The sequence below is a fragment of the Octopus bimaculoides genome, chromosome 10 (genome assembly GCF_046866305.1).
Source record: "Octopus bimaculoides isolate indiv1 chromosome 10, ASM4686630v1, whole genome shotgun sequence".
Lineage (NCBI taxonomy): Eukaryota > Metazoa > Mollusca > Cephalopoda > Octopoda > Octopodidae > Octopus > Octopus bimaculoides.
In genome coordinates this window covers 46,907,541-46,979,629 of record NC_142937.1, presented here as the reverse complement: position 1 = coordinate 46,979,629, position 72,089 = coordinate 46,907,541, and the positions used below count along the sequence as shown (strand labels likewise).

Below are 72,089 nucleotides of genomic sequence, written 5' to 3'. Positions count from 1 at the left end.
CAATTATGCTTCATAAAAAATTGCCATATATATATATATATGTAACGGTAGGGTTATTGGAGACGGAAGGGTCACCATTTGTAACGGTATCGAAATGTTAATGTTTGTCGGAAGGTCACCAATGTAACGGTTGAAAGATGTTAAAGTCGGAGATTACCAATTGTAATGATAATTGTTAGTTTGTAGCGATGTGCTGCAGGATGCGCAAGATGAACAATTCACGAAGTTTTTAAGAAAATATTTATTTACCGTTACTTGCATAGTTGCCATACCACGACGGGTTGGCCAGTGTAATAGTATAAGAGTTTGTACGTAAAGCATGCAAGGTAAAGAATTTCGGCCTGTATCTGTATGTACACTTTCTCATAGTAGTATTTATATATAGAGAGAGATGGTAGTGTTAAAGAGAAAAGGATGCGAGCTCGTAATAGTTACAGTGTGTGCGACGTTGTCTCACAGTGGCTGACAGTAAACTTCATTTCTCCCTCTGGCCAAGGTTGTAGCTGGTCAGCCAGACTTCGTTCTCCTTGAGTCGTCACCGACTGGTGACTAGCCTGTTGGGGCGTCACCGACTGGTGACTAAACTAAATTTTGCTTGGGGTCTCCTGTTTTTATAGCTATCTCGAAGGATACTGAGAACAAAGGATTTAGCTGGCGGTCTTGTTATCTCTATTCTAGATTTGATGGAGTAGAAGAAGTCAGAAAGGGTCAAGTGGTGGAGACACCGCTTCGGCCTAGCTAAAGGCGTCTGGGACATATCTAACTGCTGACAGATCAAGACCGTTGTTCCACCGTGGGAAAATTCTGACGCAGTGTTAATTCAAATTTGGGTATAGTGGATCGAATCCACTTCATGCCTGCAAGATTCCTATATATATACAATACATTAAAAATTAACTTCAATCTTGCTTGCTTGCTTGCAATGTTACACAGTCAAAATGGCGCATAATAGGAAAATACTTTGAAAGTGAAGTGCCCCTGAAATGTGAATACAAACGGAATAAAACAAGTTTCGCGTAAATCGAACTAATAGTTATTAAGATATTTGAGGTATATAAATACCCAAAATGGTTCATAATGGGAAAATACTCCGAAAATAACTTAACCCTGAAAGGGAAGAAACTCTAATCTTTCCATTAGACACATCATGATGGGCAAAATATTTTAAAGTGAAAATGACTTTAAAAATATGGTAAATATTTCGTAAAAGACCCGTTCATAGCTTCGGTGTGAAATAGTTTTTGTTTTCTATAGGTTTCTTTCGAGTGCATTCAACGTATCTCACCTCCAAAGATTTAGCTGCTATTTCTAGCACGCCCTGCTACCATGTAACAACTGTTTGTGATAAAGGGTCCGAAATACCTGTTACGTAGTAGCAGGGCATGCAAGAAGTAGCAGCCAAAATCTTTCCTTTTCTGGGGAAAAGAGCCGTTTACGCGTGATTTCGATGTCACATTCGTTGGAAGCATGCGAAATAATCTGGAGAAAAAAAAAAACGAAGCAAAACTCCGTTGCTGGGAAACTCAAGACTTCTCCCAGTGACCCATCGGGTCACGGGTAATATATATATACATATAAAAACATTTTCATTCTCCCTCTTCTTGAAAATTTGCCATGCAATAAAAGCCGGTTAGAAATCTATATTAAAATATGCTTTCAGTTTAGCATTCTGCCTTATTATTATTTTTCATTTTCCTATATATATATATATATATATATATATATATATATATATATATATACATATATATACACACACACACATATGCAGGAAATAAATAGACACCTTTAATTTTCAAAATCTCTTATTTAATACGCAAAGCGAACAATTGAAATGTAATCGATAGGTAGGACTACATACTTTAGTATTTAGTTGACATTCCCTTTGCAGTTTTTAATTCAGAAACTGTCCATTTTTCACGCAACAATCGAACCAATTCATCTTTAGATTTAGGTTTTTATCGAGTTTTTCGTATAGCTCTATCTAGTATGCTCCAAAGATTTTCAATTGGGTTCATGTCAGGAGATTGGCTCGGCCAAGGAAGCTTTTTGTTAACATTTTCAGTCAACCATCGTTGATTCCTTTTCGCTGTGTGGCATGGAGCCCCACTTTCCATGAATAAAAACTCATTTTTCGTTATGTTATCGTGTGAATACATCGGAAGTAGTCCTTGCTTAAGTATTTCGATGTATTTTTCAGAGCTTATGGCTCTAATACATTCGATCAGCTCAGAATGACCATTGCTGGTGACAGCTCCCCATACCATTACAGAGATATCGCCATGTTTCACAGTTGGAGTCGTTTCAAATCAAATTCTTGATTGGGAAGCCTCCAGACCCAAACACGTCTACTGTCTGAAAATAATGCAAATCTGGATTCATCTGAGAAAATCACTCTATCCCAAAATGAACTGGATTTGTCTGACATTTCCTTAGTCCGTTTCTTTCTTTTCATGATATTAATTGGTTGAAGGGGAAGTTTTCTTCTAGCTGCTCGTCCATAATATCCAAGCTTATGCAGATATGTAACACACGTTCTTGGACTAACTTCTAACTGTCTTGCAATGTCAGAAACCTTTGAACGGGGTTCGTTTTCCACAATTCTCTTCAAACGCCGAAGCTTCCTTTCCGAGGGCCCAGGTCGGCCGGGACGAGAATTTGTTGATTCTTTTCCTTGGCTTTTGAATTGCACTATAATTTTATTAACGGTAGCAAGAGGAATTTGAAGATTTTCGGCAATTTTTCGCTGGCTAAGACCAGCCTCAGATTGCCCAACAATACGACCTCTTTGAAAATCTGATAGTTCTGCTGAATTTTTGTGCGTGGCATGGTTACTCTTCGCAAATGTTTAATATAATGGCACCTGGAATGAAAAAGAATAATTACCTTATAAATTCTACACCGCTGAAAACATATTAAGACGCCTGAGCGTCTTAATATGTTTTCAGAAATTTTGAAAATTAAAAGTGTCTATTTACTTCTTGCACGTCTGTGTGTGTGGGTGTGTGTATATATATATAACAAGTAAAGTAGTCAGAAAATCTCAATAAGAGATGAGAGTAGTAACTATACTTACAAGTGAAGTTAATCGCCACATCAATATAGCTGTTCGATGTCATCACCGTTTTAACCCTAGGCAGATCTTCCGCCAACTGGATATAAGTGCAGCCTGCACATATTGCAAGCAGGGAAGCCAACCATCTGCCAGAAGACAACAGAATCGCGAAACCGACTCGGTTTCAAGCTATTTCTGCTCGTCCTCAGTAGCGAACACCCGACTGCTAGAGATGGGGAGAGTCCGCTCCACCTCGCAATATTTAGAAAACAAAGCGACCATCGGTCACTAATTTGCAACAAGCAAGGTAGTCAGTTAGAAAATCTCAAAAAGAGATGAGAGTAGTAACTATACTGTCAGTAAATTATCTTAATCAAAATTTCCTCATACATAAAGTGATAAATGATAAGTGTGAGTGAATTCATCTTATTCGTGCTAAGAAATGTTTACATGATTGCTTCCCCCGTAATTGTTGAATATAAACAAATATCCATGTAGAAAATACTATATCTTACACACAGCAGAATTGACTATTTTACTGACTGAACATGATTACAAAATAAGTGCCCAAGGAAGTGCATTCAATAAATCGAAATAGATTTACAGCAGAATTAACTTTATTAAGCTTGTCGCTATTTTTCGTTATATTCCTCTGTCTTCTTCCTTTTTTCCTTCCCCACTTTCATCACACAGTCTATTGTTATATTTGAAAGTGAACAGCCCGTGGCTATTTTTTGCTTTTGGTGACGCTTGAGGAAAAATAAACTTTGACCAAAAATAAAATGCAAAAACGAACTTTATTTTTTTAATGTTTTATGTGTGAATTTAATAAATTCAATTTTTGCACTTTAAGGACTAGATTGAAAGTGAAAGATAAGGTTAGAAATGTACCAACAAACTTGATTATCTTCAGTAAGTGAAAGGAATAAATGTTTAAGGTAGGTTATCAAACGCCATTGTTATAGATTTATTGTAGGTTTCATTTTTTCAATGGCTAAATTTAATTAACTTTAAATGCTTTTCTTCTCATAGTGAGTTTTCAAATAAGATGCTTGATTACATTCCGAGATGAGTTATCAACTTGCAATGGCTTTCGTAGATTACATAAAAAATGCTTTTGAGATATGAAAACCGAAAGCTATAATAATGATGTTAATAATAACCTATTTTAAAGCCTTTTCTTATTCGCTTCTCTTACTCGTGATAACCAAGATTATTTTGGTACATTCCTGACTTCATTTTTAATTTTGAAACCTACACTTTTATGTCTCTAAAGCGAAATATCACTGTTTATTTTTCGTTTTTTTTTTTAAGGGTTTACTTGAAAATCATTGATTGCATATTCACAAGACAAATTGGTATGTCGTGATATCATAATAGAAATGTATCGAAATTTACAAATGAACTAAAGGGTGAGCCAAATGTTACGTACAAAACAAGTTCAATACACTCCAGAATTGCCAAAAGGCATGCTTCAATTTTTCTAAAATTGAATAAAATAATGATGAATACATATGTACTTGCACGTGTTGAACAAAATGAATAACGTAATGTAATAAAAAAAAAAAAAAAAATGTTTTGGTGCGGGACTTTTGGCCCACTCTGCATAAGTGTTGAGGGAAATATCAAAAATATCACCTCCCTTAAAATTTCTGTGTTGTAAAATCACAACTGGGATCTTTATGATTTGACGGGCAACACTTGTTTGCTTAACGAAACACTTTCAAACTTGGGACACTGGTAGAATGTATCATATAAAACAACTTCTTCTCTTAACCTTCTTAACAAAAAATTGTACATCGCAATTTATTTCATGTTAAAGTTGTCGTATTTCTGTAATTTCAACCAATCACTGACGTCTATTCAGCTGAATACAGTTAGTGCTGTTCGGTGTTAAGTGTGTTATTCCCTGTTTAATTATATCATTATTCCCTAGAAAGGGTTTAGGGTTAGGGTTCGGGTTTTAGGGTTAGGGTTAGAGTTATGGTTATGAGTTATAGGGTTAGAGTTAAGGTTATGGCAAAAATAATCATAACCCTAACCGTATTCCTAGAACTAACCCTAACTCTAAAACCCGAACCCGAACCCTAACCCTAAAACCAGTACAAACGCACGAACGATGTCATAAATAACAGTGACAAACGAAATATATACCGCTGATAGTTGTTGTTGACAACGGATAGTTTTTGTTGACAAACAACGGCACTAATTTTATTCAAGGGAAAAAAATCCTGTAACACCGTTGTTTACATTCCACGGCGTAATTGTTTTCACCTCAATAGATGTCAGTGATTGGTTGAAATTACCGAAATACAATTTTTTACATGAAATAACTTCGAATACAAAATTTTTTTATCTGTTCTATAACACAAAATATACAAGTATTCGAAGTTTGAAAGTGTTTCGGTACCAAAAACACTACATAAAAAAATGTTGCCCGTCAAATCATAAAGATCCCACAACTGAAATGACATCACAGAACGTTTTTCAAATTGTACAAAATATTGTTTCATGAAATAACTGAAACAAAATGGGAGGGATGGATGGATACATACAGACATACATAGATACATAAGCAAAAATAACACATTCGATCTATGAAAGAAAAAAACAAAAACAAGAATATTAGTAATATTCTTGTATCCAAACTTTATGGTCACCCTATATATATATATATATATATATATATATATATATATTCCATAATGAATTAAAAGCAGCACTAATGTTGTAAACATTGTCGACTGCACATACTAAATGTATGTTTTGTTTGTTCACCGGTTTGCTGCACTTGAGGGATGACTCCCTCATAATGCTGGGTATTAAAATACCTGAAAGTGATAGACAGCATTATGAGGGAGTCATTCCCCAAGTGCTGTATGGCAGCAAACAAAACACATACATAAAGTGCAGTTGATAATATATTATATATGTGTTTGTGTGTGTGTGTGTGTATTAATAGTAATGATAAGACAACAAAAGAATGAAAGAGGCCTCGATATTGTGTAAATAGAGGAATTTATTTGTAATATAATATGTGACAATTATTCAGTTGCCATAATAAAACTCCGAGTTTCGGATGTCAGGGCGAAAACCTGCACCGGCATCTCTTCAGTTATCGAGGCAATTAAAATATATTTATATGTATATGCGTGTGTGTGTTTGAATGTACGTATTATCAGCAGCAGCATCATTCAGCATCAATTTTTTGAGACTTGCATAGGTCAGATGGGATTTGTTGAGGTAGATTTTTCTATGGTTGGGTGCCTTTTCTGTCACCTGTTTTCAAGCAAGGTAATATTTTCTCAGTGTCTGATATGTTTCGTCAAAGACTGGAAATGAACAACCTCACTTGTATGATGCTCATTTACAACCATCTAGACAATAATACAAACACACACACACACATGCAGGCTTCTTTCAGTCTATGTCTACCAAATCCACTCACAAACCTTTGGTCAATTCAGGGCTATAGTAGAATACACTTGCCTAAAGTGATATACAGTGGAACTGAACTCAAAGCCATGTGATTGAGAAACAAACTGTTATTCATACATCTACACCTTTTATCTTCATATAAAATATATCTGTGAACACAAAAGGGTTAACAGAAATCTCCATTATATTATTTATATACAGTTTAGTCAGGATGGGGACAACACCTATGACAGTTTAGCTTTACAAAGCCTCTGTGACAAGTAGGAAAGGAAGAAGTTATTTTCAAACTAGAGTTAACTCTGTCAATGGTATACAAGAACCAGAGGCCAGTGGTGATCAAGTGGACAATAAAATACAGCTTCCATCCAAAAATTCAAAATACAAATAATCAAAACTAAATATTCTTATAGCTGCTCATCTAATGCCCTAAGAACTTAAACAACCTTCTGCCTTGGTACTTATTTTGTTTATCAACCCCAAAACATTGACAGAATTTGAACACAAGGAACTGAAACAAATATCACAATTTTTGTCCTATGCTCTAACAACTCAGCCGTTTTGGATGCTTATATTTAATAAAATGGTTTAAGTCAGTAATTCCTTTGTACTTTATTAAATCAAGCTCAGTAGAGTGAAGTAGAAGTTGATCTTGGCAAGATTTGAACTCAGAATGTAAAGGGAGCAGAAATAGTTACTGCACAGCATTTTGTCCAATGCACAAAACAATTCTGTTAATCCACCATTTTTGATATAAACTGTAATAGTGATAAAGTATGGACGCAATTCAAATGGTTTGTGTAAAGTGTGATAATTAACCATAAGGAATAAAAATTGAAGAAAATCATCGGGATTGAAAAAAAAAAGCAAAAAAGTAAAGATGGAAGATCTAATGATTAATGTTGGACTCATAATAATTAGATCGTGGGTTCAATTTTCAGACTAAACAGTACATAGTGTTTTTGAGTAAGACACTATTTCATGTTACTCCAATACACTCAGTTGAAAAATGAGTATCAGCAGCAGCTGGGAGTTAATCCTGCAAAGAATATGTACCCTGTTCAGGAGTTCTCTTAGTCACCAAAATTCCCCGCAAAAGATAAGATCCAACCTTAAAAGTTTGAAAGTTTGAAGCAGATTTAACTTTAATGGAAGTAAAAAAACTCTTTACCTCACCTAAAATAACATGAATTCTTTCATGATCCCATTTCTATTGAAATATCCTGCTTAAATGATGCAACTAATTTTTAAAATAATCAAGAATCTGGAGAGATTTAGTAAAATAATTAAATTTTTGTTATCATACTGATATTTAGAACATAACAAGAGATTTATACATAAGATTATGGTGCAATATTTAGAATATTTTAAATCTAAATGTAACCACTTTGGAACAAGAGATTTTTGTATCTTAGAACCAGAAACTGTCTCAAGTAGATTGCTATCAATTAAGATCCTGCAATGGGTAATGAGCACAATTTGTTTTAGGGAAATGGGAATATCAGTAATACAATGATAGATGGCAGCACCTTGCAATGTTAGTATTGCAAGACCATGGATCTACACCAGGAAAGTCTTGTTTTAGTCTTATTGATAGAATAGTATTTACTGCAACTGTAAATAACCACATGTGAGTAACAGTTCTGGCTACTGTGACTGCATCTAATAGCACTGTCTCACAATCATGTCCTGATGCTGTTTTTCTCTCAATTTTGCTTTTCTTCAGCAACAAACTTCAGTTTCCACTCATGTCTTTTTTTAAATCCTTGCCTAGTTTTAGTCTTCAGTGGGGAGCAATCACGAACAATGTTATCCAACTTGTCCCAAGAATATTACAAAAATAAGTGAAAAGATTACATAACAGAAGAATAAAAATAGAGTCATAGATTATTATCTAACAACTTTCCTTTACTCTACAAGAATTATCCATAACATAATAAACAAAATAAAGCTAATTCTTTTCATTTGGTTTATTAACAATTGTTCAAGATATACAAATAAGAAAACTTCATAAAAATAGTAATTTTTGTATTTTGTTGTCTGTCTTTAAATACATTCCTTTTCTTCCAGGATAACTTTGGTATATGATAAGTCATAAAAAAGAACAAGTTAAAAACGAAAATATATATTATACATATATATGCTGAAATAGATAAAGAGATTACTATGCCAAAATAGATCAAATTCTTAAAGTAACAAACAAAAATATTGAAACAAATGTTAATTCTCAGATCTGTCCATCCATACTGAATATGACAAATGTTTATCTTCCTTAAAAAAAAAAAGCAATGAAATAATAAAAGCTTCTAAGACATTTTTAAAACATAAACCATAACCAGATGGTAGCATATTTCTTTAAATGCAATTTTAATTTAAACTGTAAAATAATTAACAGTCAAGACAATAAGTTCTAGAGTTTAACATAATGGACTATACACACACACACACACACACACACTTTTTTAATAAAGCTGTAAAAACATCCCAAAAATTGTTACTCAGCGTTTCACATCCTCATTCATCGGACAGTTGTCATCAAGACTGGAATAAAATTTATTTTACAATTTTATTCCAGTCTTGATTGCAAGTGAACGAGAATGTGAAACTCTAAGTAACAGTTTTTTGTGATGTTTTTGCAGTTTTAATAAGAAAGCATATTACTCTACCTTCAGTATTTGAGTACTATTTTTCCCACCTCGTTTTGCATTTATGTGCTTAGTCACACACACACACACACACACACACACACATTATATATATATGTGTGTGTGTGTGTGTGTGTGTGTGTATACACATTAAAAAAAATCTGGATACAGTGGTGGTGAGGGGAACAGTACAAGTATATATTAAATTTGTATTATATAAAATGTGTTTAGTTCTACCAAATCACCTCGAATTACCTCTAAATAATAAAGTAATACAATATCAAAATTACACAAAGTGGCAATTGTACATGGAGATTAGTAGAATTAAGTCAACCTGATGGTGGAACTGGTATTTCACAAACACTATTTCATTCAGACGAAGATGAAATAACAGATAACCTGAAAAATTGTATTGTGAAATTCGTAATGACATCATCAAATTGTCACACCAGAGGGACATGTCTCTACAGCCATCAATAAATGCAACATATCTTTATGATCAAGATATATCAAAATAGATACTAATATTAAAATAATAACAAGTGTTAGCTAAGAACACTGCTTCCGTGTTGTCACTTACACTTAGAAACAGTAACCAAATTTTTCTCAAACCACACTAAAATTTAAAAAGGAAAACCCAAAGAATACAATATACACTATGTCGCTAAAAAAATAAAAATAAACAAAAGGATCGAGATGGTTATGGCTAAGATACCTTTGATCAAAACTCTTATTGAACAGACCTAACTTGAAGCTAAAAGCACAATTTATTGTCGACAGCACAGAAAATATGTAACACTGACCACTGGTTTATGGTATATATATATATATATATATATATATATACGTTTTTTTTGTTATATTTCTGCTGCTTTTAAATAAAGTATATATATATATATATATATATAAAAATAGATATAAGGGAGAAAACTCTTGCTTGTAGATGGTATCGATACCAAAGAAGCTAAGTGGAAAATAATCCAATTCTAGAGACTCCTAAAAAGACAGTATGGTCACGGCTGGAATGCCTTTAAAAAGAGGTTTTCTCAATCAATGTTGACAAAGGGCAATTACCAAGCTCATATAGTGCTAAGAGGATTGCTTTATTCTTGAGCAATACACTAAGCTAAAAATAACAGATAACCTGAAAAACTGTATTGTGAAATTTGGAATGACATCACCACCTCATAGTGAAGTTCATATAGGAATGTAGAACAGGCTTCCATACTTTTACAATATTTTAATGCCGTAGATAAATAAATTCACTTGGCATTTGCAGCTGAGTTTCTAAGAGAATTTAATATGACATCATCATCATCATTGTTGTTTTAATGCCTATTTTTCCATGCTTGCATGGGTCAGACGGAATTTGTTGAGGCAGATTTCTGCAGCAGGATGCCCTTCCTGCTGTCAACCCACACCTGTTTCCAAGCAAAGTGATATTTTCCATTAGTCTGGACATGTTTTCATGGCAGATTGCAAATAAACAGCACTGCTGGTATGATGGTCATAGTTGTTTAAAATTAGTACAATGTCAAGACAAGGGTACAGAACCACACACACACACACACACATACACACACAGCAAACTTCTTCGCAGTTTCTGCCAACTAAATTTACTCAAAAGCCTTTGTTCAGCTCCATGTTATAGCAAAAGCCATTGCTCAAGGTACCAGGCAGTGTGACTGAACCCAAAACAACTGAGTTGCAAGCCAAACTTCTTAACCACACAGCAATGCTTATATCTGTGTATAAGTTTTGGTATTATAAAATAATGTCTGACACACTAGGTTCTGCCTGAAATACTAGGCTTTTCCTTTCCTCCCACCAAACCAATTATTTCCTTTTTAATCTGTTTATATTCATTAAATGCTGACAGACCACAATGAACTTCATCAGATCCTACTATTTACCTAACCAAATAATATATATATATATATATATATATATATATATATATAATATTAGGGAGAAAAGTTCCAAATTTACAGAGAAAAATTCAATTTAATTTATTAATATTAAATCAAATTTCACAATATATAATATACAAAATATATAATTTAGAGAAAAAAAAACCCACAATTATTTAATTCATCCAAGAAAATTCACAATCACATATAGAAAAATTTAATAAGTAAAAACACTAAAAAAAACCTATAATAAAAAAAAAGTACAGGTCTTTTTAGTGTATTTACTTATTAAATTTTTCTATATGTGATTGTGGATTTTCTCGGATAAATTAAATAATTGTGGTTTTTTTCTCTAAATTATATTTTATATATATATATATATATACATATATATATATATATATATATAAAACTCTTCTGTTTGTATATACAAGTCAAATCATATTTTTGCTAATCAGACTACTTCAGGGAATTTGGACGAAATATATTTTCATTTTAGAAAAATACACTTTAAGAAGCCAAAAATCAAAAAGAAAAACTTTCCTGTAATTTCTCCAATAAGACATCTCCTAAAAGAGATGTCCACCACATAAAATAGTTCGATTTAATGGCAACGGTTTCAAGACATTTAAAAGAAAAATATTTGAATATCATTCAAATATTCAAATTAATAAAGAAATATTAAATTTTGAATAATTAAAAGTAAGAATACATGGGATATGTATTTTAAAAAGAGCATAGGAATAAATAGTAAAGTAAGTGTTTATGAAGAAAATAGAAAATATTTTAAATGGTAAATGGGGGAAAATTGGCATAAAATATCTGAGATTTCAAATAAGTCTGAATATTAACTCATAGTGATGATGACAAAGATGAAACAATTTGTGGAGATGATGCCCTGTTAACCAATCTAAGAAAGATTTCAGAAAACTGCACAAGATCTCAAAACCATATCGTCTCAGGTTGAACAATTTAAATTCTGAATCTGTGAAAAAGAAAGAATTTTCATTTCTTTACCAAGTGTGAGACTTGCTAATAACCTGATGCAACTTGATTGAAATATCTTTCTCCATGATTACTTCTATGTACTCAATATCAGTGGTTGTCTTTCTTTAAGACACAAAATGATGTTAGAACAATATAAAGGAAGTCAAATTTCTTAATTTTAATTCTAAAGTTTATCAATAAACCTCACAATAAGAAAAATATACATCATATATACAGAAGAATTAGTGAAGAATTAATATTTAAAACAATAGCTCTGTGGTAGTTATTCTAACCATTAAAAACACACATTATCACCATTTTAGATCCAGTTTCTATGATGGCATGAGTTGCACTTTTATTTTATTGTGTTGCATTACGATGACAATATATATTGGTACCTGATATTGGGTAGAGTGAAGTAAAGTGTAACAAGTCTTACATATAAAAGTGAACGGTGTGTGTCTTTAATGGCTTAGTTCAATACAATTGTTTTAATCTTAACAGAAGATATCAAATCAAATCACTTGTAACTCAAGAATATATCTATGTTACACATACACACACACACATGCACTCATATACTAGTTTTGTAAATCAAAATATTCAATTAGCTAGAAATTATATGCTATTAAAAAGAATTGCAAGAAGAAAATTATAAGGCAAAAATAATTTTTTGACAAAAGAAAAGCAACCAAATATTTTCTTAAATAACAACTTCCTCATTGTCAATTAATGGAACATGACTGGTCTGATTATTCTGGCGTTTCCAAATGATAAAGGCCACCAAGATGATGGTAACAAGCAGAACAGCAGCTCCAACAGATAATCCTGTGATAAGGGCACTATCTGTAAAACAAAGAAAATACATTGAGAGAGAGAGAAGCATTTATGGGGACAGAAAAACGGCATTATATGAGGGAATATCAAGGCAATACAGAATTAGAATTGTATATTGAATAAAAAAACAAACAATAAAATTCAACACATAAGGTTTCTTGTTTTGCAGATTTAAGCAAATGATTTGTGGACCACAAATGTTTTTGCTCATTTACTTATCAACATTAATGAGCAAAAGATAAATGTGATCATTATTATCATCATTTGAACATCCACTTTCCTATGCATACCTGGGTCACACGAAATCAATTGAAGCAGATTTTCTAAAGCTGAATGCCCTTCCCATCACCAACCTCACCAATTTATTTCCCCTAGTCCTTCAAACACAAAGCAGCACAATACCTGTACGTTTCCATAGAAGATTGCAAAAGAGAAACGCTACTTGTATGATCTTTTATCTTTTATCATTCACTGGACTTCAGCAATGATGGAACATCACCTTGAAGGGTTTAATTAACCAAATCAACTCCTGTACTCACTTTCTAAGCCTGGTATTTATTCTATCAGTATCTTTTGTCAAGTCTCTCAGTTGTAATGACATAAACAAACCCAAACCAGTTGTCAAATGGTAGTGAGAGACAATCAAAACACAGTGACACATATATACACGAAGGACTTCTTTTAGATTCCTTCTATGAAATTCATTCACAAGGCTTTGGTCAACCCAGGTCTATAGCAGAAGACACTTGCTGAAGGTTTCAAGCAGTGCAGATACTGACATTTTGTTTACAACTAGCATGCAAAGCCAAGAGCAGGTGATATGAATACTCAAATATTCACAAATACACATACATACGTACGTACATACAAGTTTCTTTCAGTTTCCGTCTATCACATCCATTCATGTGGCTTTGGCTGCCCTGGGGCTATAGTAGAAAACATTTGCCCTAGGTGCTGTGCAGTGGAACTGAAACTGAAACCACATGGTTGTGACGCAAAATTCTTAACCACACAGCCTTGCCTGCACCTATATAAGTATGCAAATTAATACACATATCAATGGTGTTTCTTGTTTCTGTGAAATGAATAAGGTGCGTAATTCCATTACCATTCTCAGCATTTCTTGCTTGTGAGGTAGACCCTATCTAAGACCTTACACAACAGTACATTGTTCAAGTGTTATTGTAATGCACCAACATCTATCTACAGTCAGATCTTATGTTTTTAGAGAGAATATTAAAAGAGTTGAAGAGCTTTGTTTTCCAGGAGATTGCTATATATCATACTAACAGTGTAAAGTGGTGACCAGTCAAGAAATATGCATTGCTTTCAATGCCAAAGTTTCATGCCATACCATCCAAATGTAAAAAAAAAATCACTTTGTCAGTCTCCCTTCTCCACTCCAAGGAGCAGAAGCTTTCAACCCCTTTAATTAAATCCATTGTCGTATAGAAGCAATCCTCTTTATGTCAGGTAATTGGATTATTTTCAGTTCCCTAATGAACTTAACATAACAAGGGAGCTGAGAGAAATAGAGGACTAAAAGCTAATGATTACACAGTAAATTGGCAAAATCATTAGAGCATTGGGTAAAATACCCTACAGTATTTGTTTTGGATCTTTGTATTCTGAGTTCACTTCTCACCAAGATGAATTATGCTTTTATCCTTTCAGGGTTTCATCATCCTTTAACATCTGTTTTCCATGTTGGCATGGGTTGGATGGTTTGACAGGAGCTGGCAAGCCAGAGAGCTGCACCAAATTCCAATTGTCTGTTTTGTCATGGTTTCTACAGTTGGATGCCCTTCCTAACACCAACTACTTTACAGAGTGTACTGGGTACTTTATGTGGAACCAGCACCAGTGTTATTACATGGTGACAGCGCAGGTGCTTTCTATGTAGCACTGGCATGGGTGCATTTTTGGGGTACCAGCATGGATACTTTTTACACAGCACTGGTACGGGTGCTGTCTACATGACACCAGAACCCGTGTGCTCAGAAGACAAGGTCCTCTCAGCTGAGAGAGGGAGTAAGAAGCATGACCATAAAGGACATGCCTGTATGTATGGATGGTCATGAGTTTACTTAGCTTGTCATGTCTTCTCAAGCACAGCAAACTGCCAGAAGCCTTGCTCTCTTCCAGAAGTTTCAGTCATGTAATAAAATAAAGTACCATTCCAGGGTGTTGGATTGGTAGAATTGTTGTAGTGTTAGATAAGATGGCTTGCAGTATTTGTTCCAGCTCTTTGTGGTTCAAGTTCTTAGTTGGCAGATTTAACTCAATGACTGGTCTACCAGCACCACCTAACTCTCAGGTGTCAGGTTCACTCTGTTCAGGTGAAGCTAATTTGGTCAGAACATTTAGGCCAGATCACTGCTTTGAAGATAACTTCTCCATTTTCAGCCACTTGTCTTGGATGATCTGAAAGGTAAAAGGTTGTGTATACCACTCTTCACTCCAAATAAATGATTGAAAAAAAAAAAAAAAAAGACTTCTGGTTGACTTTGCCTTTCATTCTTTTGGAGTCAATAAAATAAGTACCAGTTGAGCACTGGGGTCAATGTAATTGACAAGCACCCCACCAACTCCAAAACTACTCTCTTTGTGCCAAAATTTGCAACCATTATTTAGAATTCTCATGCTCATGAAAATCCTGACTTGGATATAAAATATCCTTGACAGGTTAAACAATCATATGACACTGATGGTCATATTTGAAAATAGGACATTAAATCAGTTAATAACAGAGAGAAATCTTATAAAATACTTGCTTTTCACTGTTGAATTCACAGCATTTTCTGTCAAGAGGGGAGTATCAGTATTCTGTATCAAATGGTCAGGATGATGCATTGATCTGGAAGCTGGAGAAGAAACTAAAAGAGAAAATATGATCATTGAAATTTTGGAAAAAATTAAATTAAAGAGGAGTACATTAACTCTTTTGATACCAACCTGTCAGAAACTGCCTCTAATTCTATGACAAATTTTTTGCTTTGAAATTATCTAAAATGAAGACCTTCCATCAAAATTTTAAACCAATTTATGTTCTAAACACCAGTTGAATAACAATAATTATCTTGCTAAATTCTTCATTATTTTCAAAATAAACTAAACTAAGTGTTAGATATGATAAACTGCATATGAGAAAATAATTCAAGTGATTTTTTTCTTTTTTTTTGTTTTGCTGAAACATCACAGATTTGACACTATCATTTAAAGTGGTAATATCTGGCCCAAATGTTCTGTCTTATGTTCAAACAGGCCTGATCCAACCTCTCACACCAACACTATAATGTCATTCTAAAAATAAACAACCACATCACTGAAATCTAGAAGCTACAAGATAATGCATAATTTATTCAAAACAATGTATCAACTGTCACAAATTGAGAGAGAAGAGACATTATTTTATATGCCAGAAAATAAAGAAACCTCTTGAAGCATTACCCATGGGTTCAGATCCCTATTCTATTTCCACTGATATCATCGTATTATCATGATTATTGACACTACTATGAACAGTAGAACAATAAATGCCTTTGTTATCCTCAACTGAGGTATCTGGGAACTTGCAACAGAGTGAAGGCACTCACATATCAAAGTTATCTATCTTATATATTAAAAGGCAAATTGTCTGTCTGTGTGTTGTGTGAACCACTTCTACTCCTACAATTTTCAACCGAATTTTACCAAATTTTACACATGCCTTACTTTTAAGTTCTATGCAGTATCCTAGGCCAAAAAATTTTCAACTTCAAAAGAAGTCTGTCCTATATCATCATCATCATCATCGTTTAACGTCCGCTTTCCATGCTAGCATGGGTTGGACGATTTGAGTGAGGACTGGTGAACCAGATGGCTACACCAAGTTCCAATCTAATTTGGCAGAGTTTCTACAGCTGGATGTCCTTCCTAATGCCAACTACTCCGAGAGTGTAGTGGGTGCTTTTACGTGCCACCGGCACGAAGGCCAGTCAGGCGGTACTGGCAACGGCCACGCTCAAAATGGTGTATTTTATGTGCCACCTGCACAAGAGCCAGTCCAGCGGTACTGGCAACAATCTCGCTCAAATGTCTTTACACATGCCACGTGCACAAGTGCCAGGAAGGCGACGCTGGGCACAGGTACCATCACGATTTCGCTTTCACTTGCTCCAACAGGTCTTCACAAGCTGAGTTTCGTGTCCAATGAAGGAGACGACATCGGCATGGGTGCCAGTCATCGAATTTAGTTCGATTTCAATTTCACTTGCTTCAACAAGTCTTCGCAAGCGGAGTTTAGTGTCCAAAGAAGGAAAGGTACGCATAAGTGGGCTGGCTACACCCCTGGCAGAGGCCTTGAATTTAGGTCTCACTTGGCTTGCCAGGTCTTCTCACGCACAGCATATTTCCAAAGGTCTCGGTCAGAAGTCATTGCCTCGGTGAGGCCCAATATTCAAAGGTCGTGCCTCACCACCTCAGCCCAGGTCTTCTTGGGCCTACCTCTTCTACAGGTTCCCTTAACTGCTAGGGTGTGGCACTTTTTCACGCAGCGTATCCTCATCTATTCTCGCCACATGGCCATACCAGCGCAATCGTCTCTCTTGCACACCACAACTGATGCTTTTTAGGTTCAACTTTTCTCTCAAGGTACTTACACTCTGTCTAGTATGCACACTGACATTACACATCTATCGGAGCATACTGGCTTCATTCCTTGCGAGCCTATACATCTCTTCAACAGTCACGGCCCATGTTTCACTGCCATGAAGCATGGCTGTTTGTACACATGCGTCATATAGTCTGCCTTTTACTCTGAGAGAGACCCTTTGTCACCAGCAAAGGTAAGAGCTCTCTGAACTTTGCCCAGGCTATTCTTATTCTAGCAGCTACACTTTCAGCGCACCCTCCCCCACTACTAACTTGGTCACCTAGATATTGGAAACTATCAACCACTTCTAGTTTTTCTCCCTGGAATGTGGCAGAAGTTGTTTTCAGCACATTTACAGTGTTTATAGCTCCTGAACATCTGCTACATACAAAAACTAACTTCCTAGTTAACCTTCCTTTGATATTGCTGCACCTCTTATGTGTCCATAGCTTGCACTGGGTACATCTTATAGAGTTTCTACCTACGCCTTTTCTACAGATCGAGCAGAGCCATCTACCTGAAGGGGTTTGTGTTTTTTCTACCTTCCTACTTATTAGGACTTTGGTTTTAGCTAGGCTGACTCTAAGGCCTTTCGATTCTAGTCCTTGCTTCCACACCTGAAACTTCTCTAAGTCTGATAGCAACTCAGCTATTAGAGCAAGGTCATCAGCATAGAGAAGCTTCCAAGGGCTTGAATTCCTCTGTTATCACCTGGAGGACTATGATGAATAAGCAGGGACTGAGGTCTGATCCTTGGCGGACCCCTATGTGGAATTCTTCAGCACTATAACATTTTGCCCAGAGCTCCTGTGTAAAGCAAGAAGCCAGGAAAAACAGTATTTTACACAGGTTTTTCTCTAAAAACTTCAGCAGTTTTAAACCGATTCTCTCCCTTATCTCTCTTTTTCTAATTCTCTGTTTCTCTTGCTTACACATATTCCCTCTCACCCTCTGTAATAGTTCCTCTCTTTTAGTTTCTCTCTCTCTCTCTCTAATTCACTCACACACTTACTAACTTCAGTCTAAAAATTGACTTCCATGTATTTAAATTAGTCATGTGTAAAAATCTCTGCTACGGTTTTCGTATTTTCTCTGAGAAAAATAATTTAGTTATTTTAAATTTTTGTTCACCCAGTGTGTTTAAATTCAGTTTTGTCACATCTGCCTAAAAGTTGACTTGAGTGTATTTCAATTTTGTCATGCATAAATATCTTTGTCTTTATGGTATTTGTATGTTCTCCCTACAATATTACTTATTTAAAATGTTTTGCACACCATCTATCTAAATATACTATTTACATTTCTCCCTCTATCAAAAAATGTTGTAGTGTGGTCATGCATGTGTACATATGACCGCTATGGGCCACATACAGCCAATAAGCTAAAACCAATAAGATATCAACCATGCCACTGAGCAGTCATGCGTTAGAAGAAGCTATCCTAAAGCAGCTCAAGTTTTTTCACTCAGGCTATTTTCTTCTAGAGCTTTATACACTCAAATGGGGTTTGTAAGTTGTCTACAAATTGACTTCTTTGTCTTCTTTGCCTGTCTATCTGCTCCCTACAAATTCTCAAACAACTCAACCAAATCAAATGAAATTTTACAAGGTAATAGTATGAGATCCCATGAGTGTCAATGAGTAATTTTTTTTCATTTGAATTAAAACAACATTGGCACTGATTCAGTATTACATGTCAAAAGTGAAAGAATAAGATCTATATTGTAATGTCATAATATTGTTTCACTTTTCATTTTAAGCTTACAAGATTGTTACACTTTTATTCTTTCACTTTTAATTTTACTGTGATAAATAGATGAACAATTTATATCCTAATGTGAACAACATTATGCATCAGCAACTTTCTGTTCTTATTGTCATAACAGCGGAATGATGCGTCAGTGTATGTGTGTTGACTGACATGACGAACGGCTGGAGGTGAAACTCTTTAACAAAACAATTAGGTGGCAAGTCCATGGTATATAAAAATACACATTTACCATTCAATTACCAGTTCATAATTATTGCAGAAGTTGCAAGGTATTTACAATTTACATATTTACCCATAAATATATGGAGTCTCAATAGAGAAAGGAGATGAGACTCTCCCAAGATCAGCAAATGCATGCAGCAGCACATCAGATGGAGTCTCAAGACGGAAGCAAGATGAGACTTTCTCAAGATCACCAAAGGCATGCTGCAGCATGTCAGATGGATTCTGAAGACAGAAGCAAGATGAAACTTTCTCGAGATTAGCAAAGGCATGCTCCCCTCCCCCAATTTTCCATGACAAGTTAGAGCCTGAAATATTCCAAATAGACGCATGACATGTTGCTTAGTCGAATTATCGCATTATTTACTCCACAAATGTTTTGTCATCAATGCTGCACTTTCCTGTATCATCTGTTTCAACAGAACTGTAATATGTATATGAACTATGCCATTTTAATCCCGAGCAATGCCAGGTATCTCTGCTAGTGTTAAATCAGGCAATGTGTTTGGCCTACCACAGAAAGTACAAAAAAAAAACAGGATTGTAGTCTTTACTGTGACACTAATATAAGAAAGATTGCCTTACTGAATTCAGAAACTCCCTTTACCTAAAGCTAGTCATTTTCATTTTGGATTGATTAGTAGATTTTTAATGAGCTTGCAAGTTGCTTTTGAAGGTTTTTTTTAAACATAAATGTGTATTATATACTTGAAAAGAACCAGAAGAATGAGCAACAAAAATGAAAAATAAGACAAGTACAGCAGCTTCTGGCTAGCTCTGAAGTTAACATTTGAACAACTTTATATGCTAATGAAATTTGCTGATCCACGTTGTGAGGTGGGAATTCTTAGGGACATAGTGAGCAAGGGCAATACAGAATATACATGTAATTATAATGTTGATAATATTAGCTTGTTTGATCTACTGTGTCATGTTCATCTGGGATGTGTTATGTGGAAAATATTTGCTTAAGATAGTTAAAACTGCTCACTCAAATTGTCTTCTTAACCTCTCGATAGAGAAAGCTTTCTTTCTAGAAAGCCATATTACAGTTGAATGAATGTATCTACCCATTTAGGTTATTGCAAAAACTGTGGTCCTAGCAAATCTAAAAGCTCAATTTGCAGTGATGAAGGTATTAATCTACTAAAGTGCTGAATGTCAATATCTAAACAGTAAAAGATAAATACACATTCACACATATATTATGCAAATATGAAAACAGTTCTACTTACTAGACAGTATAGGCTTTGTAGGACTTCCACGTTTGGCATCTAAAAAAGTTAAATTAGTAAAATAATGACATTTTTGAGAATTTCTATTTAAGACAAGCCAATAAGAGTCACTATATAGTAGCTCAACCTGTTAGGAATGGCAGTCAAATTATTTTCAAATTACATTCTATCATCTTAAGAAAGGAAAGATACACTAGTCTTAGATGCACAAAAAGACAAGATGGTCACATCTAGAATGTCTTTGGAACATAGACTTGCTCAATCAGTAACAGCAAACAATAACATATTTGTGAGAGTTCTGTAGTCCATTTCAGTTCAGGTGTTGAAAGCTGACTCTGAAAGGTACAGTGGGCAAAGTTTTGAGGGATCACCAGCATAAGCACATCAAGATGATTGTAGGAACTTTGCAATTATTAAGGGATCACAAGAATAACCCCATACAGATGATTGTAGGCTCACAGCATTTTTAAGAGGTCACCAATGTAACTCCACAAGATTATTGTAAGCTTACTGCAGTGAACAATACCCAGATCCTAATATTTTATTGCATAAGATCTTCAAAATGTTTCATCAACAGTTACTAGGTTCAAATCTTTTCATTGACCTGGCATGGAAATTAGTAGCACTTCAATCCTATTGGTGCACACTTGATAGTATAAAGCAATAGAAAAAAAAATTTCACTAACCAGATACATCACAGAATCCTGAAAATTGGTTCATCACCAGCCCTGGCTGACATTCACATTTATTCTCAAAAGTACAGATTTCATTTTTCTCACAAGAATATACCGATTTAGGATTGCATAGTTTACCATAGGTGACTGGAAGTGAAGCAAGAAGAAATGAAAACACAAGTGAGGTGTGTGTGTGTGTGTGTGTGTGAGAGAGAGAGAAAGAGAGACAAACAGACAAACGGACTTAAACGAAAACAGACAATCTTAAACAGAAACACAGAAGTGCAATATCTAAAGTGATAACAATGATGATGATGGTGGTGGTGATGGCATTTACATAACAATGTAGCAATGACAGTCTTGATGCAATATTCATAATTATGCTGATAGAGATGGAAGGTATACTCAACCTGATTTTATGTATCGTATTTTTGGGGAATGAGTCTCTTCACTATGGTGGTGGTGGTGCTGCTGCTGAGGGTGAGGTAGTTCATGTTGGCTTGTATGAGAATCGAACCGTGGTGCATGGCATGGCTGAAGTGTAGGGAGCGGCGTCTTCGTGGCACCAGCAGGACATGATGGCAATGTATATGTACGCTCTGGAACCACAGGATATGAAAGGGTATGCCCTATCATGTCAGTTTTAAGCGACACCTTAATCGTGACCTAAAATGAGATGAAAAGATAATTCCAGCATAAAACAAAGCATTAACATAGCAATAATGTTAATATCAAAAACAGAAATCTGAGTCTTATTGTACTTTGAATTCTTTGTTTTTATTTTGAGTTTCAATTTTCAAAATAGCAAAACAGAAGGGTTTTCTCCTGTTTCTACCAATTGGTACAGGCAGGAGAAAAAGGTAAAAACAATTTGTTCATTCATTCATTTTTACATCCTTTTTCTCATTCCAGCGTGGGTTAAGTGAATGTACAATTGAGGCATTGCTTTATAGCTGGATGCCCTTCCTGTCACTAACCTTTACCTGCTTTTTTTTTATGTAAGAGATCTTTTATTTCAAACATTTTTAAAGCTGCAAAGCCAGTGGATAATTTGCTGACCATTTTACAGAATATACTGGGTGCTTTTTACATGGCACCAGCACTAGTGTTATTTCATGGATGAGTGCATTTTATGTGACACTGGCAAAAGTGCGTTTTACATGGTACCAGCAGCTTCATGACAATACCTCTCAGCTGGGAGAGGGAGTGGGGGCATGGCTTTAAAGCAGGGGTTTTCAAACTTTTTGACTTGCGGACCCCTTTATATTTCAGGCTTTATCTTAGGGACCCCTTCTAAACGCTTATGAAATTTATACATAAATATTTGCTTAAAATAACATATATTTTTACATTTATTTATTTAACAGTATTTAACAAATAGGTTTATTGTCAATTAAAAGATTTCAATTAAAAAACATATATAAAATCAAATTGCCCATAAAAAGTATTTGCTGTCCACGGACCCCCTGTCTTGTCTTTGCGGACCCCCTGTGGTCCGCGGACCACAGTTTGAAAACCCCTGCTTTAAATGATATGCTTGTATGTGTGAATGACTGCGATTTTAAATAGCTTGACATGTCTTCTCAAGCACAGCAAATCGTTATCCATTTTTCCATGCTTTCATGTGCGTATATATATATATATATATATATATATATATATATGGAGAGAGAGAGAGAGAGAGAGAGAGAGCAATAAGAGAATGAAACAGAAGTAGGATGGAGGTAGTTGCATCTATAAATCTATCGACAAAGCTGTCAATGAGGACAATGCTGTTCATTATCCTGTTGAATTCCTCAACAGTCTCAAACTGTCTGGTATGCCACCACACAACATATATATGTATATATATGTGTATTCCTTATGTATATACAGTTTCATTCTTACATAACTAAAATAATCTTAAGATATATTGATTTTATAAATTACAATATTACTCCTCTTATAATAACTTTCTCATACCTCTGTTTATATTTTATCTAATATGAATAATATAATGCATCTAATAATAATAATTGATTCATTTGTATACATGTACATTAAGTGTAGGTATATGTATTTATGTATATGTAAAAGTATGTATATATGTGTGTATTTATATTTATAACTTAACCTTATGTACTTTCTAAAATCTCTGACGAAGCCTAGAGAAACACCCAAGTACCTCAATTTCATCTACTAATTACCTCAGTCCACTGAAGGGATAAAAGTAGAATGAGGTATCATTGCCTCTTGGCTGAAACAGCTGTAAGATATCCCAATTTCTATTGCTCTATGTTAGATATTTTAATAATTACTGATATTTTTATATTTTATATATTATATATGTAAAGCATATGTTATACATGTATGCATATTGTTATAATTGTCCTTTTAATAAATAAATAAATTGATATAATATAATGTCTAAAAGTTGATGAATACCACCTATTGATCCCCTCCATTTTCTTATTGCTCTATAAATTAATGATAAAATAACTCTTTACCTTCACCCATTTATTACACTCGGTAATGTAATTGCCATGCAATGGAAAAACATTTGTGTATTAATAATTGGGTATTCTACCAGCATTATATTGGATAGATATTATCCCTTAGTTGGTTAGATTCACAACCTCTAACTTTCTTGGAATTATATATATATCATCATCATCATCGTTTAACGTCCGCTTTACATGCTGGCATGGGTTGGACGATTTGACTGAAGACTGGTGAACTAGATGGCTACACCAGGCTCCAATCTGATTTGGCAGAGTTTCTACAGCTGGATGCCAACCACTCCGAGAGTCCATACCTCATAGAATTCAAGCTGTAATTACTGCTAAAGGCAGTCCTACCCCATACTAAAATAAGTTTGCTTGGAATTTTAAGGTGTTTCCATTATTTTGTCCAACCCCTGTTTGTCTGTCTGTCTGTATGTATGTATGCATGTATGTATACGTACAGGTATTCAGGTATGGCTATGAGGTAAGAAGCTTGCTTCCCAACTGCATAGTTCCAGGTTCAGTCCTACTGCAGAGCACTTTGAGCAAGTGCTTTCCACTATAGCCCTGGGCTAACTAAAGCCTTAATTGAATTTGGTAGACAGAAACTGAAAGCAGTCCATCATACACACACACACACACACATATATATATGTATATATATATATATATATATATATATATATATATATATATATGTACTAGCGGGCTTCCCGGCCTTTGGTCCAGTCCATACAGTGTTGAAATGCAACACTGGCACAGATGCATTTACACAGCACCAGCACCTGAAAGAACAAGCCTGCAAGTATTGAAGACAGCAATTTTACTTAGCTTCACACATCTTATCAAGCACAGCAAATCACCACATCAGCCAATCCCTTGTCATTTCTTCAGTGTGGCCCAGCATCTGAAGATCCTTTTTCACCACCTTGTCCAACATCTTCCTGGGTCTACCCCTTCCACAGGTTACCTCCACAATTAGAGTTCAACACATCTTTACAGAACTGTTCTCATCCATATATGTCACACAACCAAACTAGTGAAGTCTTCTCTCTTGCACACAACATCTGCTAAAGTGGTTAAGCTTCCAACTGCAATTGGAACAGCCAAAACCTAAGTCCCAAACAACCACAACAGTGAAATATAAATAAGAACAAATGATATAAACTTGTGTCAATGACAATTATTTTTTATATATATATATATATATATATAGTTTGAATTTACAGAAAACAAAAGATGAAGACAAGTGAGGGAACAACAAGCAGATGTATTAGTTTGATGTCTCTCATTCAAAGCAATCCTTTAGGTAACAACAAAATTAATAATTCAGTTTCATAATTGTCTGATGGTGGATCACACTGATTGAGAAAGAGAGGTAGAAGCAGAGTTGATTCATAACTAAAAAACAAAAAGAGAAAAAAAAGACATTACATCGGTGTACATGTGGTTGTGTGCTAAGTAGTTTGCTACCCAACCACATGGTTCTGAGTTCAGTCCCACAGCATGGCATCTTCAGCAAGTGTCTTCTACTGCAGCTGCAGGTATGTATGCATATTTATGAATGGATGGATGTGTGTGTGTGTGTGCAAGTGTTGTGTTATTGTCTCCTTACCATGACATGATGTATTAGTTGTAAATGAAGTGTCACCATCATGAAAGTGGTATCCCTCTTTCCTTTCCAATATTTTGTTGAAATATATCTGGTCTTGAGGAAATATTACTCTGCTTGGAAACACACGAGATCACCCAGCCATAGAAAATCTACCTCAACAAATTCTATCTGACCCATGCAAGCAAGGAAAAGTGGACATTAGAACGATGATGATGATGTTAATGATATCATATTTTCCATCATCCACCACAGATAACATGTGTTTAACACAATTGTGGAAGAACTGTTACTGATTCCATGCAGGCAAAGATGTCCGGTGGTGTCTCCATTGGAAATGGAGATGTCACAGGACTACTTTATACTTAACCCTCAGTGACACACAACACCTGTACGATACATGTATTTAGGAGATCATCAAATATCCACAAGTAGAAATTACTACACTTACCTTATGGGGTACAACATCTTTATCATGTGACAATTCTATAAACAGATATATATTCTGATATATTATCACAGCTGTAAAAAAAAAAAAAAGAAATATATATATATATAGGAGTAGGTAGTAACTCTATAAGATGTACTCGGTGCAAGGTATGGACACATAAGAGGTGCAGCAACATCAAAGGCAGGTTAACTAGCAAGTTAGTTTTTGTTTGTGGCAGATGTTCAGGTGCAATAAAGACTGTAAACAAACAGGAAACAACTTCTATCTCATTCCAGGGTGAAAAACTAGAGGTAGTCGATAGCTTCCGCTATCTGGGCGACCAAGTTAGTAGTGGGGGTGGGTGCACTGAAAGTGTAGCTGCTAGAATAAGAATAGCCTGGGCAAAGTTTAGAGAGCTCTTACCCCTGCTGGCGACAAAGGGACTCTCACTCAGAGTAAAAGGCAGACTGTATGACGCATGCGTACGAACAGCCATGCTACATGGCAGTGAAACATGGGCTGTAACTGCTGAGGACATACGTAAGCTCGCAAGGAATGAAGCCAGTATGCACCGTTGGATGTGTAATGTCAATGTGAATACCCGTCAGAGTGTAAGTATCTTGAGAGAAAAGCTGAACATTAGAAGCATCAGTTGTGGTGTGCAAGAGAGATGATTGCGCTGGTATGGACATGTGGTGAGAATGGATGAGGATAGCTGCGTGAAAAAGTGCCACACCCTAACAGTTGAGGGAACCCGTGGAAGAGGTAGGCCCAGGAAGACCTGGGCTGAGGTGGTGAGGCAAGACCTTCGTACATTGGGCCTCACCGAGGCGATGACTACTGACCGAGACCTTTGGAAATGTGCTGTGCGTGAGAAGACCCGGCAAGCCAAGTAAGATCGTTGCCAGTGCCCCTGGACTGGTTCTTGTGCGGGTGGCACATGAGATGCACCATTTTGAGCGTGGCCGTTGCCAGTACCGCCTGACTGGCTCCCGTAGGATTTTAGAGCGAGATCGTTGCCAGTGCCCCTGGACTGGCTTGTGCGGGTGGCACATAAAAGACACCATTTCGAGCGTGGCCGTTTTCGTGCGGGTGACACGTAAAAGCACCCACTACACACTCTGAGTGGTTGGCGTTAGGAAGGGCATCCAGCTGTAGAAACTCTGCCAAATTAGACTGGAGCCTGGTGTTGCCATCCGGTTTCACCAGTCCTCAGTCAAATCGTCCAACCCATGCTAGCATGGAAAGCGGACGTTAAACGATGATGATGATGATGATGATAAGTGAATGCATGTATGAAATTGTAAAAAAAGCAAAAATTTCACAAATGATTCATAATTTAATTCTACTCAACAGCTGTTTCAATGGTCAGGATACACCCATCATCATTCATACGATGCTCAAAACAATTGTTTTAACCAATTATATATACACAAATTTATTTCACTTAGTAGCCATAAAGCCTCAGGTTCAATTCCAGTGACCAATATCTTGGGTAACTCAGGTATGCTTGTGTATATTGAAGAGTAGCAAAATTAGTACAAGTAAAATTACCATAGTATTTGGTGCCATCTGGTTACAACCCTTTACATCCAAATCAACATTGACTTTTACCCTATGAGGTCAACAAATTAAAGAACTAGACAAAGTACAGAAGTCAATACAATCAATATTCTTGATGGCAGTGCTCTAATATGGATACAATCCAATGATAAAACAGTAGAAAGAATAACAACCAATGAAATAGCAGGAATTGTATACAATGCAGTAGCTTTGTTTTATGCCTTTAACACTTTCAAAATGGAAGCTACTGCTGCTACTAAAGAAGAAAGTAGACTTTTTACATGATACGTTGTAGGATAAGAATGATATTTAAAATTCTGTGAAACATTTGAGTCCCAATAAAAAAAATAAGGAAACTATCTTCAAATCATCATTATCATTATCATCATCTAGCATCTGCTTTCCATACTGGCATGGGTTAGAGAATTTGACTGGAACTGGTAAGCTGGAGAGCTGCACCAGGTTTCAAATCTGATTTGGCATGGTTTCTATGGTTGGATGCCCTTCTTAATGCCAACCACTCCAAGAGTGTAATGGGTGCTTTTTATGTGCTGCAAAGTATTTTGCCCAGCATGCTAATGATTCTGCCAGCTCACTACCCTAACAACAAAATAAATATTGAAGTGTAATTACTTAAGTTGTTGTAGAGTCTCTTCATGAGAGAGTATTTCATGGCATCATACTGTAAGTATACATCCATAGAGAGAGGTGTATCACAGTGATTGATCATGGTGCCAAAACATATGGTATCATTCTGTTTGGTAGTGATTTTAGTTGAGAATATCTGGAAAAGAAAAAATACAATTCAAACACAAAAATCATTAAGGCACAATTAATTAGATCTATCTAAAAGTTTTACTTTATTTTCACTGCTAAAGATCTGTGAGAGAGAGGGGGGAGGGGGGGAGGGAGGGGGGAGAGAGAGAGAGAGAGAGAACATGGACACATGCACTTGTGTCACTGCATTTATAAACCAATTAACTTCATTAGACAGGTTGCAAAGTTGGGTCATGACCATCTCATTTCTCTCAAATCTCATTCAATATCCATGCCTCACAAGCATGCTGTAGCAACACTTCTCACACATGTTTCATGTAGTCTGTTCTTCAGACTGCATGGTCAATCATTTATTTCTGGGGGTTTAAGAAGCACAATACTATTGAGCGGGGAGGTATGAAGTGATGAGGGGCAGGAGGGGGTATGAATTAATGGGATGGAGGTAAGAGTAAATCTGGGGCATCTGAGAAAGGAGTAGTAATTTTATTAAAGCAGACTATTTTGTCACAGATTTGTATATATGTCAACTTTTTCTGAGAGAGATGTCTTGTGCTATGGCTGAGATTATCCTCATTTATGTAGTGTTGAGCAATTGAAAGACATCTCCACTGTATGAGGGGGTGCTGAAAAGTTCCTGGTTTTAAGGATCTCACGAAAGGCCTGGAAGGAGGCCCAACCTTCTGAGTTTTTTACAGGGCTTACAAAAACTGAAGGACCACTGCAATAAATATGTGAATCTGAAATGGAAATATGTTGGATAAAATCATAATTAACTGATTCTCCTGTATTTTTTTCTTTTACCCAAAAGCCAGGAACTTTTTAGCACCCCTTTGTTGATAAAAAAATGCCAGTCTATCACAGGTTTTGCCCAAATGGGGTGAAGAGATTTGAACTCAGTACTGCTACCTAAACATGAGTGTGTTTGTGTGCACATAATGTTCACTGAGAATGTAAACAACACTGTTGTTTTCAAAGGAGGTGGAGGCTCAGATTACCTCCTGCAAAGGAGCAGAAATGACTTCAGTCATATACACATTTATATATCCATATGCATGCATGCACGCACGCACACACAATAAGGCAGCGAGCTGGCAGAAACGTTAGCACGCCGGGCGAAATGCTTAGCGGTATTTCGTCTGCCGCTACGTTCTGAGTTCAAATTCCGCCGAGGTCGACTTTGCCTTTCATCCTTTCGGGGTCGATTAAATAAGTACCAGTTACGCACTGGGGTCGATATAATCGACTTAATCCGTTTGTCTGTCATTGTTTGTCCCCTCTGTGTGTAGCCCCTTGTGGGTAGTAAAGAAATAACACACACAATAAGCTCCCACAAAGTTTCCATCAACCAATTTCACTCACAAGGAATTGATTGGTCTGAGGATATAGTAGAAGACACTTGTCCAAGGTACTGTTCAACAATACTGAACTTAAGACCAACACTGATGCAACACAAACTTCTTAATCACACAGCCATGCATGCAGTGTTTACTGTAAATTATTACTATTTATTCTCTTGTTGATTAGGAAGGATTACACTGGAAAAATAAAAAAAACGTAAACACTGAACCAACATTTTTCAGAAAGACTCCTTGACAATGTACAGCTGTACATATGTCGTTGACATCACAGCTAACTCTCAGCTTATCACTGACGCTGTTGCGTAGAACTTGACGGATACTGCAGTTATCAACATCTGCATTTCCATGGATGAACAAGGGCAGAAGTATGCAGGTAACTGAAAAATAGTCCAAAGGGTCATAAGAGAAGGTTATTAAATATTTCAGGTGGAAAAATAAGAGTACAAGTGACTTAAGACAGGCTTGTATCCAAAAGTAACTTATCAGTTAGAAAACAAAGCAACAAGATACAATTATGATATTGCAAAACAAAGTAGAAAAAGGAGAGACCCACACATGCATGTGTGTGAGAGAGAGAGAGAGAGAGAGAGGAAAGAGAGAGAGGAGTGAGAGAGAGAAAGCAATTATAAAACAAAATCCAACATCTGGTTTCAATTTCAAATGACACACTTCATTGATTTTTTTTTATTGTGTCCTTGAAAAAGATGTCAATATTGCATATGCTTTAAAGTTTAATTTGGTTCCAACTACTAAATTAAAGTCACAAATTAACATTGATCAACCACAAGTTACAGAAGACACTTACACCAACACACTGTACAGTGGGGAGTGAACTCAAATTTTTTATTGATACAGGTGTGGTTGCGTGGTAAGAACCTTGCTTCTCAATTACATGGCTCTGGGTTCAGTCCCATTGCATGGCACTTTGGGCAAGTATCTTCTACTAAAGCCTTGAACCAAACAAAGTCTTGTGAATGAATTTGGTAGATGGAAACTGAAAGAAGCCTGCCATATGTGTGTATGTGTGTGTTGTCCTCCACCATCACTTGACAAAACGGTGCTAGTGTGTTTATGTCCCCATAACTTAGCAGTTTGGCAAAAGAGACCAATAGAATAAGTACCAGGCTTCAAAAACTAAGTTGATACAGTCAACTAAAAATTCTTGAAAGGCAGCGCTCCAGCATGGCCTCAGTCTAATGTCTGAAACAAGTAAAAGATAAAAGATACAACAGAAAGGGTACATATGTAATCTGAGCTAACAATCCTTAGCTTCCAAATATATTCTCTCTTCCTTACTTGAAAAAGATAAGGGTTAGCAATAAAAAGGGTATCTGACAGTAAAATAATGCCACAATAACATGTCTAATCTATGTTAAACATAGAAGAAAAAAAATCATCAGTATAAAAATGAACAAGAACTCAATTATTTGATTTTCCAAAACTTGCAGTACTAGTACCTAAATTCTATGCAGAACTCCCAACAACCTAATTTTAATAAGACATTGAATGAAACAAAAACTGTTTTAGAGAGAATTTATTCATATACGAGGGGTGTCTGAAAAATTTTGAGCCTATCCTAGAATCAGGGCTGCTATATAGTTGAAACAATTTTTTCTGGTAAGTACAGTCTTTTCGGAGTATTCTTGCTCATTTTCATGATTCTGATATTTTAATTTTTTTTGTTGCAGATTTTTGAATAAACAAGCTTCGAATTTACAAGGAAAATGGAGAAAACTGAGTATTGTGCTGTCATAAAGTACCTTCATTTGAAAGGCATGACTCCATCAGAAATCCATGAAGATATGGTGAGAACCTTAACAGACAATGCTCCTTCATATGCAACAGTCAAACGCTGGGTAAATGAATTCAAGCGTGGCAGGGAGAGTGTGGAAGATGATCCAAGACCAGGGAGACCTCCAACTGCAACCACCAAGGACAACCTTGACCTTGCTCTTGGTATGCTAATGCAAGATTGCCGAATATCATGTTGTCAGATAGCTGAGAGACTGGGCATCTCAACTGAAAGAGCAGACAACATTGTGACAAAAGAACTTGGGTTCTCAAAGGTTTTCGCAAGGCGGGTCCCTCGCCTTTTGACTCCTGAATAGAAACGCACTAGGTGCACTTTGTCCATGAGCAATCTGGAACTGTTTGAAGCTGATGAAGAGAATTTTCTTGCTCGTTTCATTACTATGGACGAAAGTTGGGTCCATTACTACCAGCCTGAAACCAAAGAACAATCAAAGCAGTGGAAGCACACATCTTCTCCTACCCCAAAGAAGGCCAGGGTCATTTCGTCAGCTGGCAAGGTCATGGCATCCGTTTTTTGAGATTCCCAAGGTGTCTTGTTGATCGATTACCTTGAAAAGGGTCACACTGTGACAGGGCTGTATTATTCTCAGCTACTGAAACACCTTCGGGAAGCAATCAAAGAAAAAAGGCCAGGAATGCTCACCAGAGGAGTCCTTTTTCACCATTACAATGCTCCAGCCCACACCTCAGTGGTGCCATGGCAACAATTTGTGATTGTGGATACGAACTTGTTCCCCATACGCCTTATTCGCCAGACTTAGCCCCCTCTGACTTTCATCTATTTCCAAAAATGTAAAAAGCCCTGGCTGGTTGCCATTTTGCCAGTGACAAGGACGTCATAGACGCTGTAGGAAGTTTCTTGGAGTCCCAAACAAAAGAGTTCTTCTACGCTGGGATAATGGCGCTTCAGCACCGCTGGAGAAAGTGTTCAGCCATCAAGGGGGACTATGTTGAAAAATAAATCATCAGAAGTCGTGTACCATGTTTTGTTTTTTTGAGGCTCAAGACTTTTCAGACACCAGCAAATTATTTTGAAAATACCTAATGAAATTTGTTTTTCAAAAAATCCAATCAGACTTTTAGCAGGCATGGTTATATGGTTAAGAAGTTTGCAATGTAACCAAACAGTTTTGGGTTCAGTCCCATTACGTGACACCTTGGGCCAGTATCTTCCACTATATTCCCAGGCTGTATAAGTGAATTTGGTAGATTGAGATTATGTGGAAGCCTATCGTGTGTGTGTGCATGTGCACATGTATGTGAGAGTATGAAAAAGTGAACACAAAGACAATGATGATGATAACATAAACTATGTAGATTATTAGAGTAAAAGAGGTTTAATGGGTTCACAGGTAGGCCAACAAAATAGAAAAGCTTCTCATGCAGGAATAGCTTAACAGTAAGAGAACATTATCATCGTTTGACAGCCACTTTTCCATATGTGCATTGGGTCAGATGGAATTTGTTAAGGCAGGTTTTCTATGGCTGGAATTCCTTCTTGTTGCCAACTATCACCTGTTTCCCAACAAACGCACACACCTACATATGTACATGTATGACAGGCTTCTCTCCATTTTCCTATTCACAAGGTTTTGGTTGGCCTAGGGCTATAGAAGACATCTGTCCAATATTCCATGCAGTGGGACTGAACCCACATGGTTAGGAAACACACTTCTAAACCACACAGCAATGCCTGTGCCTTGAGTGGAATATATTAATTCAAATGCATAGAAAGCTCCATACTAATCAACAGTTTATAGTTTATCATGGTAACATAATTAGCAGTGGAGGTAGTTGCTCCAAAATATAGTATATTCTATTCTAAAGAACAATAGCATGTATGGTGGAAAGAATTTCGAGAACTATTACCTTCTCTCTAGATTGTAAGACATATTACATGGGAGTAAAATACTGGTATTGAATGCAGAGGATATGCAAAGGCTGAAGAGTAATGAGGGGTGCATGCAGTGCTGGATGTGTAAGTTGAGTGTACATGAATGACAGAACACAAATGAGTTGAGAGATAAACTAGATACAATAGGAATTAGATGTAGAATTTAAGATAGAAGACTGCCACTGGTATGGACATGTGAAGCAGATAGAGAATGATGGTTGGATTTTAGAAGTGCCAAACAAACTGAACTTGTGGAAGACAAAGACTAAGGAAGGGATGGGCAGAAATGGAGAAAGCTGATGCCAGGACACTGAACCTCATGAAACAATATTTAAAAAAATTAAAATAAAAAATTGTGCTGAACATATAGTTAATTTATGCAAGGGAAAAACTAGAAGAAAGCATAAAAACTATGAGAATTAATCTGAAATGCAAATGTATAAATTAAACAAAAAAAGTAAATAAATACATTCACAAAAATGGTCTAAAATATAACAATGCCTGCAAATTTCAATGAGTCATTCAGCTTGTTGTTATGACAGATACAGGACAGTTAATACTTACACTCACTCACACACACACACACTCTCTCTCTCTCTTTCTCATGCACACAGGCACACTGTATCTGAGTGGCCTTGAAAATCATACTACCACTCCTACCACTCAGATACAATTGCTGCTTATTTAAGCTTTAGTATATTAATAGCTTACACTGGCTGAATAGGTTTCTTACCCTCACCCTTACTAGCAATGACCAAACAAAAATAAAAAATAAATAAACAATAGAGCTTATTCAGAAACCAAAGCTTTAAACAAAGATGAAAGCTGGAGTGAAGACCAAGTATATAGTGCATGTGGTTAATTGGCAACAACAACAACAACAACAACAAAAATATGACTATCCTCCAAATATAAAGCTTTGGTTATTTATCTACCTATTTACTGTGTGTGGTTGCACACACACACACACACACACACACACACACACACACACACATTAAAAGAAAACACAAAAGCCATGAGAAATTTCTGGCTGGTGCATTAAATTTATTTCTTTCTCTCTAAAGGCGGTGCTCCAGCATGGCCGCAGTCAAATGACTGAAACAAGTAAAAGAGTAAAAGAGTAAAAGAGTATTCCTCAAGAAGGTAATGTCAACATGGTGGTGGGTTAGCAACTCTATATGAACTATGTCGTCACTTAATTTCACATGGCCTTTGTGTGGTTTTTGTTAAAAATATCTTTATTCTCTTTACTGAGTGCTCTACTGCTTCACACACACACATCCATTTGAATGGCATATTATGCAAATTAGTAAACAAAAACTGTGCAGCAACTTGCCTCTGCGTGTGTGTGTGTGTGTGTGTGTGTGTGTGTGTATGTGTGCATGCATTCACCTTTAATGGTGAACTAAAAAGAACTATCTTGAATTTACTCACTAGGCTACATAGCTGAATACATATATAGACTTAACCATTTTATAAATGGAGATCAATAAAATGATTACCCAATCAGGTTGATTGGGGTCAATGTAATTAGAACTCCTGAAAGTGGTGTTCCATCAAAGCTACAGTCTGAGGAAGAAACAAGTACAAGAAAAAATGTACAACAAAGTGTTAGTTTCTTTATGTTCTGCATAACTTAGCAGTTCAACAAAAGAGACAAATAGAATAAGTAACCAGACTTGAAAATAAGTACTGGGATTGATTTGTTTGACTAAATCTCCCAAGGTAGTGCTCCAGCACGGCCACAGTCCAATGACTGACTGACTGACTGAAATAAGTAAATGATAAAAGACAATGTAATCTATTCCTAAGTTAAAGCTTCTGTATTTTTCTTTTCCTTTTTCCTTCTATGCATTTGTTGCTACCTCACTATTCCAAAATATCTGAAAGCTGGTTCACAAAACCTTACATTAGTAGGTCAAAAAGATGCTCCTTCTGTCTAGTCAAGGAGTACATTTCTATGCACAAGCTAATGAGAATTTTTCCACTTAGTTACTCGCACTACTAAAAATAGCATCTTAAATAAATAAAGAAGGGACATATTTTCATGCAACTAACTGCCTGATTTGCTCAACACAAATCATATCAAAATACTGTCATAATACAAATCAAAATACTGTCAAGAGAACTACAGACTGAATATCACTGCTGGTAAATTAACCTTAGTAATAAAAACCTAATTATATTAACAATATCGTTAAGTCTTGTGTTTGCTTGAACCCAAGTCACAAAGAATTTCAGCATCATAGTTGTGTGCAACGGTAAGGAAATTCAAAATAGCAGAGTAAGTGAGTGGGAAAGTTTAAGCATATACCCCCCACCTACCCGAAAATTTCTGGACAGATGGCAAGAAAATGTCCTACTGGATGAGTTAGTTGCCTGTCACATTTAACAATTTCAATTGATTCGGTACCTAAATCCAACGCATGGATGTGACTATATACATACATTATATATATATATATATATATATAAAATTATAAAATCTGGTAATTAGTCATGAGGCCAGCGCATCTAAAGAATCAAAGAGATTCAGAAATATTATCTGCAATCTCAGGGGATTATGGTACATTTTAAAAAATAACGTCGACCACTAACGTGGACAGTTAATGCGCTAGAAATAGATCACATCTTGTGTCTATTAAGACCGAACCATATGCACGCACACCCATGGCGGTGGGCAACTCTGTATACGATTCTGATGATTGCGGTACATTACAAATCAGGCTGATGAGGAATAGACAAATGGTAAGAATTTGTTAAATCCGAAACTAGTTCCTGTTTAATAATGATTTTTTAGGTGATTTTAAATGTCTTGCCCGCTCACGTTTTTGGTATGCTGCTATATTTCATGTTGAGAACAATTTCGGTCTTAATAGACACAAGATGTGATCTATTTCTAGCGCATTAACTGTCCACGTTAGTGGTCGACGTTATTTTTTAAAATGTACCTTAATCCCCTGAGATTGGAGATAATATTTCTGAATCTCTTTGATTCTTTAGATGCGCTGGCCTCCTGATAATTATTCGATATTAATTAATACATGACTAATTACCAGATTTTATAATAATATTTTACCCATTACTCATGTTCTCATACTGAATATATAAGACGCAGCAAATATTTTCTGCGGATATATTCCTGGAATTAGTGCGCCAAAACGAAGACTTTTGAATTTTACCATTAAGCTGTAATTAGCAGAACCATATGCACGCACACCCATGGCAGTGGGCAACTCTGTATACGATTCTGATGATTGCGGTACATTACAAATCAGGCTGATGAGGAATAGACAAATGGTAAGAATTTGTTAAATCCAAAACTAGTTCCTGTTTAATAATGATTTTTTAGGTGATTTTAAATGTCTTGCCCGCTCACGTTTTGGGTATGCTGCTATATTTTATGTTGAGAACAATTTCGGTCTTAATAGACACAAGATGTGATCTATTTCTAGTGCATTAACTGTCCACGTTAGTGGTCGACGTTATTTTTTAAAATATATATATATATATATATATATATATATAAATATATAAAGGATAAAGAGAGCAATGGTAAGGTTGGAAATATATTTTATGGATAGAGTCTTACAGCTGTTTCTGGGAAGTTCCAGTACTTCCCTTCATCGGAGACAGAAATGGTAAAGGAATCGATTATTATATCCATAGGCGGAGAGTTTTAGTATGAAGTGATAGTGAGTGTGATGTGCTGAAAAAAGAAAGAAAGAGAGAACAGTACTTGGAGTGTAGTTTCATTCCAGTAGTAAGTATCCGTGTAAAGTAATCCTTGTGGGAATAATCCGGAAATAGTTGCTTTATCCTTTATATATTTATATATGCACACGCTAATGCACGACTTATAATCCCCAATCCTGTCCATACAACGACTGGGGCAAAACTAGTCGGTATACAGCACTTACTCGGTATTACCTGTATCCTTTTGGGTTTGGTTAAATCCTATACCCTCCTCAACCTTATATATATATATATATATATATATATATATATATATAATATATATAATATATATCTATCTATATATATCTATATATATATATATATATAGATAGATAGATAGATAGATACATACATACACCATAAAAAGTCAAGAGGTACGAGAAGGGAATATATCTATTTAATCATTTGATATTTATAGGATTACGGCCATAATTGTTGCAATTGCTTCCTCTAGAGTCATATCCCAATGATGATATCATATTCGTCACTAAAAATCCTGTAAAACAAAAACAAATCGCCAAAAACAATCGTAGTAAGAAAAACATAGGAATCAAAAATTTCAAGATCGCAGGTCCAGGTTCGGCCCAGAATGTTTTTAATTTACTCATGGAGTCAGCCTGATTCCAAAATGGCATGATACATTGGGCTATGGCCTTTAGAAGTTAAGTTGAAAGTGCGTGACATGCTAGCACACTGACATTCACATTTATTACATTAGATATGTTTGATTTTGGGGAAACTGTATTTCATTTAAAGTGTATTTTATGTGTGTGTGTGTGTGTGTGTGTGTGTGTGTGTGTGTGTGTGTGTGTGTGTGTGTGTGTGTGTGTGTGTGTGTGTGTGTGTATACATATATATATATGTATTAAAGAAAGGAAAAAATAAAACAAAAATGATAGTGTTCAGTAGTTGGTTCAGTATGCTGGCCACAGGAATTTCTGTCCAGGAAAGTTGTATGTCATCTCCCTCCTTCTCTCACATACCCACTCTCTCTCTCTCTCTCTCTCTCTTATTATTACTCCCATTGCTACCATCAACACTACTACTTTTAACAAAACATCAATTCTCCCTAAATTTCTTTGACTCTCTTTCTCTCCCTCTCTTTTTCTTTCTTTCTCTGTCTGTCTTTGCCACCAGCCTCACCGTCTCCATGCCTACTATTACTCTCACCCCAGCACAAGGAAGTGTCATTGAATAGCGAGAGAGGGGGTCAAAGTGTGACACACTGACACACAGAAATTAGTTTTTACATTTATTATATCATATATACATATATATATATATATATATATATATATATATATATATATATATATACATATATATATATATATATATATATATATATATAATATATGTGTGTGTGTGTTATATACAGGCGTGCGCACACACACTGTAGTTGTTTTTGAATAATTTCAATCCTAACTATAAATATCACACAAATGCTTCACTCAAACAAACTATGCTATGCTTATATATATATGTGGTGGATGGGTTGCAAGCATGACTATAGAAAGAAGTTTGCTTTCCAGCCACACAGTTTTAGGTTCAGTCCCACACCATGTCACCTTGGGTAAATGTCTTCTACTACAGCCCAAAGCCGACGAAAGCCTTGAGAGTGGATATGGTAGATGGAAACTGAAAGAAGCCTATTGTGTGTATGTGTGTATTACTGTCCCCTTGCCTTGACATCGCATGATAGTTAAAAGTATCTTTATCATACAACCAGTATCCTTAATTTCAAACCTCTGTGAAATCATGCCTGGCCATGCACAAGTATTCCTTTGTTTGGAAACAGGTGGGGACAGGCAACATGTAGGGTATCTATCCATAAAAAATTCACCTCAACAAATTCCGACTCATGCAAGAATGAGAAAGTGGACATTAAACTGATGATGATTATGTGTGTATATATATATATATATATATATATATATATATATATATATATATATATATATGTTGTTGCATTTGGGGATGGTCATATTGCCAGTTTAGCCAATAAAAACACACGGACTGTATATTTGGTGTTAATTTGCTTCAGCTTTATATTACATTACATTAATCCTATTTCGGCCAGAATTCTTTCCTCATTTACCCAAGTGTGTTTTTATTGGCTAAACTGGCAATATGACCATCCCCAAATACAACAACATCTGTTTCAACACACGATTTCACATCAAAAATCTTGCAAAACAAATATATATATATATATACATACATATCATCATCATCATCATCATCATCGTTTAATGTCCGCCTTCCATGCTAGCATGGGTTGGACGATTTGACTGAGGACTGGTGAAACCGGATGGCAACACCAGGCTCCAATCTAATTTGGTAGAGTTTCTACAGCTGGATGCCCTTCCTAACGCCAACCACTCAGAGAGTGTAGTGGGTGCTTTTACGTGTCACCCGCACGAAAACGGCCACGCTCAAAATGGTGTCTTTTATGTGCCACCCGCACAAGAGCCAGTCCAGGGGCACCGGCAATGATCTCACTCGAAAAACCTCATGTGTCACTCGCACAAGAGCCAGTCCATGGGCACTGGCAACGATCTCGCACGAAAGATATCATGTGTCGCCCGCACATGAGCCAGTCCAGGGGCACTGGCAACGATCCCGCTCGAAAGATTTCATGTGTCGCCCGCACATGAGCCAGTCCGGGGGCACTGGCAAACGATCCCGCTCGAAAAAGCCTCATGTGTCACCCGCACGAGAGCCAGTCCAGGGGCACTGGCAACGATCCCGCTTGAAAGACCCCATGTGTCGCCCGCACAGGAGCCAGCCCAGGGGTACCGGCAACGATCTCGCTCGAAAGATTTCATGTGTCGCCCGCACATGAGCCAGTCCAGGGGCACTGGCATCGATCCCGCTCGAAAGATTTCATGTGTTACCCGCACAAGAGCCAGTCCAGGGCACTGGCAACGGTCTCACTCAAAAGATATCACGTGTCGCCCGCACATGAGCCAGTCCAGGGGCACTGGCAACGATCCCGCTCGAAAGATTTCATGTGTCGCCTGCACATGAGCCAGTCCAGGGGCACTGGCAACGATCCCGCTCGAAACATTTCATGTGTCACCCGCACAAGGGCCAGTCCAGGGGCACTGGCAACGATGTCGCTCGAAAGATATCATGTGTCTCCCGCACATGAGCCAGTCTATGGGCACTGGCAACGATCCCGCTCGAAACATTTCATGTGTCACCCGCACAAGAGCCAGTCCATGGGCACTGGCAACGGTCTCACTCAAAAGATATCACGTGTCGCCCGCACATGAGCCAGTCCAGGGGCACTGGCAACGATCCCGCTCGAAAGATTTCATGTGTCGCCCGCACATGTTCATCATTGTTGTTGCTTTCCATGCTAGCCTGGGTTAAACAAGTCCCACAGTCCCTCATCATCTGACATACACACAGATGAAAGTGCCAATCTCTGAATTTGTTTTCTGTCCAGTATGGCTTTACAGTTGGATACCTTTCCAATAATCAATCACTTTACAGTGTAGACTGGGCGGATTTTATCAGAATCTGTGACAAGACTGAAGTGTACCTATCTTGTATAAAATGATTTCTAACATTCACACAAAATCACTTATCTTAAGTCATTACAATCGATTATACTAACTTTACTACCAGTTGATTATTATTCTACAGATTCCAAGTTTTTAAGTGAAATTATAAAATGAACTGTTTCTAATTTAGGCACAAGGTCAGCAATTTTTGAAAGGAAGAGGTTATCTGAAGCTATCAAACTCAGTACTTGACTGGTAGTTTATTATATTGACCCTGGAGAAATGAAAAGCAAGGTTAGCTGTCATAGGATTTGAACTCAGAAAATAAAGAGCCAGAACAAATACTGCAAGGCATTTTTATAATGTTCTAATGAGTCCACAAATCTATCACCCTTTAATAATAATAATAATCCTTTCTACTAAAGGCACAAGGCCTGAAATTTTGGGGGACGGGGCTAGTCGATTAATTTATCAACCCCAGAAGGATAAAAGGCAAAGTCGATCTCGCCGTATACCTGTCAGGTTTCAAATTTTGCCACAAGAGCAGCAATTTTGGGGGAGGGGATGAGTCAATTACATCAACCCCAATGTTTAACTGGTACTTATTTAATCAACCCTGAAAGGATGAAAGGTAAAGTTGACCTTGGCAGAATTTGAACTCAGAATGTAGCAACAGACAAAATGCTGCTAAGCATTTTGTCCAGTGTACTAATGATTCTGCCAGCTCGCCGCCTTAATAATAATAATAGTTTCAAAGTTTGGCACAAGGCCAGCAATGTTTAAGGCTGGAGTAAGTTGATTACACTGACCTCAGTGTTCAACCTCAGTGTTTATTGACCCCAAAAGAATGAGAGACAAAGTCAACCTTGGCAGTATATGAACTCAGAACCTAAAGACAGACAAAATTCTAGGTATATTGTCTGGCAAGCTAACGATTCTGCAAGCTCACTGCCTTAATAATAATAAAAATAATAATACCTGGGAATACCTGAAGCAGGTGGAATTACACACAATGAAATAAAAGAAAAGATAAAGGAAGACTACCTGTGGCGAGTAAGAAGAATAATGGTTTCAAAGCTGAATGCCAGAAACATAATTTTGGCAATAAACTTGTACACAGTTACGGGTTGCCCTTCCATGAAGTATATAGCACTCGTTCAGCCATCCTGAGAGGTATACAGCAAAGTCATGGGACTGCAGCATGACAGATTGTAAAGACACAGTGGAAGAGCTCGACTGAACTAATGGTGCTTCTTGCACTGATGTTCAGCAGAGGAAGCCTAAAAGATCGATGATCAGGATCACCAAGCACTATCAAAGGAGTAACTGCAACACATCCATAGGGGCAGTATCCATGGTTGTGTTATCAGCTAATGAAAGGTTCATCATGACTCAATTTCCCAATTCAGATAGAATTGAGTGGTGACAGAGTCATAGTAAAGGTAAAGTTACCTTCTCAAATCATACCGACTCATAAGGGCCAGTTTCCCGGTTTCATGGCATATATTATATCTCTCACCTGGACAGGATGCCAGTCTGTCACAAGATTACTCATTTTTGCCAGCTGAGTGGACTGGAGCAATGTGAAATGAAGTGTTTTACTCAAGAACACAACACATTTCCCAGTCCAGGAATCGAAGCCACACTCTTACAATAAGCCCAACACCCTAACTATTAAGCCATACATCACCACACAGAGTTATGGGAATCTGTGCAAGTAACATGACCAGATAAAATCTTGGTAGTATTAGTCCCAAGAACAAGGAAGGAAAAAAAACTTTGAAAGCAGGATTTCTGTTGACCAGAGAAGTGAAGAATCATTGAAGGACATGAATGAGAAGAAAAACAAAAACCTTCTGGTACTTGAATGTTCCATGGTGAATTGGTTTAGTATCGTTTAACTTTTATTTGTTTCATTCATTGGATTGCAGCCATGCTGGGACACCATCTTGAAGAGTTTAGTCAAATAAATTGACCCCCAGTACTTATTTTTTTTAAAGCCTAGTACTTATTCTATTGATCACTTTTGCTGAAGAGCTAAGTTACAGGGATATAAACAAACCAACACTAATTGTCAAGCAGTGATGGTAGACAAACAAAATATAAAAACAGACAGACAGACACACACACAATGGGCATCTTTCAGTTTCCACCAATCAAAATCCACTCACAAGGCTTAGGTTAACTTGAGACTACAGAATAAGACACTAGCCCAAGGTACCACAAAGCGGGACTGAACCCAAAACCATATGGTTGAGAAGCAAGCTTCTTAACCACACGGCCGTTTTATATTTAGATAGTAAAATAGATTTATGTATCTAGTATCAAACAATCCTATTATGAGACATTGCTGTTGTCATAGAAGTATAGGGAAGAAAACCAGAAACTCCTTAAAAGACATTGGAAATAATCCAAAGAGTTGCAGAAAACTCATCCTGTTTTCTACAGGAATTAGAGAGGTGTGTGTGTGTGTGTGTTTGAGAGAGAGAGACAGACAAACAGACAGGCACATATTCTTCTATAAAAGCAGCATCAGTAACCCCAGAAGGATGAATGGCAAAGTTAATCCTAGCAGGATTTAAACTCAGAATATAAAGAATAGAAATACTGCTAGTTATTTAATCTGGGATTATCTTGTGTGCCATCCATCCTCTCTCCTAACTAATAAATATAATTAACAGTGTGTCTCTATTGCTTTTGGCTTGTTCATTCCTGATCTTATTGAATTTATCTCCCCTCCTTATTAAATACTAAAATAATACTTCTCAAAAGTAAGGGCAGACTTTCATTTTATTACACTAGCATGCCATCAACATAAAAAAAAAGATTGATGTTGTATAATCAACTTCTTTCTCTCCAAATAAAGCACCCACCTATGATAGAATAATGGATATAAACAAAAAAAGCCTACAGATGCTCACTACCCTCCACCTAATATTCTGTAATGTCACCCCCATGACACCATTACAGCTCCCTATAAACCCGACAGAAGCACAAGACTACACGCTTGTATGGAAAGGCCTTTTTTTTTCCTTCATTTTTTTCCCTACTGAGATCCTGAAACCAAGGTCCCACATAAAAAGCACTGATGTGGTATTACATAAAAAGCAACCAGTACACTCTGTAGAGTAGTTGGCATTCGGAAAGGCATCCAACCATAGAAACCAAGCTAAAATAGACTATAGAGCCTGGTGCAGCTCCTGGCCTTGCCAGTTCCTATGAAACTGTCCAACACATGCCAGCATGGAAAATGGATGTTAAATGTTCATGATGACGATGATGGCTGGGTGACTGGATCTGGAAAGAAGCAGTGACTATATTCTAGGTGTGAAGGAAGCAGCAGTGCCTACGCAGGCCCTCAAGAATTGATTCACTTCACTCCTATACATACATGCAAAAGCGAAATCAACAGTGGTAGGATTTGAACATCAAAAGAATGTTAAAAAATGTAACCAAAATACAAAAGTGTGTTTTGTCTGACAATTCAACATTTCTGACAACTTGCCAAGCAATAATGATGATTTCTGACAATTTGCCAAGCAACAATGACGATGATAATGATTTCTATAATTAGCAGAAGGCCACATATTTGTGAGGGAAGAGTAGATTGAATGAACAACAACTACAACAACAACAGCAGCAGTTGAAGTATATTAGCGATATTTTCCAACCCTGCCAAGAGAAAAAAGAAAGGTGGGAGGCACAAATCAAGACTAGCAGGATTTGAACTTCGACCATTAAGGGATGTAACTAAATGCCATAAAGCACTTAATTCAGTGCTATTATTTCCGATAAGTTGCATGGTTGTGTGCTTAAGAAGCTCACTTTGCAACCACAGTTTCAGGTTCAGTCCCATTGTGCAGCACTATAGCCAACCAATGTTTTGTGAATAAATATGGTAGATGGAAAAACTGGGTAGATGCAGTGTGTGTGTGTGTGGTGTGTGTGTTTGTGTTTGTCCCTGTAACTTGGCAGTTTGGCAAAAGATACTGATAGAATATGTATGAAACTTAAAAAAATATAAGTGCCAGAGTCAATTTACTTGAGCAAACCATCCAGAGTCAATTTATTTTTAGCAGTTGTCCAATGACTGAAACGTATAAAAGTTAAAAGTAAAAAACGACACATTTCAGCAAACAGTAATTTACCAAACCAACTCTGGTACTTGGTCACTGTTATATTTTATCAACCATGGAAGAAGCGAGAAGCAAAGTTGATTTTGATGGGAAATGAATTCAGGACATAAAAAGTTCTAACTGAACACCACAAAAGCATTTTGTTTACCTATCTACAAAAATATGCAGATCCACACACCCTTCTTTCTTTTGTAGACTTATGTCAGGCTTACTAATGGACATACCTTGTTTTGTAAATTATAGGATATGTGTGGCTAGGTTCCATCAGTTTGTCTTTCAACTCTTCCAGTCAATAATTATCTCTAACACTAGCAGAGAGAGAAAATTTGATTGAATTGGTTCGAGTACATACTTCATAATTACTTTATTAACCACAGAAAGGATGCAAATTACAGCCAAGCCCCTGCTATGTTCATAATATAAAAGGATATAGTTAAATATGGTATGACTATTACCAGGCTATTAATAAAATGCATCCAGACCATGCTGTAAAGTGGTTGGTGATAGTAAGGACATCCGGCTATAAAAATTATGTGAAAAAAGGAAGAACTGAATTGAAGAGCTGTGAAGCCAGTATTGGAGAACATTATTTCCAAGTAAAGAGAAGAAACTCTTTAGTACTGCTTCAACATCGCTAGTGCCAGTGTCAGGATAAAATACATTTAATTCAAGTGGTTGGTGAACGAAAGGGCACTGTCATAAAAACCATGTACAAAAACAATCACAATATATAAACACTGATAGTTTTGTCTGTTGCTGGGTGTGCAAGATAATGAAGGCCGACAACAAGTGGTTAAAACCTAATGTAAAATCACTTTTAGTATTTCAGAAACATTTCCTGGTAAATAAAAAAAATTAAAAAAGTACATGCAAACACCTTGATCAAGGTTTATCTTTCATCTGCTATTTGTTTCACTGGTCATGTTGGGGCACCACTTTGAAGGACTTAGTTGAACATATCCACCTCAGTACTTATTTTCAAATCTGGTACTTACTCTACTGGTCTCTTTTGTTGAACTACTAAGCTATAGAGAAGTAAACAAACCAGCACTAGTTGTCAAGCAGTAGAGGGGGGAACAAGCACAAAGATACACACACACATGAACACACATTGGGCTTCTTTTAGTTTCAGTCTATCAAACTCACACTCACAATGCTTTGGTCAGCCCAGGGCTACAGGAGAATACACTTGCCCAAGGTGTCACACAGTGGGTCCGAACCCAAAACCATGTGGTTGGGAAGTAAACTTCTTACCACACAGCCACGCCTGCACCTGTTTATGATAACATTTTCCCTTTACTTCCTTTTCAGTCCTCTGTTTGAATGTTCTCTATTTTTAGGTTTATTTTTATTTTATATTTTGACAATAGGAGAGGAAATCTAATAGTCATGTGATCAGACAATTTACATTGATGTAGGTGGAATTAGGATAGAAGTTTCATACTGAGTATACAAATTACTCAACATGTGACTTGTGTTTTGGGTGGTGAGGAGAACTGCATTTATATTTAGGATGGTGATAATGGTATTTCCAATGCTGAATCCACCTGACCCCAATATTGTACTAGTCTGTAGTTTAAGAAGGTCAACAGTTTGTAGAATGTCACTTGTACTGTGTACTTCTTGCAAAGAAGCACCACGAGGATGTACAAACCATTTCACTGGTCAATAAAGAAAGCTATGGGGTAACTAACTACCAAAAATAACAGCCAAAACTCTCTCTAAGGATACCTTACTATCTTAAAAAAAGAAAGACATTATATAATACAGTCTTGCATCCTCTGTATGTAGGAAGACAGGATGGTCATGTCTAGAATGACTCTGATCATATGTTTGCTTGATCAGGGCTAACTTGGGATGAAACAACAGCAACAAATCATTTTATTGTACAATAAATACCATATAGAGAGATGTGGATCACGTCACAAAGTGAATAACATTGTATATAAACAGACACCATACAAAAGAATTAACTCACGGAACTGTAAATAATAGCCAAATACTGGATAAAATTTCACTAAACCTAAGAAGACTAGAAAATAAAAACCAAATAAAATCATGTACTTAGTCAAATCTTTTCCTGTTCTATTTAAATGAATAAATCAACAAAACACTCCAAGTATTAAAATAAAATTGGGTTATTATCTGAAAAACCATCCCCACAAAGTGACATAACAGTAGTAGCAATAAAGATATTTAATTAGCAGTTTACTTAGTAGTCAGCGTTTTAAGATTTAGGCCTTAGTTTTAAGATCACATATCTATTGACTGTGACTATCATTTTATTTTTTCGCATATATCTAGAACTACATTATCTCACCCTTCTTTGCTACGATGATACAGAATGCAATTTCATGGAGATACATATTGCATAAAATAATCTATAAACACTGATGCACACACACACACACACACACAGGTAGGTAGGTAGATAGGTAGGTACTGTCTTGTTGTTGTTAACACTTCACCCACCGCAAAAAATTCCAAATTTTATTTAATTTGCTTTGCGGGAAGGGCTGTTCCAACGAAGTTGCGTATTGTCCATGCCTTCAAAACGCAGAGTAGATGGACAGGGACAACTGACGAAGGGATATAGTCTTTATGTTGCATGTCTCGTTTCTCTGTTTGTTTTTTTCGTTGTTCGAAAAAAGTTCGTTTTCTGTTTTCGTTTCTCATTGTGTTTAATGTTTTTTTTATGTCCTGTACCCATATATGCATGTATGTATACATATAGATGTAGGTATGTACATATATGTATAGATATATGCGTATATCTGTATATTATTTATATTATTATATGTATGTATGTATAGATGTATGTATGACTTCTATTTTTTAATTATTATAAATCTTCCACTGAGGAGGGAGCCAGTTTCCAACAAAGATACAAGGCTCCATCTTTGGGATGTAGTTAACACAGACAAATTCACATTTGGAACTTTTTACTGTTCCACTCACAGATTGCACGTGTGTGTGTGTGTGTGTGTGTGTGTGTGTGTGTGTGTGTGCGTGTGTGTGTTTATTTTACTTTATTTCAACAAAAAAGCAATGCAGCTAATCAAAGTATGCCCCTAAATTATCAACACAATTTTGCCATTTTGGCAGCAAAGAATTCTGGAGAGCAAGAGGTGATGAAATCACAAAAGGCTGTTTTTGCATCTACTTCAGATTGGAATTCTTTTCCTTGCAAAAATTGTCTAATGCCTGGAAAACATGATAGTCAGGTGGTGTAAGGTCTGGTAAATATGGTGGAAGACAGAGTACTTCCAAGTTCAGTTCCTGTAACTTGAGTAGCGCTCTTTGTGTAACATGTGGTTGAGCATTGTCTTGCACGAGAATTGGCCTGTCTCTATTGACCAATCTCAGTTGTTTAATTGCAAGTTTACTTATCATTTCATCTAATTGGTTGATGTATACATCCATGTAATTAACTTACCAGATCTCATGAAGTTGTAGTGGATGACACCAGCGTTGGACCATCACCAAACAGACACCATTAGCATTTTTTGGACAATATTCTTTTTTGGATTGTGTTTTGGCACTTTGTGTCTATCCAACCTCAATGCAGAGTGCTTGCTACTTTTGAAAAGAATCCATTTTTCATCACATATAACAATACGATACAAAAATGGTTTACTTTTATGCTGCGACAGCAAAAAATAGCAAGTTTCAAGATGGTATGTCATTTGATGCTCATTCAGTTCATGTGGTACCCACTTGTCCAGCTTTCTCATCTTGCCAATTTATTTCAGATGGTCAAATATAGTTGGAATCGAAACATCAAACCTTGCTGCTAACTCATGTGTAGTTTGAGATGTATCTGCTTCCACTACAGTTTCCAGCTCATCGTTATCTACCTTGGTCTCAGATCTACCATGGTGTTGATTTTCAAGAGTAAAGTCACCAGACCAGAACTTCTCAAGCTATCAACATACAGTGCACTCATTCACCACATCCTCCCCAAACACCTCATTGACGCTTTGAGCTGTCTGGAATGCACTGGTTCTACGAAGGAACTTTAATTCATAAACAACACAAATTTTTTATCTATCCATGGGTTCCCAAATTTGATTCACAGGAAAATACTCACAAAATAATCAGACACCATAAATTGCATTTTGAAAAATGATGATATTGTAAAACAAAGAAGTGTTGTAAAATAAAGAATTGTCAGGATAAAACATTTGAGTTAACAATTGTCAAACATGGTGCTTAAGAAAATCAGTCATTTCATTCTTAATGAGCTGATATATATATATATAATTGAATGTTTTCATGGAAACATGTGTAGTGATTATAACACAACTGTCTAACCATACTCCTTCTTGTTGACTATCTTATTCAATTCAGTTTTATTGTCATACATGAAGAATGTCCAAACCTAAACTTGGAAGTATATCGTAATACTACAGGCCATTTGGTAATTCTCAGAGTGAATGAGCTCTATTTTGTACTCTGCTACGTTCCTAATGGAATACACTTTAAATATATATATATATATATATATATATATATATATATAAATTCAGAAGAGTGCTGGAAATTAATACATTTCTATTGAAATATTTTTCATTGATATATATATATATATATATATATAGTCAATTCAAACATGAACAAACATGAAAAAACAACAACGCGAGGACGTGGAATAAGTACAGTGTTATTGGACGCTCAAGAAAGGAAAGAAAAGAGGATTTCACGTTTCGAGCAGAGCTCTTCATCAGAAATATAGGAAAAGTCCAAAGAAGGGAAGACGGAGAAAGAAAATTGCCAACGATGCACACATGGTCACTATATTATATCATGTTCTATTATATAATAGGTACAGCCTTTTGAGTGGATTTGGTAGACGGAAACTGAAAGAAGTCTGCTGTATATACATGTGTGTGCGTGTATGTGTGCGTGTTTGTCCCCCATCACCACTTGATAACCAATGTTGATGCATTTACATTCCTGTAACTTAGTGGTTCAGCATAAGAAACTGATAGAGTAAGTACCAGGTTTAAAAAAGAAAATAAGTACTGAGGCTGATTCATTCAACTAAAAATTCTTCAAGGCAGTATCCCAACATGGCCACGGTCTAATGACTGAAACAAGCAAAAGGTGTGTGTATATATATATATATATATATATATATATATATATATGCAAGCAAGGAACATGGTCATTAAATCAATGGTAATAATGATGCCATGATATTCCCTGCATGAATTCATACCAAAAACAGGTAAATGAATACAAATAACATATCAAATTTTAATATAAATCATTTTTACACAGACAGCTGAAAATGGGCACCAATACATGTTATCTGTAGCCAACTTTGTTCATATAGCTTTCAGTTTTAAAATTGTATGAGCTGGCTTACAAAGAATTGCCCCTGGATTAATTGTGTGTGTGTTATTTGATTCTGCCAGTGTCCTTGTGTTTATACCAGTCTAGAAAACGAAATGGTGTTGTTTATGTTGCACCACTTTATGTCCTTATGTTGCTCATAAGAGATTGTTAAAATAAGAACCAGAGTGAAATAAATACAGGAGTTGATAGGCTTCACTAAATCATTGAAGACAGTGCTCCAGCATGGTCGTAGTCTAATGAGTGAAATCAGCAAAATAATTTAAAAGTTAAATATACTGATAATCAACCCAGTGGTGAAGGAGACTAGGGCATGCAGTCCATCAACCCCACTCCGAGGAGGGAGGAGGTTCTGAGTGTTCCATCTGCACCTCTTTTCCATGCAAAGTGTAGTATTATATATGCTTTGAGATATCGGGAATCCAAAAATGAAAATAGTTTTCCCCCTACAATGCGCCATTTTGAAGTAGTTAGTAAGACATGAGAAATGTACATATAACTTTGGAAACCACCTTCCAACAATTTCATCCAGTAGGAGCTATTCAAGCCATTGACTTTGAGAAAAAAATCAAAATCTTTTTTAAAATTTGGAAGAAAATTCCAGATTTACAAACTCTTGAAGCTGATTGAGAGAGCACCAAATTAAGTGAATGTGTATAACAATGTACAACCTCTGTCAGTGATGCAGCTTTTCTGTCTTTACAGACATCAACTTATACCCTAAACCTTTCTTGAAGCCTTTCCATCTCATCAACAAATCACAAAACATGTGACAGTTAAGACTTCATTTGAAGGTTTGTAGTCTCACCAAACATAACAGCAACAAATGCTGTTTTTTTCAATCATTGGCTTAATTACACCTTCACTTGTATCAGCTGTACAATTAAATGATTTTGTTTTGAATATCATTGTGACATTTATTTTCAATATTACTTCAAAGCTGAGAAAATGTGTTCTTATACTGACAAACTAACAGGCAATGGAAACAGAAAAATTTGTTCAGAATGGGTCATCTCATCATTCACTCAGACTATTCATAATACTTTCAATCAAAATAATGATGACATTTCTTGTAGTCCACTTCAGCTTTGATTTTCAGCTTAAGCTTTGATTTCTCTTTTCAGAGAATGATAATATTCTTCTTAAAGTTGGGGAAAGTAGAGAGAAAACTGAACTAATTGACCCTTTTTCCATTCTGTGGGAAATTTGGCTATCGAGGATCTAATCCATGCTATACCTGCATGAAGCCACTATAAATATGTTGTGGAATAAAACATTTATCTACTGTCATGGAAAAAGAGTAACTGTAAAAATGCAGAATTATCAGAGTAATGGGCGTTCAAAAGTATGTATGTATAGAAATATATGACTGAAGTGTTTAAGGTTTAAGATTCAAATTAAGGAAGTGCAATAATAAGGTTTAGCAGTTCAAAACTGTGAGTCATGAAATGCAGAATGAGGTCAGCTGATCGTGAGAATTAAATATTGATTGCTTTGCTAAAAACTGCAGGTGGCATGGGTTATTTCTCTTGGGTCAAATGGTGTACTTATAGTAGAACTCCGACACATTTTCATCTTGAACAATACATCCATAGTATACACTTTATCATGTTGAAAACTAAAATAACTAGTTATGTAATTAAGACCCTAATGTTCTTTAGCCATGTAACTAAGATCCTAGTGTTCTTTAGCCATGTAACTAAGATCCTAGTGTTCTTTAGCCATGTAACTAAGATCCTAGTGTTCTTTAGCCATGTAACTAAGATCCTAGTGTTCTTTAGCCATGTAACTAAGATCCTAGTGTTCTTTAGCCATGTAACTAAGATCCTAGTGTTCTTTAGCCATGTAACTAAGATCCTAATGTTCTTTAGCCATGTAACTAAGATCCTAGTGTTCTTTAGCCATGTAACTAAGATCCTAGTGTTCTTTAGCCATGTAACTAAGATCCTAGTGTTCTTTAGCCATGTAACTAAGATCCTAGTGTTCTTTAGCCATGTAACTAAGATCCTAGTGTTCTTTAGCCATGTAACTAAGATCCTAGTGTTCTTTAGCCATGTAACTAAGATCCTAGTGTTCTTTAGCCATGTAACTAAGATCCTAGTGTTCTTTAGCCATGTAACTAAGATCCTAGTGTTCTTTAGTCATGTAACTAAGATCCTAGTGTTCTTTAGCCATGTAACTAATATATAAAACGCTGGATTGTGATTCTTTGTTATTGTATCCTTTAAGCACTTTGTATATTGTTAAGAAAAATTTTTGTAAAGATTGAATCCAAAACAAAGATAGACAGAAAGGTGTTTAAAACAAGTACAAGTATTACAATACACAATGCTGATGTATCATCAAAAGTTATGTAAAGAAAAATAGTTCAGATGCCATCTGTTACACAGAGGCATGTGATGTGAGATTCAAGGAGGCAATGGGAAAATGAAACACAGATATATAAATGTATATAAATATATATGTATTTATGTTATGACACAAAGAGGCAGGGCTGAAAAAAACGGTGAACGACGTCGTCCACTAATACTGAAAGATCGCCTATACATGTACGTGTGTGCACGTAAGTTTAACTATAGAAAGGTGGGGAATATACTCAACACCTGCAATAGGATTCATTCATTAGAAATTATATTTGTCGGTTTCTCAGTTTTTTCAAACGTTCTACACAAGATTTATATAGATTTATTCCGTATTTTACGTGTATAAGGAACATCCTAATTTCGGGAGCTTAAAATTTGGAAAAAAAGGTTTTGTAAAGGATTATAATATCCATGTATAAGAAACTCCCATAATTTTTAAACCTAATTTTTGATTTAAAAAAAGAGGGGGGTTCCTTATACACGTTAAAATACGGTATATATATATATATATATATATATATATATATATATATAATCATATATATTGAAGAGAAGTTACAGGGAACAGGTCATTAGGGTCTGAAGAGTCGTTATAAAGCTAAGCGCTTTATCTACGGGAAACCCTGGGTAAACCCATAGACAGGCCATAAAATCTTTAAATATATATATATATATATATATATATATATAATACTAATAATATATAAATACATGTATATATGGGTACAGGACATCAAAAAAAAAAAAAACGCCAACACAATGAGAGACGAAAACGTAAAAATAAAAACAGAAAACAAACTTTTTTTCGAACGAAAAAAAAAGAGAACCGGGAACGCAACATAAAGATCATTCCCTTCACACACACAAACACACACATACATACATACACACACATATATACTGCTCTACAGCTTAGAGTGTGCTTCTTCTTTCGGATTTATGTTTTCTACAAACGATATATATATATATATATATATATATATATATATATATATATATATATATATATATATATATATATATATATATATATATGTATAAAGACGATAAGAAATGGAGCAATAAATCACAGTGAGAAGTGGACCGTTGGTGTTATAATAAATTTACCCCAGCTTGGTATACTGACACAGCTGTAAACATACTCTCATCTTAATTAAATAATGACTTTATAACACTAACGATCCATTTCTCACTGTTATTTAGTGCTCCATTTCTTATCGTCTTTATATATATTAAACTACGGTTTTACCTTTTAAATTACTACCGTAAACCTTATAACAAGGACCAAACATACTAAGGTAATACCAGAAGTGCCTATGGATACATCTATCCCTTAGATGGTTACATTACCTCTAATTTATATCTTACAACCTTACACAATATATATATATATATATATATATATATATATATATATATATATATATATATATATTTGGTCAGTTGTCAATAATGCTGAAAAGAATCACGCTCAAAGAGTAGTTATACTCTTATACTGTCCAGTAGTACATGCCACAGATAGGAATGTACTACTCGACAATATAAAAATGTGTGTGTAGTGTTACTTGCTGTTTAGTTTCAACTAAACCATATGATAGAACATAACATATCTATTATCTAAGGTGTTCCAGTCGCACCCATCTAGTCATTTTATTTTCGGACAGTAAATCACGAACTAAATTATCTAAAGTAGCTCTTCCATTTTCAAAACGGCAGGGAGTATTTGAGAGATGTGACTGCTATTTCTAACAGGTCGAGCGACCACGTGAAAGCTTCTATATATGTATATCAAAATAAAAAATTAAGCTATTTGCGTACGCACACACAAGCTGTCGTTAATGTCCTTCAGAAAACCATGGTTACTACAATAGTCACTTTTCCTTACACACACACACACACACACAATATGTATACATATGACATAGGTAGATGGATAGATACAGTCGTGATCGATTTGATTTCGAGCATAACTTTCTTCTAACTGCAGACATTCTTATAACATTTTTGATAACATCATCTCATCCATGATTTTGTTGTAGATTCTTGGTGACAAATGCATATAATTTTGTCAAGAATTACGCCAAACACACGCTACGCTTTTGTATATTTTTCGAAAATAGGTTTTCAGCGCAAGAAGTCAGTAAGCACACCTTTGGACGAAGAGGCGAGCGCCTATACGGGGCTTCGTGATTTTCACTTTCATGGGGCCATGGAAAAAAGAAACAGCACTAACATATATATAAATTCGAAAACGTCATATATACCCTTACGTACAAATGCACAAGGAATATAATAAGTATCACGAACCCGATTAGATATGAGATATGAGATAAATAAGACCAAACAGGCTACTTACTGGCTAAACAACTTAAACACTTCAGTTGTTGCATCTTGTAAACATAACCTTCTTTCCGTGACTGACAGTAATTTTTCTTCGTTCTTACTTCTCTGTTGAAGGCAAATTACTATTTGCCTGTATATTTTTTCTTTGTTTTCTGTGTTTCTTTACTCCACACAGAAACAGTTGCTATACCAATATTCGGAAAGATAATAAAGAGAAACAAAGAGTTATTTGTGTGCTTTTCGCTCAACCCTCAAAACAACAATCCCGCACACACTTCCTGTCAATGACCTGAATGTTTTCACAGCAACATATTGCTATTGCATCACGGGAATAAATTATAATATAACTCAGATGTTTCGTCTCTCTTTGCTTTTTCTCTTATATTCATACGAAAAGTTGAGTGTTATGTATGCATATATGTAAACGCACACACAAGCTCACAAACACACGCACACATATACTCTTTTACTGGTTTCAGTCATTTGACTGCGGCCATGCTGGAGCACCGCCTTGAAGGGCTTTAGGCGAACAAATCGAACCCAGGACTTACTTCTTAAGCCCAGTACTTATTCTTTCGGCGTCTTTGGCAGAACCGCTAAGTTACGGGGGACGTAAACACACCAACACTGGTTCTCAAGTGGTGATGGACACGCACACGCACATATATACACGATGGGCTTCTTTCAGTTTCTATCTACTAAATCCATTCACAAGGCTTTGGTCGGCCAGAGGCTACAGTTGAAGACACTTGCCCAAGGTGCCATGCAGTGGAACTGAACCTGAGACCATATGGTTGAGAATCTATATTTGCAAGTATGTAGCCATATATGAAACCCTTTGGGACCCTTGTGATTTGACGGGCAACATTTTTTTATGTAGTGTTTTTGGTACCGAAACACTTTCAAACTTCATATACTTGTATATTTTGTGGTATAGAACAGATAATGAATGTTTAAAAAGTTTGCCATACAACCACAAAGTCAAGGGTTCGATCCCATCTTGGGCAAATGGCATCCTTTATAACCTGGAGGCGACGTATACATTGTGAGTGTATATATGGAAACTACCTAAAATACAGCCTTGTTATACTGTGTTACATTGATTCTGTCAGAGAATCAAGTGTACATGGGTCTGTTGGATGCTCAACCACCTACGCGCTACTTCAGGAGCAGGTAATTTAGTTGCTCGAACAACTGAATCGTCATCATCGAACGACGGAGATCCATCACCACAATACATACATAATCATGTTTTTTCTACTTCCTGATTTCTGCATCTTCTTGGTCATATAAAGTGTAGATTGGGTAGAACTCGGGAGCAAAAACATTTACTTCAATCTTAGGCCACTAAGTATAGATGTAGTAACCATCAGCAGAACCAGAGGTCCTGAAACACACGCCATCAAACGCTTGACTGACTACAAGGAATATGTGAAAAATTTACCATCAAGTGGTGGGGGAGGATATGGTGTCGCTGGGATTGTTTTCGGGCTGTTGGATCGGAGTATTTCTATTGAATTGTTCTCCAGCAACGATAGCTGATTTTATCTTTATTCTTATTAAAGAGTTTGTATTTATGAGTGTTGGTGGTGATGGGGACAACTTTCTTATAAAAGACAGATCACTAACTATACTGAGTGCAACGCTAGTGTGTGTGGAAGATGGGAAATCAGATGATGTGTAATTTCCTATTTGTTATTGTGTAATCCCAATACAACTTGCATGCCAATGGTTCAGGCAGACCCAAGGCATGAAAGAAGTCGGCCGAACAATATACTCAACCCACTGATCTGTTTTACCAATAATACCATGCATCTGTCTAAGGGAAAACCATACTGAACAATCTGAGATCTTGCACTCTCTCCAGGGTATATTAGTATTCCTCTAGATTTTACTTGCAGGAACAGTTGAAGTAAGGTGGACTCACTAAGAATGCGGCAATGCATTCCAACACAGTGCTTGTGGCATGTTGCAATTATTTTTATACGCATATTTTAATGTTTGCATGGATAGAATGGGAGAGATATTGTTTTTTAAGATGGTATTGTAGCAGTGTTCTGGAATGTAGTAGTATGTTTATGGGCACTCGAAGACAATTTTTTTCTGTACTGAGGACTGTTGGGTTGAAGTTTGCCATTATAACAATCTATTCTCTTCACATCTTTAAGTTGTCTTTTGTTTTTAGCATTTTTATTTCGTTGTATTGGTTATCTGTCGGTGTGTATTGTCTACAACCTGTGATGATGCTTAATGCCCTTCTGTGTAATGTGTAGGTTATAATGAAGAAATTGAGGATTCAAGCAGGACTAGATTTGTCCAGGATGGATCTAATATGCTATCTGTACACCAATACTATTGTTTCTTTGTGTTGACCCAACGTAATGGCTGTGATTGTTCTAAGTATGTTTTCCCAATGTTTTCCCTTTTCGTTATAATGTCTTATACGTGTGCTTTGAATGTTGGATTATTGTACATAAATCAGAATATTTTTTGCACTCTGTGTATTTATGATGTCGAGTATGATGAATGGTTTGTTTGATTTGCTCTAGAGGTACTCGCAAAAAGAAAGACTTTAAGCATGATGTTGTAGAGTCAGTCTCTAGATGACTGACGAAGCGTTGGAATAGCAATACAACTGGGTCTGGAAAATAGTGGGCAGATAAACGCTAAGCCATATTTGTATGACGTTGTCTGTATGTCTTGAGGAGCGGGGGAAGGTCGTGTAAGTCTTGATTGAAGACTGGAATAAGAAGATCCTTCATCGTTTTTCGTTCATGAAATTGAAAGCCCTCGAAGTGTTTTTGGACGAGGGGTTAATGTATATTATTTTTTTTTTTTTTTTTTCTGAATGGGTCATCTTTGCCTGTTGTCAAGTCTAATGAGTCATGTAAGAAATTTGCGATTCTTTGGTGATGGTGATTTTAACTTTAATTCCTTATTATTATTATTATTATTATTATTATTATTATTATTATTATTATTATTATTATTATTAATCAATTAATAATAATAATAATAATAATAATTATTATTTCTTTATTGCCCACAAGACGCTAAACATAGAGGGGACAAACAAGGACAGACAAACGGATTGGGTCGATTACATCGACCCCAGTGCGTAACTGGTACTTATCGACCCCGAAAGGATGAAAGGCAAAGTCGACCTCGGCGGAATTTGAACTCAGAACGTAACGGCAGACTAAATACCGCTAAGCATTTCGCCCGGCGTACTAACGTTTCTGCCAGCTCGCCGCCTTAATAATAATAATAACAACAACAACAACAACAACAACAACAACAACAACAACAACAACAACAACAACAACAACAACAACAACAACAACAATAATAATAATAATAATAATAATAATAATAATAATAATAATAATAATAACAATAACAATAACAATAACAATAATAATAATAATAATAATAATAATAATAATAATAATAATAATAATGCTGCGGTGAGCTGGCAGAATCGTTAGCACGCCGGGCGAAATGCTTAGCAGTATTTCGTTTGTCTTTATGTCCTGAGTTCAAATTTCGCCGAGGTCGACTTTGCTTTCCATCCTTTTGGGGTCGATAGATCAAGTAGCAGTTGAGTACTGGGGCCGATGTAATCGACTATCCCCCTCCCCAACTTTCATGCCTTGTGCCTATAGTAGAAAGGATTCTTATTATTATTGGGTGAGAGAGCAGTGCATGCCATCAGAGTGATACTGGGGTAAAATATACGAAGCCCAATATACCCATCATGACTACCCGTCTGATAAGGGTACACCAGGCACATGCATCACAACCATATGTGCACGACATGGTGATCTCATATCAAGATAAACAGCGCATGACCTTGCAGGTGGGGCCCAGTTAGAATTTTCTTCAGGACGAGTAGCCCATCCTACTCAAAAGGTCCCTGAATAAGGTTTGTTTAAGGATGTTGAGCAAAACACCCGTTTCCAAAGGTGAATTATTCAAACCACAAAGAATTCCTCTCAACACATGGCTATGATGCTCCCCCACTACTTCTGCTCATGATCAGAGATGCACATATCGTCTGCCACCAAAGGAATGCTCAACTGGTTAAGGTCAAACAACTGACAAGCAAATCTGTGGTAATAAGTAGAATTTTTGCTGTAGCCCATCTTTTTATACCAAGACAAAACAATGTACATGATAACACTTCCAATCAGTTAAGATCAGAAGCCAAGAGAGCCACTGCCTGGTACTGCATCGGGGTGCTTCTTCTTCTTCTTCTTCTTCTTCTTCTTCTTCTTCTTCTTCTTCTTCTTCTTATTATTATTATTATTATTATTATTATTATTATTATTATTATTATTAGTAGTAGTAGTAGTAGTAGTAGTATCACCACCATCATCATCTTTTGTTAAGACAACAGAACAATGCCCTAGATTTTTTTTAGGACCTCCAAAACTCATAGGAGAAAAGTGGTAGAAAATGCTTGCAGCAGAGGATACCTTGTTTGATGTTTGTATGTGCCGAGTGAGAGAAATTCTATTTTTGAGATAGTAATGTAGTAATGTGCTGGGGTGGTGTATAAGTGCCTGCGCATTTGGTGGTAATTCTTTTCTGTACTGGCAGGGACTGTGAGGGCTGAAGTTTGCTGTGAGCTATGATTACAAACATCCAAGTGGTCCCTTCATACGTCCAAGTGGTCCTTCATTTATTGAATTTTTGGTTCGTTGGTTACGTGAAGCAAATGCTTGTAATAGAGTGGACTCTTTTCAAAAGGCACCCAAGATGCCAGGTAGTAGTGTGAAACTGGACAACATATTAAGTCTAACCCCCCCCCCCCAGAAGGTCATAAAACTGGAACAAACACTGCAAGGTATCTCACCCGACGTTCTCACAGTTCCTCTAATTCACTTTCCTGAATTGGTACATTTTTATCGATTCCAAAAGAACGGAAGGTAAAGTTGACATCGACAGGAATTGAACTCAGAGCTCAAAGTCTTCAGGTAAGACTGGAGTAGTCCATGATGGATAAACTGTATTGTTTGTTCACTATTGTTGTTTCTTTAGATGAGTTAAATGTTGTTTCTTTAAAACGGTTTTCCTAAATTTTTCCATGCTATGGCCATTTGGTCAGAGATATGTCAACAGTATTTATGTCAATAAGGAAAAGACACATTATTTACCGTATTTCAACGTGCATAAAGAATCCTTTTTTTTTTTCTTTTTGTCAAAAAATTAGGTTAAAAAAATATGGGAGTTTCTCATACATGGATAGTATTATAATCCCTTACAAAACCGTTTTTGCCAAATTTTAAGCCCCAAAATTAGGGGTTCCTTATACACGTTAAAATACGGTACATAACGTAGGTAACATAAATAGATCGTAAAAATGTCGCGTCTGGAGTGTCTTTGATAATCGGTCTGCTTGATCTAGGCTAGTGTTTGTTTTTTTTTTCTATATTTCGCCAGCTTTACCGGTTCACCCTACTGATTTCTGCCACCTCCGCATACTAGAAAAAGAAGTAGTCATGTGTACGACACAATTAAAATTTTATTACGTAACACCAACAACTTTATATTATTTTAACATTGCCTTCTTTAAAATCAACATTAAGAAAAAATAATTCTAGCAAAAATTGTGTATATTGATGGACATTTTCGATTTAAAAACAATTTCATTTTTAGAGTTCCCTAAAATTTCGCTTGAAATCGAAACGCCAGAAGTTAAACGCAGCGACGAACGACACCAGAAACAGCAGGAACAACAGGGAAGATATTAGTTTATAGTGAAACGGATAACAATGACAATACACAATGAGGTCATCAGTAGGCCAGCATACTATGTGTCAACGTGATTTATGTATTATGTATCACTGATAAATTGGGAATTTACTGTTTTTCAGTGACTCATAATTAAAACCTAATTGTTGGAGTAATTTGAGGATTCTCGTTTCGATGGTTGATTTCTGATTTCACTTATATTTTTCTAAAGCGAAAGATCGACTAAAGTTTTCGATAATTTAATCTTTTATATTTTTTCTTTCAAATAGTTTGTCTCTTGTTACGCATAACATTAGTCAATCAACTTATGATCACAAGGGAGCCTCTAACGTGGACGCACACCGACCTACTAGAAATAGCAGCATGATCTCTCTACCGTCTTAAGTAAGTTAGTTCCTCTTATTCCAAGTGGAACATTGGGCAGCAACAAAAGATCTATATCCTCTGCAAGAGATTTGGCATCCTCCCATCTCAACTGCTCTGCATCTAGATCATTCAGAATTGTCCTCTTCTATATTATTAATGGGCGTCTACGTTTCCTTTTCCCATCTTCTGTCTTCTTAGCGAGGGGGAGCTTTGGCTGTCTTGTTAATTGCATTCCAAGAGACCTCAGACGATGACTTTTCATAGTGATGCTTTGTGGTTTATGCTTGTTTTTTTTTTTGTTTTTTTTTTCCATAGACTTCTTCATTGGTTATTCTGTCCTGACAAGAGATGCTAAGAATTTTTTGGAAGCACCTCTGGCGGAATACATCTAGCTTGTAGATGAATTTTGCTGTCATCTTCCACGTTTCGCTAATATAGATGACAACCAGGATCGCCAAAGAATTGTACATGTAACAAGAGTTTACCAGTGTAACAAGGTGTTGAGTTGTTACTTTAGTGCGTGTTTAAGATACAAGTGTTGTACATGTGTTGAAATGAAATTAGATCAGAAGACGTTTTTTGGGTTAACGTAATCCACGAATTTATTTAAGGAGTGCATAACTGCTCTCGAAGATAATGATTACAATTTTTACGTCATTGTGTACCAAAATAGAGATGGTAATCTGCTGGAGTGATGCTAGCAGAAAAGGGGTAAACACACTTACTAACAATCAATTAAAATAGTCCATGTGTTGGGGGAAATGGTGATTAGTGTGTAACACGGCTAATAATGAGAGATAAGGTAGTGAGTTGCTCTATGTGTATATACAAGAAAGATATCAGTACGACGCTACTAAAAACAGAGCCTACTTCTCTTGAAAGAATTCCATCTTGAGCTGAAAATTTGTTGTGCAGTATTCGAACATTTCACCAACATTGAGACAGAATGGACCGATCTCAAAAAGTGCGTAAATGAAGCTGCAGAAAAGGTTGTAAACGACCGTGCGAAGGAGAGGTGATGAGAATGGCTCCTTTAGTGCATCGCACGGTCGATACAATAAATTTGAAAAGGATAAATAAGTATAAATGCCAGAAGGAAAAGAGAGACACAACCGGGTAGAATGTTTAAGAGAAGATTTTATTGATAGGTTGACATGTGTGTCTGTGTGTGCGTCATATATGCATAATAATAGACAAGCTGTCATGTATACATAATGTGTACGTGTGTGCAAACATGGATGTATGCGTGTGCGTTAAGTACAGAGCATTGAAAGAGTCTATAATATGACGTTAGAAGAATATTCAGACACAAGGATGATAAATACCAGTTCGTAGTCAAGGTACACGATAATTGAAATGCTGTATCAAGAAGTTATGGCTATAATGCAGAGCCGGTTGAGGAACATGTAGTATAAGAAGTTGTGGATACTATGCTACTGCCGGTTGTTACAGGAGTTCTCGCAGGTTGTATTTGCTGTTAACCATGGTGAAGTAATTCACAAACAATGTTGAGATAGAACCTGTGCAAGTGTTGCGGGTTGCTCTGTACGTAGAGAGATGATGTTGACGACGTTAAGAAGATGATGGTGGCGACAGAGATAGAGGTCCTGAATGCTGCTGTACGAAGTGTTGATGAGTCTCCATCTGGCTACTGTTGTGTTGTCGCTGGAACTGGCTGTGTCCTGTGTGGTCAGTGGCTAGACCTCAAAAGGTCAGGAACCGAAATACGTCGAGACGGTGTGAAGCTAGCGTTTTATACGGTGCAATCGGCTCACCGGAGGTTTAGAAAAGACTGTCTCACGTGACCTTATCTGAAGGTTGCGATTGATTGGGTTGCATATTGGCGCGCAATAAAGCAAGAGACAAATTGCGCCAATACCAACCAGTCAGAGTAGGGAACACAACAGGGTCCAAAAGGGCGGCCGAAGGCTAGCTGTTACCTACTACGTCCGTATTTATGTATATATAACAGAGAGAGAGAGAGAGAGAGAGAGAGAGAGAGAGAGAGAGAGAGAGAGAGAGAGAGAGAGAGAGAGGAATCTCCTTCAAGTCGTACGCTACAAGGTCATTGGTAAGCACAGGGGATCTCGACCCGAGCAATGGATCAGCCCAGAAACCTGACAGCTTATTGATGACAGAAAGAAAGTGAAGAACCAACGAAACCAAGCTAGAGCAGAGTAGGACAAGACTAATCAGGATGAGAGATACTCTAGCCTGGACAAGGAAATTAAGAAGCAATGCAAGAATGAAATAAAGGAATGGTTGTAACGAAGTGAAGAAGAGGTACAAAATGCAGCGAACAGAAACGATGTAAAAACCCTTCTAAGAGAGATGAGTGTTTCTAGCACCTCCAGCCAAGTGCCAATAAAAGATAAAGATGGGAAAGTGCTTATGTCAGAAGAAGATCAAAATGCAAGATGGATGTAACGCTTCAAGGAGTTACTAAACTAATTAGATCTACCGTCGCTCTTTGACACACAGACCCAAGATACCTTGAACCCTCTGGATATAGAGACTGGAGGGACAACGGTAGCAGACGTTCTTTGAATCATAAAACACTCAAGAATGACAAGGCACTGAAACTAGATCATATTTCATCAGAGCTATTGAAGCATGGAAATCGGGACCTCGCTCAACAGCTTACCTACCTCTTCAACATGGTCTGGGAATCAGAAGATGTGCCGGAAGACTGGAGAAAAGGGTGATTGTCAGGATACCAAAGAAGGGAGACCTTAGCAACTGTAAGAACAGTCTTAAAGGAAATAAAATAAAAGATATCTTTTTTAGTTGCCGTTATACAAAACGAAACGTAATAAACACTACTGGAACATATTTAATAATAGGACTGCCCGATAAGGAATCTCCTGGTACTAAACTTACACGTAGGAAGCTAGGCAAGGTTTGCAAGACACAAAATTTGTCCATAAGCCACTAGCTACTAGAAATAGCAGTCAAAGAATTCAGAATTTCGTTGTAGATGTTGTTGTTGACGATGATGATTACGCCACTGCTGCTGCTGTTGCTGCTGATAGTGATGATGATGATGATGATGATGATGATGATGCTGTTATGGAATGACGGTACTGGTAGTAGCGGGCAGTGGTTGACGTGAAAGACTGAGGGACGGTGGTGGACGTAAAAGAACAGGGTTGAGAGCTGGAGGGAAATGGTCACGACTATGTAATGACCTGTTGACGAGTAGTGTTGTAGTGGTGACTTATTATTACGTAGTGGTGAGATAGTAACTGCTGTTGTGTGATGATAATGGTTTTGGCGAAGGAATAATATATTTTGGGTACTCGGTTTACAAACGCCCTATCAATAATCGTAGAAGCCTTTGAGGCGGCGAGCTGGCAGAATTGCTAGCACGCCGGACAAAATGCTTAGCGGCATTTTGTTCGTCTTTACGTTCTGAGTTCAAATTCCGTTGAGGTCGGCTTTGCATTTCATCCTTTCAGAGCCGATAAAATAAGTTTCAATTGAGCACTGAAAGTCGATGTAATCGATTTACCCCTCTCCTGCTGAAATTGCTAACCTTGTGCCAAAATTAGAAACCAATATTCATAGATGTCTTCTTTCTCTTGTATTTTTCTAATCTCATGATGACTTCAACTGAACAAGTTTCTATTTTGAGCTACTAAACAACAACGCTGAAGGTACGTAGCATAGAAGAGGAATGTAAAGCTGTGGTTTCAAGTCCTGGACCGGGGGGCGCGTTGTGTCCTTGAGCAAAATACTTTATTTCACTTTGTTCCAGAGTACCCAACTGTAAACGAGTACCAGCCGTTGCAGCCCACTCTCCATTGAGCTGTTACATCATCAGCGCTCCGCAGGGTCAATTCTCCAATTCTGCACTTAAAATCCATTTGTTTAACAAATCAAATTTGCCATTATTATTAGAAGCTGATGTGAGTCTTGTTAAACTCATTTAACTTTCAGTGCCCTAGTTCGGCTTCAACACAGGTATATATTCGCGACACCTGTCATAAAAAGTAAGTTATTTCAGTGACTTCCAGTCAGATTATTTCTATCAACAAAAACTCGATTTCGCTGTGACTAACTTCTCTCTATGTGTGTGTGTGTGTGTCTCTCTCTCTCTTTCATTCTTTTTCTCTTTCATTCTCTCTTTTTTACTCTCATGCACACAACACACAAACACACTGACACACACACACACACACACACACAAACTCACTCACACGCACGCATGCACACACACACACACACACACACACACACACACACACACACACACACACACACACACACACATACACACAAACAGACTTCTATCGCGTGAGTTTCGGCCTCTTTATCTTTCTCCTTCCCACACACAGTATAAACTTTTGTGTTTTCTTTTGAAACTCGTCGCAGTTGTGTAAGAACATTACAACTGAATAAAATCTGCACTAAGTATAAACTACTATTCGTCAATTCATGTCAGTACATCCAGAAATTATCTACTTGTTACACATCACTTGTTAAAATTTGCTGTCCGCTAATAATTTGTCCTTTATGAAGGAAGTATTTGATGAGCATTTCTTGCCCCTGGGTTGCTTACGTGTAATCTACAATTGTAGGTTCAACAACTATTTAGCAATATCACGGGTCCTCAGAAATTCCAGGTAACCAGCATGCTGAAAGACTACTGGGAGTCCCCTTAGCTTTCGTTAAAGCAAGTCTCTTCGAGAAAGTCACTCTGATATAAAACCAGATAGGCAAGGAATAACATACATTTGGGAGATCTTTTACTTGTGTTTGAGATCACGGCGTTCCCACATTCCTGAGCCTGCGACCCATATTACCACTAGATATCTTGTCTTAGCTTGTTTCTGGGCCATGTAGGGTATAGAGGGTATTTGAGGTGTTGTGCAAGCCTTACTGGACTTTAGGTTGTACAATTGCCGGTGAGATGACGTTCCGATGCCCGGTCGAGTAGGACAGCGCCGCGGCGAACATGAAAGCAATGGGTGCGAATTCGGGTGAAGCCGACCGTGAGTGTGATGATCTCATGCACAGGCATTGCTGGTTTTTGCATGGGCAATGGTCAGTGATGGTCTTCCTTGGTCACGATTGGACAGTTATCATGTATGTATGTATGTATGTATGTATGTATGTATGTATGTGTATGTATGTATGTATGTATGTATGTATTCATGCATGTATGTACGTATGCATGTATGCAAGCATGTATGTATGCATGCATGCATGCATGTATGTCTGCTTGTATGTATGTATGTATGTATGTATGTACAGGGTGGGGAAGCAAAATTTACAATATTTGGAGGCAGGGATTGAAAGACAGTGTATGACCAATTAGTTTATTGAAAGTCATAGGAATTTATTTGCCACAAGAAAATTTACATAATGGAAAATGTTTTTATTCTATGTGTCCTCCTTCTTTCTCAATAACTGCATTCACACGCTTCCTGAAACTTGTGCAAGTGTTCCTCAAATATTCGGGAGACAACTTCTCCCATTCTTCTTTAATAGTATCTTTAAGAGAGTCGACATTGCTGTGTGATGTTCTATTGGTAGCATGTTCTAAAACGCCCCAAATAGCATAATCCAGAGGGTTTAGATCTGGGCTAGAAGGCGGCCATAAACATGATTCCAAAAAATTGCTAAAGTTGGATTTGCAGAAATCTTGTATTTTTGTAGCTGTGTGGGCTGGAGCACCATCCTGTGTCCATACATAATTACCATCTGGTTAGTTTGCTTTAAGCCATGGCAATACCTGGTATCTCAGAGTCTTGTAGGAAGTATTAACATTGATCTTTTCATCGGCCTTGTAGAATGTTATAGGCATTTTCTTTCCATCGGAAGCCACAACACCAAAAGCCATAACTTGAGCAGGATGTTTTGCTTTGAATGTCCCCTTAACCTCAGCTGTTGATTTTGCAATAAATCTGTCATTTCTGCGGTTCAGAACAGCATCGACATTGAAGATCTTTATATCTGAAAAGATCGTTACAATGGAGGACTTTTTCTTGAACCATGTAATAATTTTCTTGCACCTTTCCAATCTTTTTTCCTTCATAGCTGTTGTCAACAAGTGTTTTGGTGTTCTTGTGTAAGATTTTTACCTCAAATCATATTTTTTAATGGTCTTGTTGTCTACTTCAAGTTCAATTGCCATTTTTCTCATAGATTTGAGAGCTTTGATAAAAGCTTTGTACGGTTTTTGTTGATTCCTCCATTTCCAGTCTTCCTCGTAATAGTTTTGCTCATAGCCATTCTATTCTTTACATTATAAACAGTCTTTATGGACACTCCAACTATTCTTGAAATCTCCTTTGGTGTGACGAGTGCATTCAGCAAATCACACACTCTTTGATGTTTGCTTTCCTGATTACTCACATGGGCAAAAGTTTCTGAAAAGGTAAGGGTAATAGTGTCAGGTATGATCCTGACATCAATATATGCTAGGTTTCAAAACAATTGACTTAGTGCCTGCTGAGAAAAAACAACTTAAAGTTCATTGTAAATTTTGCTTCCCCACCCTGTATGTATGTACTAAAAGAACATGTTCACACAGAATATAAATGCCGGTGCATATCCATACAGACATGCACACACAAACTCAATTACATATTTACAAACTCTAGAAACTGTCTTAATCCATAAACTCTTGTCACTTTTTTAGCGACCGGCTTGAAATTCATGAAGAAGAGTTTAAATAAATCTCAAAGAAAACATGCATGTATACATACATCTGTACATACGTGCGCGCGCGTGTGTGAATGCATGCGTGCGTGCTTGTGTTTTTTGAATTGGGAAGAACCGTTTATATCGACTCCAGTCCTTGACTGGTACTTGATTTTATCGACCTTAGGAAGATGAAAGGTAAAGTTGATCTCAACTGAAGTTGAAACCATATCGCAAAGAGACAAAACAAATACCTCAAATATTTTATCCGATACGTTATCAACTTTGCCACGCGCTCCTGCAGACCAAAATCAAATGTTACCAATACCGGACTTCTTATCCAGTTTCCAGAATTCGGAATTACCAAAAAAAAAAAAGAAAAACCCCACAGTTTTTTTGAAATTGACCTGAGCCTCAAATCTGACATTTCCGAGTCCTCTATTCTTTTCCTACACAGCCAGAAATAGAAACGTCTTCAGACCAATATTGGCTCATTTCTCCAACATCTTTCGAGAATATATCTGCCAAAATACAATGCACTATACTGTACCGGTTACTGAGTAGGTAGACCTTCTCTTTCTGTTTTGAAGTTGGTTAATTTACATACGGTGAGTTAAAAATACTTTTTGAAGTGGATTGGTACATATTAAACATTCTCTGCTCTAGAAGGTTATTCATTTGTACCTGCATTTGTTAAATAAAATCATGTTCTTTGCGTTGTTTTCGTTTGATTTTCATCTTATAAACATTATACTGTACAAATTATACAGTATAATATATTTGAAGAATTTTGAGTGGATTAACAAATATCACGCAGAACCTGATTTAGAGCTGTATTAATTGAACCTGTTAAGTACAAATTAGTTCTTTACTTTTCATAGTTTATTTGATATCTTGTGTATTTAATTAGATTGTGTCTAGAAAAAGCGGAAAATCCGAAAATCTTCTCGTCCCAAGCTTGCTGGATATTAGGTCAGGTACTGTACTAGATTTTTGCTATATTTCAATACATTTCAATAAATTTACCTCTGAAGTTTTCTTAACTGCGTCTCATGACACTTCAGAGTGTGACCGATAATTTCTAGATGTCTCGCCACATTAAGTCAACAATGACAAAGAAAAAAAAAAGAAAATGTTTACGAACAAGAGATATGAAATGTATTTGAGATCTGATGAAATATTTGATCACTAATAAACTTTAGGGTGAAATTTAATCGACAACTGAATTTGCTGGGAAAATTTTCATTATAAAAATAGATGTCGCGAGTTTGAAAAGTTTGAAAAGCTTTTAACTACCTGTAAAAGAATTACGTAACAACTTAAATATTTCAGGTATGGTCGAGATTTTTTAATATTTTGTCTTTTTCCTCCTCCACCACCACCACCACATGTCTCCGCTTGTTTAACCCTGCCACCACTCCACGTTTCAAAAGCTCGACAGGTTAAATGCATTATAATCCCCCCCTCCCACCTCTCACTCTCTCTGCATTTTGTAATACAATAAGTATTCTCCTGTTGCCAGAGAATGCAAATAGCTACAATAGTGAAACGTATGTAGGGAACAAATGATATAAACTGCATCTTTTGTTTATCATACTTTTTCATATATGTAAATATACGCGTGTGTGTGTGTTTGTGTGTGTGTGTGTGTAAAGATGGACGAAATGCTTAGAAGCATTTACCCGGCATGCTAACGATTCTGCTAGCTCGCCGCCTTAAGAAACATTTCTATTGACAGTATGATAAAGTCAAAATTGTTTTAGTCTGTGTGTGTGTGTGTGTGTGTGTGTGTGTGTGTGTGTGTGTGTGTGTGTGTGTGTGTACTCTTTTACTTGTTTCAGTCATTTGACTGCGGCCATGCTGGAGCACCGCCTTTATAGTCGAGCAAATTCTCTGTAAGCCTAGTACTTATTCTATCGGTCTCTTTTGCCGAACCGCTAGGTTACGGGGACGTAAACACACCAGCATCGGTTGTCAAGCGATGCTGGGGGGACAAAGACAGACACACAAACACACACATACATACATGCATATATATATATATATATATATATATATATATATATATATATATATATATATATATATATATATATACGACGGGCTTCTTCCAGTTTCCGTCTACCAAATCCACTCACAAGGCTTTGGTCGGCTCGAGGCTATAGTAAAAGACACCTGCCCAAGGTGCCACACAGTGGAACTGAACCTGGGATCATGTGGTTGGTAAGCAAGCTACTTACCACACAGCCACGCCTGCGCCGAAACAAAATGTTGGAAAGGGGATTTTTTTAATTTTCTATAAACGTATGAAAATAGAAAAGATTTTCTTGTTAATAATATAAACAAGTCACTCTTTTAACAGGTAGCATAATTTATGTTACTATGTTGTAAAAATTCCTAATATTAAAAGAGTAAGACAGTAAGGTTCTACCGAGACTTGAACTCGGATCGCTGGATTCAGAGTCCAGAGTGCTCACCATTACACCATAGAACCAACTTAGCTCGGTTAAGATAATATATATATATATGTGTGTGTGTGAGAAAGTTGGGATGTGAAAGCACGTGGTTGGATGTATAAAAGATAATAAGAGTGAAACAACTACAGAAGGCTTGTGTTATATGGTTAAAGTATATATTTAAATTATGTCAGAAAAATGTTAGAAAAATGTTATAAAATCTTTTTGGTATATAAACATTGTATTTTGAGAAATAACCGGTTTCGTGTTGTCTTTTCAAATTTCTCTACTTCATTGTAACGTGTTCGCTCCAGTCTGAAAAAGAAGAGTTCTAGATAGGGGGAGGTAATTAGGGATTTCTTCCGGTATAGGGGAATTTGATTAATTTACCATGGTTTTGTTCTATATTTTTTTCCCTTTTTTCTCAGTGGGGTGATGAATTTCCTTATTTAAATGTGTTAGCAATGGTTAAGTTTGGGTTTGTATTTTTGAATGAAAAAGGTTTCCTTATTTAATCTAATCTGTGTTGGTGTTTTAATGGCACATTGATAGAAAGGAAAGATTATAAATTGTGGTAGCATTTGTTTTGCGCATTTCTCAATATGACCACTAAAAGGTATCATTCGGTATTCTGGGTATGCAATCTGCTGGCGGTGCAGAGTGCATCTACGTCTGAGCGATAATCCTGTGGACCCTATGTAGTTCTTGTGCAGCCCGAGCATCTTATTACATAAATAAGATTTTCTGAGGCACAAGTAAAGTTAGATTTAACTTTGAATTTGTGTCCCTCTTTGAAGAGGAATTCTGAACCTTCTAGAATGTTTGGGCATGTTGCACAATTTGGTCGACCACATTTTTTTACTTTCGCATCTGTTGTTTCGGAAAATAATTTTGCCTTTGTGAGGATCTTTTTCAGTGATTTTGGTTGTTTGTGGCTTTTGATGATTTTGTGTGTGTGTAAAATTTCCTTTAATTTGGGGTCCTTATGTAGCATTGGTATGTTTTGGGTGATGATGGTGAAGGCTTCTTTGTTTCTGGGGTTGTATGTGGATATGTACGGCAGTATTTTCGGGGAATGTGTGTTGGTGTGTTTAACTTTTCTTAAGTTTTCTATGTTAATTTGTGATGCACGTCTGATTCCATCCTCTATGAGTTGAACTGGGTAGTGTCTGTCAATTAGTGTGTTTTTGAGTTCTTGTAGTCTGTAGTCTCTAGTATTTTAACATATATATATATATATATATATATATATATATATATATATATATATATATATATATATATATATATATATATATATATATACATATACATATACATATACATATACATATACATATACATATATATATATGCGTATATACATACATATATTTACATACTTACATATATATGTATATGGTGGTTGTCTACTCCTTAAACAAAGTTTGACCACCTCCTGCACCTACACCTTAGCCCTTTCATGGCGTCTGATGTGGCTTTTTAAACCAGACAGTGTTTTGAAAAAACACCCACACAGATTGCACCTCTGATTTGCACTACCAATACCTGCAAGTAAGTTCTGCTCATTGTGGATCCTAACATGTCTTTTAAGACCCCCATTGGATTTGCAAACCCTCTGGCACACACCACATTCAAACGTGTGCACAGACATATAGTCAGAATATATATATATATATGTGTGTGTGTGTGTGTGCATATATGGATACAGGACGTCACAAAACGTAAGCAACATGAAATAGGAAAATAACATGAAATACGAAGGCAAACTTGGGTTTGCGAACAACGAGACAAACAAAAGGAAAACAAGAAAAGTAACATAAAGAACGACCCTTCATCAGTTGTCGGCTGTTCATCTACTCCACATTTCGAGCAATTAACGACAATATGAGGCTTCGAAAAACAGTTGCTCCCCCGGACCAAAATAAAATTTGGGATTTTGCGGAAGGTCAAAGTTGGTAACAAAAACAGGACAGTGGAGACATACAACAAACCAAACGAAAACAAACATGTTCGCATACCCGAGTTTGCCTTCGTATTTCATGTTGTGACATCCTGTATTCATATATGCATATAT

General features: G+C 36.4%; 2 protein-coding genes and 1 non-coding gene across 3 annotated transcripts; 1 reads left to right on the top strand and 2 right to left on the bottom strand.

Moving 5' to 3' along the window:
* Positions 1–12,593: 12,593 nt before the first annotated feature.
* On the bottom strand, positions 12,594–55,091 carry LOC106874185 (uncharacterized). Its single transcript, XM_089358598.1, has 9 exons — positions 54,799–55,091; positions 29,840–30,003; positions 28,125–28,275; positions 25,950–26,020; positions 21,814–22,069; positions 21,416–21,550; positions 20,730–20,768; positions 15,644–15,745; positions 12,594–12,878 (listed from the first exon to the last, which is right to left on the bottom strand). Exons 1-9 carry the CDS (start codon positions 54,830–54,832, stop codon positions 12,736–12,738), a joined length of 1,095 nt encoding a protein of 364 aa, XP_089214724.1. The 5' UTR covers positions 54,833–55,091; the 3' UTR covers positions 12,594–12,735.
* LOC149133697 (protein GVQW3-like) lies at positions 31,340–31,878 on the top strand. The gene has a single exon (XM_089358597.1). The coding sequence runs from the start codon at positions 31,351–31,353 to the stop codon at positions 31,732–31,734; it is 384 nt and encodes a 127-aa protein (XP_089214723.1). The 5' UTR covers positions 31,340–31,350; the 3' UTR covers positions 31,735–31,878.
* A 14,887-nt stretch (positions 55,092–69,978) lies between the features above and the next one.
* Positions 69,979–70,050, bottom strand: Trnaq-cug (transfer RNA glutamine (anticodon CUG)). The gene has a single exon. It is a non-coding gene; the product is annotated as a tRNA-Gln (tRNA).
* Between the last annotated feature and the right edge of the window lie 2,039 nt (positions 70,051–72,089).

Bases quoted from the DNA above. Each gene is read 5' to 3' on its own strand.
- LOC149133697 (XM_089358597.1), top strand. From the start codon at position 31,351: ATGGAGAAAACTGAGTATTGTGCTGTCATAAAGTACCTTCATTTGAAA.
- LOC106874185 (XM_089358598.1), bottom strand. From the start codon at position 54,832: ATGCAACAACTGAAGTGTTTAAGTTGTTTAGCCA. The intron at 22,070-25,949 runs GTAAGTGTAGTA...ATCTCATTTTAG, and splicing joins AAGATGTTGTACCCCATAAG to GTCACGATTAAGGTGTCGCT. The intron at 20,769-21,415 runs GTTAGTGAAATT...TAACTTTTTTAG, and splicing joins AGGATTCTGTGATGTATCTG to ATGCCAAACGTGGAAGTCCT.